This window comes from Nicotiana tomentosiformis, chromosome 7 (genome assembly GCF_000390325.3).
Source record: "Nicotiana tomentosiformis chromosome 7, ASM39032v3, whole genome shotgun sequence".
Taxonomy (NCBI): Eukaryota; Viridiplantae; Streptophyta; class Magnoliopsida; order Solanales; family Solanaceae; genus Nicotiana; species Nicotiana tomentosiformis.
This window is the reverse complement of record NC_090818.1, coordinates 9805727-9876391: the sequence shown is the minus strand read 5'-3', so window position 1 is coordinate 9876391 and position 70665 is coordinate 9805727. Positions and strand designations below refer to the sequence as shown.

Below are 70665 nucleotides of genomic sequence, written 5' to 3'. Positions count from 1 at the left end.
ATGGAATTTCACTCGCATGTTATGACTCGACCACAACGTATAGATGCTCGTCACCTCAACTATACATCGTATTCAACAACAAAACACGTAGCAAATACTCACACAATACCTATTCCCTCAAGCCAAAGTTAGACACAACATTTACCTCACTCTGAAGGCCACTTAATTCTGAATCATAGCTTTCCCTTTGGAATTCACCTCCAAACCACTCTTATCTATTCAAAAATGACTCAATAATATCAAATATTGCTTAAGAAATCAATTATATTGCATAAATTAAATTCCCCAAATTTTCCTCCAAAAGTTAAAAAAAGGACCCCGGGCCCGCTTGGTCAAAACCCGAGGTTCGGACCAAAATCCTTTTACTCATTCACCTCCGAGTCCGAATATGTAATTAGTTTTGGAATCCGACTTCAAATTGAGGTCTAAATCCTCAAATTTTGAAATTCCTAAGTTCTACCCAAAAATCCTAATTTCACCACAAATAAATTCTAGATTCTAGGTTGAAATCTTGTTATAAGATGTAAAAGATTGAAAGAAAAGAGTTAGGAATCACTTACCTATGATTTGGGGAAGATTTTATCTTTGGCAAATCGCCTCTTAAGGTTTAGGGTTTTGAAAATATGAAGAATGAATGAAAAATTCCGTCTAAGTCTAAAGTTATCAGATGCGGATGTTGCATTTGCGACCCGAGCTTCGCAATTGCGAAGCTCGCAAATGCGAGGGAGTCATCGCAAATGCGAGAACCTTCACATTTTCGCTGCCTTTGCAAATGTGAAGAGTATGTCGCATTTGCGACAATTTGCCCATCGCAATTGCGGGTAGAAGTTCACATTTGCGAACATGCCCTTCCCCAGACCCCCTTCGCAATTGCGAGAACTGCTAGCCTAGGCTTTCTTCGCAATTGCGATAAAAACCTCGCAATTGCCATACCTGCTTGGTTCGCATTTGTGAAGCTTGATCTCGCAATTGCGAGATCAGAGGCCTGCTACAGACACCAGTTACACTAGCAAATTTCTAAGTTCCAAAATCACTCTGTAGCCTACCCGAAACTCACCCGAGCCCTCGGGGCTCCAAACCAAACATGCACACAAGTCTAAAAATATCATATGAACTTGCTCGCGTGATCAAATTGTCAAAATAACACCTAAAACTACGAATTTAGCACCAAATCAAATGAAATTCTCAAAAACACTTTAAAATTCATATCTTCTCAACTAGACGTCCGAATCACGTCAAATCAACTCCGTTTCTCATCAAATTTCACTGACAAATCTTAAATATCATAATGAAACTGTACCGAGCTCCGGAACCAAAATACGAACATGATACCAATAATGCCAAGCATCAATCAATTCTTAAAAATAATTAATTTTCAGACTTTTAATTTTTATCAAAAATTCATAACTTGAGCTAGGGACCTCCGAATTCGATTTCGGACATACGCCCAGGTCCTATAATTCGATACGGACTTACCGGACCATCAAAATACAGATTCGGGCCTGATTACCAAAAATATTGACCGAAGTCAAAAATCAATTTTTAAGGTAAAACTTCTTATTTTCATTAGTTTTCAACATAAAAGCTTTCCGAAAAACTGTCCGGACTGTGCACGTAAATCGAGAAGGGTAAAAATGAGATTTTTAAGGCTTAAGAGCGCATATTCGAGTTCTAAAATATAAGATGATCTTTTGGGTCATCACATATATATGCATTTGAGAAGCAATCTGATCAAGTTAAGCATGATTACTTGATTCGCTTAATTGCTTCGGTTAATGTCGTAAGACTTCTTTTGAAGCAAGGATTTGCATTTCGGGGTCATGATGAATCTAAAACATCATTTAACAGGGGTAATTTTTTTGAAATTCTCTCATGGTATGCAAAAGAATGTAATAAAATTCATGATTATGTATTGGAATATGCTCCTCAAAATGATCAGATGACTTCTCCAATGATTCAAAGAAGGCAATTGTTGATTTACTTGATAAACATTCCTTAAGTCTATCATATGTTCATGGGCAATGTTACGATGGAGCAAGTAATATGCAAGGTAAGCTCAATGGCCTTAAAATGTTGATTAGGCAAGAAAGTAGATCGGCTCACTCTATTCATTGTTTTGCTCACCAACTTCAATTAACTCTTGTTGCGGTTTCAAAAAAATATATTCAAGTAGGAGAACTTGTAGTTTTGGTCTCAAATATTTTGAATGTGTTGGGATCTTCTTTTAAGCGTATGGATGAATTTCGAGAATCTCAAAAGGAAAGAATTGAAGAGGCATTAGATATGGGTGAGCTTAAAACTGGTAGAGGCTTGAATCAAGAACTTGGTCTTTCAAGAGCTTGTGATACTCGTTGGGGATCTCATTACAAATCTTTTAAAAATTTTATTCTTATGTTTGGCTCTATTTTTGATGTTCTTGAAGTACTTGTTGTTGATGCACGTTTGATGGATGACATAGCCAAGGCAATAGGATATCTCAAAACTTGTCAAACATTTGAGGTTTCATTCATGTTGCATTTGATGATAGATGTTTTAGCAATCACAAATGAGCTAAATAAATGCTTACAAAAAAAGGAGCAAGATATCGCAAATACCATGCTACTTGTAGAAGTAGCAAAGAGAAGGTTGCAAAGTTTAAGAGAAGATGAATGGGATTCACTTATTGAAAAAGTATCTACATTCAGTATCAAGTATGGCATTTTGATACCTAATTTTGATGAGCCATACGTTAACTCTTTAAGATCACGACGTAAATCTATCGATCATACTATTTCATTATCATGTTGATGTGTTTTGTAAGATTATTGATTGGCAAATTCAAGAACTCAATGGTCGTTTTGACGAATTGACTACTAATTTGCTTCATGGAGTTGCTTGTTTGAATCCAATTGACTCATTTTCTAGTTTTGACATCAAGAAGATCATGAAAATGGCAAAATTATATCCTGATGTCTTTGATGAAGTTAGTATGGGTGATCTTGAGAATCAACTTGTGACATACATTATTGATGTATGTGATATTGATGAAAGGTTCTCCAATTTGAATGGACTTTGTGATCTTTTAAGAAAATTGGTTCAGACAAAGAAGAATTTAAACTTCCCTCTTGTATTCTGCTTGGTGAAATTTACTTTGCTTTTGCCAGTTGCCACTGCATCGGTTGAAAGAGCTTTTTCGGCAATGATGTTTATCAAGAATGACATGCGGAATCGAATGAATGATGAACTTTTGAGTGGTTGTTTGGTGCCTTATGTAGAAAAAGATGTATTTAATACTATATCTAATGATGATATTATAAAAACATTTCGAGAAATGAAACCTCGTCGAGTACCATTGTAATAATATAATATTATTTTGCTTTAGGCTGTGGTAACTTTGGTTTTGCTTCTAAGGTAGAGTTACATGCTTTTCGTCACAGCTTTTGCTTGTAATAGTTTGTTGGGTGTGTATTATCTGATGTGCTGAATCTTCTTGATTTGTTCCTCTTTTCCCCTATACTGCTTCTTATAGCTATATGTAGCTCAGATGAATAAAAAATGGTGTCTTCCTTTGAACCTACCCTTGTCTGCTTTCTCAAGCTCGTTAGTATGTGTTTATTCCCAATGTTTTGGGCAGTTCACAAATTATCAGCTTGTTTGTTTAGTGTCTATCTAGCTTTCTGCTTGATTCACCATATGAGAAAATTTTGGTCTGAAAAGAAAAAAAAATATTGTTGTTCTTGTTGTTTCACTAGTAGAATCATTTTTTTTAATTTCTTCTTTAGATCTTGACACCTCTTTGTGTAAATTCTGGCTCCGCCACTGCGTACCACATGTTCCCTTAATATTGTAGAATATAATTGGTACTTCTAACCTTTTTTCTTAGTAGTCGCATTAATGAAATAAGACACTATAGTGTAAGAAAATAAGATATGTATTTACAGGCAAGCCTTTTTAAAAATCTTAAAAATAAGACATATAATTTGCTAATAACTTACGTAAAGATTTCTTATACTAACGTGTGTTAAAACCTTTTTACGTTCCTTCCCGTCCGTCCCTTTGTTGATTTTTATTTTTATATGTGAAAACAGTGAGAGTATGAGTTGTAAGGAGAATAAAATGAACGCGTCAGAGCAATAGAGACCAGTAACAGTAAACCAAAAGAAATAAGAGGAAATTAGGTGGACAACGCAATTACAATAAGTCCCACCAATGAAAATGGTGGTGCCTATTCATTTCAATATATCTCATTTTCTGTTCTTTGTCTGTTAGTTAGTTTCTTCACTCAAATTGGTAGAAAAAAACCTCAAGAAAGAAGAAAAATGTAAACTTTATGATATAAATTGAAAAGAAACAAAAATATCAAAAAGGAGGTGCCAAGAGTGCACGTTAAGTGTTTGCTCTTTTTTCAGCTTTCTTTTGAGCATTAGAAGAGCAAACAGACCAAAACAAGTGACCCAAAAAACTGGCAGTAGAAACTGAAACCAAACTCAGTTCTTTTAAAAGGGTCCACAAGAATTCTAATAAAAGATTGATTGATAATATAAAAAGGCTTCTGATTCTTGTTCTTCTTCTTCAGTTCATTGTAAGTGCTTCTACCCTCTTAGTATTTTAAATTCTAATGTATATTTGATAAGTGGGGTGGGGAAAGTTTGACTTTTTTGACAATTGCTATAATGGGATTTGTATGAGAAACTTTAAGAGTGTGAGCCTAAGATTGAATTTTTTCCTGCTTTTGTTGCTAATGGAATCTATTATTCTCTTTTTTCTTAGATAATATGTTTATTGATTTCATTGATTCTCAATTATTAATGAATACGTTCATATAGTCAGGTTATTGTCTGCTTGTTTTTTATTACATACAACTGACCAAACTGTTGTTAGGATACCTCTGAGATTGACGGATCGAATCTACTTGCCTTAAAAGACTAAGTATATGGTCCTGCATAGAGCGGAATGGATGCACGCGATTCATAAATTAACGCTAAAGCTGTCTCCATGTTACTTATAGGCCACGTGTTCGAGCCGTAGAAGTAGGCACTAATGGGAAACAATTATTATTATTATTTCGAAGGAGGCTAGTGATTGGGTAAAGAATTTGATGTTGGTTATAGATGACCAAATTTATCAGTGATATAGTTGGGCAATACTATATTTTTCATTCAAATTGCTCGTAGTCGTAGATGTTAAATGTTTTATGAGCTACCACGTAGTTGATTTGTTCATTGCTGGCTCTAATCAACTTTTTGGATCTCTTAATTGGCTCATGTTCAGGTTTCATATCATAAATGGCGGCAATGTTGGCTTCTCAAAGCTGTTATTGCCGCAGAGGAGAACTGATAAATCATGGAAGTAATGTAAACAATCTCAGTTTTTCAGGCTCAATCTCTATACTATTTTTGTCGAAATATGATAAACAATCTGGTAAACCACCTAGAAAGATTCACCGGCTTAAAGTGCAAATGCAACAGACGGAGTCCCCTGAAAAAGTTGGTATAAATGGTCGTCCAGTTAAGATGGTACCTACAAGTGAAGTTACAAAGAGAAAAGTGTCATCTGTAAATGGTGCTGAGATAGTCAATGGATCCACACAAAGAATTAATGGCGCAAGTATAGTTAAGCGAGCTGCTGCTCCTGCCCCTATGAAGAAACAAAAATCTAAAGAACTTCCGCCCGTCGAAGATCTAAAGGTTTTACCTTCAGATGAAGGTTTCAGCTGGGCTAATGAGAACTACAACTCAGTCCAAAGAAGTGTAGATGTGTGGTCCTTTGTCCTTTCATTACGGGTTCGCGTATTCTTGGACAATGCAAAATGGACATATGTGGGAGGCTTCACTGAAGATAAACAGGTTAGTTTTTCTCTTCTCTCTTTATTCAATTTGAATTGATATTTGAGGGTAACACGGTACCAAGTCCGGAGCAAAAATCATGCAATGATTCTCTCTTGTTGCTTCCTCGTCTCCTCGGATTATGTTATTTTACGAGCATTATGAGTAACAAGCTTTATACCTGCAGAAAATCAGAAGACGTGGAACTGCGTCATGGTTAAGAGAATGTGTGCTTCAGCTTGGTCCTACTTTTATCAAACTTGGGCAGTTATCCTCTACTAGATCTGATCTATTTCCTAGAGAATTTGTCGATGAGCTTGCTAAATTGCAGGTATAACTTGGCTTCTCTCTGAGAAAGTGAACCTGCTCTCCTCAATTACTTGCAAAATTGTGTATTAGTTCACACTTGAAAATGAATTATCCGAGCATGACTTTGATTTTATATTGCATTGTAATCATTCAGGACAGAGTACCTGCCTTCTCCCCCAAGAAATCAAAAGAGTTTATTAAAAAGGAGCTGGGAGTTCCAGTTGATCTTTTGTATAAAGAGTTTGAAGATCAACCCATTGCAGCAGCTAGTCTTGGTCAGGTGTTTGGTTTATTTATATTTTTCTTTTGTATCTTAGAAGTGAAATGTCCTCTTTAATCTCTGAATTGAGATTATACATTCCGTCAAATTTGATGACACTAAACGACTTTGTGCAACTGGTCTTCAATGCGCTGCAAGTAATTCTTCCTGATTTTTTTGTTCATATAATGCTCTTAGGTGCATCGGGCTATCTTACATAATGGAGAGAAAGTTGTTGTAAAAGTTCAGAGACCCGGTCTAAAGAAACTATTTGACATTGATCTGAGTAAGTATTATGCACTAAAGTTAGTCAATCTTGCTTAGTGTTTACTGGAAAGTCCAACATTCTTCTTTTGATGCAGAAAATTTAAAGTTGATTGCGGAGTACTTTCAGAAAAGTGAAACTCTTGGCGGTCCAACTCGGGACTGGATAGGAATATATGAAGAATGTGCTAAGTAAGCCACAATATTCTAGTCCATCCTCTCAAGAAGCTAAGACTATGTGGCAATAGCTAGAACAAGCAATTTTCACCCCTTAATGCTACTTTATTACTCAAACGCACTTCCTTATCTCCTGCTGCATAAGTTAAACAATTCAACCTTTCTTTTCATTCTAGCCAATGAAGTCATCTAATTGGTGCTGAAGGAAGTACTATTTTATAGTTCTCGAACCCCTTGCGTTGATATTGGTCTTCACATTATGTAAAACAAGAGGAAGTTTTAGAAAAGAAGTTTGAGGGTAAAAATTGCGCAAGACCATGTGACCTCAGGGCCGATAAAGGTTCAGAAGTCAACTTAAAGAATGCATATCTGCTATCCTGCAAGAACCACAGACCTTGATTCTCAGTTAGAGTTGCTTTACTCAGTATTTTATATCCTCTACTTATTTTTTGGATAATTCAGTGCCCAACAAGTCACCATTTGATTGAGATTCAATAAGAATCCCCAAATGTTATGTTAAAAAAGAAAGGATGGGATTATCTTAATATCTTCTAAACTTTGTCTTCATGAAAATTTTCAGGATATTGTATGAGGAAATCGATTATATAAATGAAGGGAAGAATGCTGATAGATTTCGCCGAGACTTTCGCAATATAAAGTGGGTCCGAGTTCCTGTATGTTTCCTTCCAAGTTCCAAGACAATAATATATTCTTTTCTTCCTTCTATTGCTGATTGTTACTATAAGTCACTTTCTTATACCTTGTTTCTTAACGCTACCTTTCTCTGTTCCAAAATAGTTGGTATATTGGGACTATACAGCAACGAAGGTTTTGACTCTTGAATATGTCCCAGGTTCCTCTCTGTCCTTTCTCCTTTTTATTCAATAAACACTTTCATTCGATTTATCTGCTTAAGATTTCATTACCTTAATGAGCAGGGATAAAGATCAACCAGTTGGATCTAATAGATGCACGGGGTTATAGCAGATCCCGAATTGCGTCACGTGCCATTGAAGCCTACTTAATTCAGGTGAGTTACTTAATTTTGTGATCATTCTAAAACCAGCGGTATAGATGCGAATCAGCTAGGTAGTTGCTATTTTCCTTTGTGTTTGGTACTATTTTTCCTGGCATTACCTAATTGCAGATACTGAGGACTGGTTTTTTCCACGCTGATCCACATCCGGGAAATCTTGCAATTGACACTGACGAAGCTTTAATCTATTATGACTTTGGTATGATGGGAGACATCAAGAGTTTCACAAGAGAGAGATTATTGGGTGTTTTTTATGCTGTTTATGAAAAGGACGCGAAAAAGGTCAGTCTAGTTGTTTCTTTTGTTGGATTATACTAAAAAAATAATTAGGAACCCAAATGCTGAGCTAAGCTTATACTCTTCAGTAGTCTTACTCTAAGCTGATGCAAAACCACCTGCTATTGTTATGGTCCCAACCAGCTCTATGATTAACACATTTCTTTATTAAAAATTCTTTTTTTCTTTTTGTGTGTGGTTTTCCTCCATTCTGTTTCTTGAGCCGAGGGTCTACCGGAAACAACCTCTATACCTTCATAAGATAGGGGTAAGGTCTGCGTACACACTACCCTCCCCACACCCCACTTGTGGGACTTTACTGGGTTTGTTGTTGTTGTTGTTTTTTCTCCTTTCTGTCGAAGGACATTTACTTATTTTTCTTGCTTTTGGAGATTGCTTTCAAATACTATGGAGTAAATAGAGCCAATTCTTTGTACACATTAATAAGACAGATATTATGTCTACACAGGTTATGCAAGGGCTAATTGATCTGGGAGCGCTTCAGCCTACAGGAGACATGTCAGCTGTAAGCACATATCCTAACCCCCAATCCCTGCAAATAAAAAGGAAGAAAAAAGCGAATGAATTTAAGGGATTGTCTAATACTGGCTATCTATTGACACTACCTAAAACTTTTTGTTTCTTCTTAGGTGAGGAGATCTGTTCAGTTTTTCTTAGATAACTTGTTGAATCAAAGACCAGATCAACAGCAGACTTTGTCTGCAATCGGTGAGGTACGCAGAATTTGCAATTTTTTCTTAAAAATAACAAAGTTTCTTAGTACTTCTGGCACATTAGGATATCGACTAGAATAATATATGGTTGATTATGTTTGCTTCAAATATTTGTATGATTCACTCGTTCAAAAGTGCTTACGTCGATTAGCCCAAGTTTCTCATGGCATCCCTTTTTGCTTGAAACTCACTTTGTCAAGATCCTAGATTGTTTTTTGGAAAGTCCACATCAGAATTTGGAAAATGGTTTAGGAAATTAGACAGATGTGTTGCATTGTTTTTGTTCCATGTCTAGGCACTTGCTTTTTGACATTTTTTTACGCACTGCTATCAAATAAGAAGTTATCTTCATAGCTGAAGCAATTCTTATTCTCACGCGCCATAGATGCTTGCATTTTTTCTTCGTCCGCTATTAATAGTTAGTATACCAGTATTCTATATTACATATTAAAGGACTTAAGAGGTTGTTAATAACTGTCAAGGATTAGAACTTAAGATGTGGCTAGTAAAATATAATTTAGTTGGCCAACAAGCATCAAGCAAACAAAACAAAGCAATGATTAAGCAAAAAGAATTAGCTGGTGTGGGTATTAGTTCTAATGGTTTTCTGAATCATTAGCAGTTCTGTGAAGCCGGTTGGATCACGCTCACTAGGCTTTTCAACTAACTTGCAAAATCTTGAATTCAAAGAATTAATCTCAGTAGCTCTGGAATTTGAAGAAATAGAGGTTACTTTCATTTCCAACTACCTTTGCATGTTTCTCAATGTAACAAGAGGATGATATTGCAGGATTTGTTTGCTATAGCAACTGATCAACCATTCCGTTTTCCTTCGACTTTTACATTTGTGCTCAGGGCATTTTCGACGCTTGAAGGTGCTCTCTCTCTCTCTCTCTCTCTCTCTCTCTCTCTCTCTCTCTCTCTCTCTCTTGAAAAACCATCTGTTGTTGTATTATTGCAGGAATCGGCTATATATTGGATCCTGATTTCTCCTTCCCTAAGATTGCAGCACCATATGCACAGGTTGATGATCAAACATCTACACCTTCAGACAATAAAATGTAGCCCCTTTTATCATCTAATATTATTCGATTTATCCTGCAGGAGCTCTTGGACTTGAGACAGAAACAGAGAAGTGGTCCTCAGCTTGTTCAGGAAATAAGGAAGCAAGCCGATGATGTACCTTATCAAACCTTAATTTGCTTCTTGCTAACAATGTCTTGCTTTAAGATCCTCTCAAATAAGTATCACTGATGTATATACCACCTTATGTGAAATACTTTCAGGCACGAACATACACTATTTCCATGCCTTACAGAGTTCAGCGGATAGAAGAGATCGTTAAACAGCTTGAATCCGGAGATTTGAAACTCAGAGTTAGGGTCCTTGAGGTAATTAGTCCAATAGAAATTAGTGTGACTTGCATCAATTATTCGATTTGGTTAACGAGCTTATAGTCTTAGGGACACAGGCTATGATCTCCATTGAGTGAACATCTTTAACAAATAGTCTAATGCAAATCATTTCATTTTCTAATACTTCTTGAAATTGTGATCTTTTTAAGTCCGAGAGAGCAGCTCGAAAAGCTACAATTCTTCAAATGGCGACCATGTACACAGTTATAGGGGGTACCCTCCTAAATCTTGGTGTCACATTTAGCAATCAAGGAAGTCAAATATTTGCAAATGGATCTTTTATTGGTGCAGGTGACTTTTTACCTCAGGTTTAGTTAATATGAATTATACTTGTTTTTGCTGCCAAAGATTAACTTTATCTTTTGTATGCAGGTGTTTTCCTTGCTCTCTTTATTAGGTCCATGCAAAGAGTGAACAAACTTGATAAATTTGAGAAAATGATTTAAAGTCATTATACATTTCCTCCTTTTCCCCCTTTTGGCTTTTGTCTATTTTTTCTTTTTAAATTATTATTTTTGTGGGGGAGAGGGGGAGGGGGGAGCTGAAATGTTCCTTATATTTGTAACCATGTCCAGATTTATGTATAGCAATAAATTTATATTTTATACTTCAAATTAAGGAATGCAACTTTATCTCCAGACTGGAATTACTCTCTCTCAATCTCAATAGTTCAAAAGCTCATATTTTAAAAACATCAGAATATAATTGCATTCTAAAGTGATGTTGTTGAGAGGAATGATAGGTCATATCCTCTTCAAAATTCCAAAGTATGTGCAACAACATATCAAGAATTCTCATTTCATTTGGCTTTATTCAACACTTACTCTTTGTTCCAACAAAAGTTAATGAGAACAATTTACAGTTACGTCCATACTATGTAGACATTTGTAAATAAGGTGAAAATATGAGAAAATACTACTCTAATACAAATAATAAAAAGAGGAAAACACTAAGTAGGCAAATGTGATCAAAGAGCTATGAGCCCCTTTAGCTTTAAGAATGCCTTGTCACTATGGAGAACCAACAAGCTGCACCACTTAGCACTAACTCACGTTAAAACCTGGGCGTGTTGGGCGGGTCAAATGGGTTTGGGCTACTTTTGCGACCCCTACACATATACAGTGCAACAAGATCTTGCTATGGTTAAGTAGCCTTCTTCCTCTTTTTTGTAAACTTCAAAAAGAGTAAGAAAATGTAACAGTAAGTTAAATCTATTCTTTACTTTTCTTGTTTGTTATGAAACTACTCCTGAAGGTTTTAGGAAACTCTCTCCTTAACTCGAGTGGAACAAAATATTCTTCCTCTTATCTGAGCTAACAGGTTCAGTTGTAAACGGAAACCTGAAAAATGGTAAAGTTAAATGGGGGATGAGCTCAAGGTAAGCTAACAATACAGTAATGGTTAAACAGCTCTTACTCTAAAAAAATCAGAATATGAACAAGACTAGTTCAATTACCTCATGAAGTGATCAACATGTTATGTACTAGAAGCTGCCATCCATTTTAGCCTAGAAGCCTCCAAATTGAAATGGTTCTAGTGTAGCTACGCCCGTGGTGAAATCTCTTGCTGTCTTCCACTTCCAGAGAAGTAGCTGTTCTCATCGCCTTATGAACACACAGCATTCAACCAACTTGCTTCAAAACATTCTTTGCATCCTATGAAGAAGCAGTACTTTGGTTTCTCACAGCATGCTCCTCGAACGAATCATTTTCATCATCATCAGTCACTAAAGAACCTACTTTACTATCCTTAAGTAAATCAGAGAAAGTAGTGGAGTCTGAAATCCAACCAAATCTTGCCATAGCCGTGATTACCTGGCATACTTCGTCTGTATCAGTATCACCTTTCAGTGAAAAACTACGAGCTATAGCACTACAGGTCGTATGGCTGAGCACAAACCCTTTCTCCCCCATCTCAAGAAGAAATTCCAATGCTTTATCATACTTCTCATCCAAGCATAATGCTTCAATCAGTGACTCACAGGCACTTACGCTTAGAGGCATGCTCTTCTTCAACATTTCTATAAATAACTCGAATGCATCAAGTAAGTTCCCTTCCTTAGAGAAAGCATCCAGAACAACAGAATGAGTGCCATTCTCGGGATGGACACCCTTTTTCACCATTTCTCGGAACAAGGCACAAAGTCTTGATCTCCCACCTATCACATGATAGCCATGAAAAATTCTACTGTAAGTTGCAGTGGTAGGCAAGAGATGCCTTTGTTGCATTTCTGATATCACCAATTCTGCTTCCTTCATCAGTCCATCCTTGCATAGCTGCTCAACGAGTGTCGCGTATGTGTCGTGATCAAGTTCAATGCATCCCTCTATCATCTTTTCCAGCAACTGCATAGTTTCCAGCACATTTCCATTCTTCAAGAATCTATCAATCAATGTGTTAAAAGCTTTAGTAGAAGCTATTCCCATTTGCAACATTTCCTGAAGCAAGTCCTGAGCTTTCTGCAAGTTCCCAGTCTTACAGCATCCATCAAAAAGAGCATTATAAACGATCCTACGTGGAGACATCCCCCTAAGTATCATAGAGTCAAACAAGCCAAATGCCTCGGACAACTGTCCTCCTTTAGCTAAACCACATATCACGGCAGTGTATGTCGCTCTATTTGGTCTTGAACCTTCTTTTAAGATGACATCTAATGTCATTTTAGCTCTCTCCGTTTGACCTGCTCTAAAGAGCCCAACAATTAAGTGATTGCGAGTACGTAAGCTGGGACGGATACCTCTGTTTTGTGTTTCCTCATAAAGAGTAAAGGCCTTTTCAATCTCACAGTGTTTAACGAAATAACAGATGAGAGCTTCATACGAGGAAACGTCAGCAACTAGATTCTTGCTGTGAAGTTCTGAAATGACTTCAGCTGCTTCTAGCATTTTTCCATTCACCAACAGACTACGAAGGAGGACAAGGTAGACCTCACGCGCTTCCAGAACCCCCAGAGCAAGCATACTTCTAAATACCCCAAAAGTTTCGCTTACCTTACCTCTTTTGCAGTTCGCACTGATCAAAGCACTATAAATAGCTTTGTTGGGCTTAAACCCATGATGTAGCATCTGAGATAAGTAGCTATCTGCATTTTGCAAGTCCCCCGTTCCACAATATCCAATAATGAAGGCTTCATAAGTATACTGGTCGGGTTTCAGGCCTCTATCCAGCATTTCAACCAAACAAGCGTGAGCAGTTTTCATCTTCCGCGCTCTACAGAGGCCCTTAATAACAATATTGTAATGGGGAGTAGCTGGCTCAATCCCCTGCTCGTGCATTGCCTCCAAAGTCATCTTCAACCGTTGTGAGTGGCCTTTACGAGCATTAGTCATCAACAAAGTTCTCCAGGTATGAACATTTCGCTTCCAATTCTCCTGTATCAAGTCTTGAAGAAAAGACCTAGCCGTGTTCAGATATTTATTGCGGCAGAGACAATCAATTATCAAACAATAGGTTGACTCAACAGGGGCCAGATTTTTCTTCTTCATTTCTTCAAGAAGCTCCAAAACAGTAGTGACATTACAACCTTGACGACAATGTCCCTCAATCAACAAGGTATAAGTGGTCAAATCAGGCTCGATACCTTCTCTAGTCATCTCATCCACAAGTTCTTGTGCCTTCTCCATCTTACCACACTTGCAGAGGCCACGAAGAAGTGTATTACACACGGCTAAATCAACGCCTTTAGCGTCCTTTATATCCTTCAATTTGAAAGCCTTGCCCACATCATCATGTTTCAAGTAATAGTTAAGTAAAGCTTCATAAACAACTGTATCAGGCTTCACTCCCCTCTCAGTCATCTCAGCTAATACCATTATCGCCTCTCTAAATCTATTCGCAGCACAAAGCCCATCAATAATCGTGGTATAAATATAAATATTAGGGACTAACGACTTGGCTAACATGCAATTTTTAAGCTCAATTGCCTCATCTACATGTCCACCTCTAAACAACCCCTTCATCAAAAAATTGTACGTAAACATATTCGGACAAAGCTCCTTCTCTTCCATCTCAGCAAAAACTTTCTTGGCCTCACTAACATTCCCCTCTCTACAATGAGCATCCACCATATTCGTATACGCAAAGGCATCGAATGTAACATTCGCTTCACGCATCGCATTACAGACTTGCCAAAACAATCTAAAGTTGCTAGATTTCAACAGATCAGTCAACAAGCGATTACAATAAAACAAACTAGGCACATAATCAAGATCTTTATGAGCAAAAACAACACCAGAAGCTTCAAACAAGAACCCCTTTTCTCTATACTTATCCATCAACAACCCAAATATCCCAAGATCAAATTTTTTTCTAGACCCATCAAATTCTTTTTTACAATTATGAATAGAACTCAAAACATCTAAAGGGGGCAAACCAAAACTGATCAAAAGTTCAAGAACAGTATTAGTAGGACCATACAAGCTACTACTAAATAAAAGAGCAACTAAATATGAGTGAATATTCAAATCTGAGTCAATACCAACTTTGTGTTTTGACCATTGAAAGAAGCTGAGGAGACGTTCAAGATGGTCAGTCAATTGTTGTTGGCCAAGAACAGAGCGAATTATATGTGGGTTTAGATTTTTGCGTAGGTTTGAGTATGAGGAGGATTCAATGAGGCTTTTCCATTTCTTGTGTTTGAGAATTTGGGTGAGTTCTTGGACCAAGATTTGGTTATTCTGGGGAAGTTGAGGAGAGTTGCAATAATAATTTGTGTTATGAAATGTAGCTTTTTGTTCAATACATCTTGTGATTTTTCTATGCAAATTCCTCCACATTGTTTTTGGAATTTTTCAGTTCCTACTGGAGAATTTGGAAGATGGGCTTTTATATTTTCCTTTTTCGTTAGTAATAGAATGCAGCAGAACTAACAGTGAGATAGTGTAGTGAGAAATGGAGCAGCTCGGCATCAACTGTTATTGAACCCTAGAAGTGTAATTCGAAGTTTCCTAGGGTGTTCATCAACGCAGTTTTAAAAGGTTTGATTTGGTATTTTTGGCTTTAAAAAATCTGTCAATATTATTTCATACTAAGCTAGCGTTTGACATAAATCTTTTTGAAATTTTAAAAAAAAATTAAGTTATGTTACAAAATAAATTTTGTAATTTAAAGTTGTGTTTAGACATTCATTTTATTTGAGAAAAAAAATTGAAATTTTATGAGTGAGAAGAAAATTTTAGAAGTTGAACTTGAAATTTTTTTTAATTTTTTTTTTATAAAAAATTATCATATTCCATGCAAAAATTTTAATTTTTTTCGAAAAAAAAGTAGCCAAAATTTATGGTTAAATGGGAAATTCGGTCTTTTTATGTGGTTCAATAAATTCGATACACACTTAAAATTATAGTTTGCCAATCAAATTTAGAATATACAAACAAATTGTGAAATTGGCCGAGGATCTATCACAAACAAGTGCACAGATAGTCACTCTCAGGTATGTTATTTAGATATTAGCATGTACTTGTTTGTCCTGAAATTTTAAACTAAAAATATTAACTTCAGGATATTTTTGTCCCGAAAAATTGAACTGAAAAAGTGAAATTCAGGACGCACTACCTAGTGTCATTTCTACTCCTCTTTATCCCATAAGGTAGGGGTATACATTACCTTTTCTAAATAACATATTGTGAAAATATATTTGGTAGGGGTATACATGGGTCGGGTTGATACGGATTTTCTAATTACCAAACCAAACCAATTATATCGGGTTATTAAATCTAAATACCAAACCAAACCAATAAAAGTCAGGTTTTTTAATCTCGATTTTTTACGGATTTTTCGGATTTTTCGGGTTTTTCTTCATAAAGTCTTCATAGCACAAAACGTAAAATTTGTGCTCAAAATATTTCTTTAATCGTAGTAAGACAGAACTATATGAGTTGTTTTTCAATAAAATAACATAAATATGAGATGAGTCATGGCATTGTATTAAAATATTCAACAATAAAGATAATAATAAATATTATTAATAAGACATAATGAAAAAAATATAATTTAAAATTATGACTAATAAGTACTATTATTTACATGACTAACTACTAAAAGAAAAATAAGTTATACATTTTATCTAAACCGTGGAAAAACTAAAAAATAGATATCCAACACTATTTTCATGCCTAATACAATTGAATTGATTGTCTTTTATTAGCATTAGTATTGATTTGATTTTAGTTTAGGATTTATTTGAGTTACTAATATTTATGGACTATAAAACTTATTGGAGCATCCAAAAATTATAAGCCCAAACTTGAAATAATATGTTAAAAGATAAAACTATGAAAAAGTTTAAGAAATATTTATAAACTACACTACCATAAATATTTTTATGTATTAAATATATTTAAAACTTCTATGCATATAATGTCGGGTTTGTTTGATTTCGGTTTAACTTTTTTTAGTTAAAACCAAACCAAACCAAATATGGTCGGATTTTTTTTTCCAACACTAAACCAAATCAAACCAAACCATAGTCGAATTTTTTTTTCTCGATTTGACTCGGATTATCGGGATAGTGCGATTTGTCGGTTTTTATTTGTACACCCCTAATACTGAGTATGTTGTTGCAATCAAATTGTGAAACTGGTTCTTCACACTTGACGATTAAATCAAGCAAAAAAGAAAATAAAGCTAAAATAGATAAAATTAAACCGCAACTTTCTTCCTTTGAAAATAAAAACAAAGAAAAAACATGAGACACAATATTATTAGAAGCCAAATCATGAACTATCAAATTTAAAGTGAATAAAATTTGTCGATATTCAACAAATTAAAGATCTAAAGAAATGCATTTCTGTAACTGAAACATTTCGGAACAAAAATTAATACTCCACTAACTGAAACATTTCGGAACAAAAAAAGTAATAAATGACGACTAATATTCGAAATAGAAGTAGTAAATATCTACTTCCTTTATCTCAAATTATCTATCGTGATTTCTAAAAATAATTATCTTAAATTATTTGTCATTTTAAAAATTCAAGATAAAATTAATTATTTTATTTCTATTTTACCCGAAATAGTAATTGTTCTTGAAGATGAAGATATTACATAAATGGAGTAAATATTCAATGAAAAGAGATCATATCTCAAGACATAAATAAGGGCAAAATAGTCTAAAACCCTTCTAAGTAATATTTTCTCAAGAGACGTGTACACACGACAGATAATTTGAGACAGGGGCAAGGGCAGCCCGGTGCACTATGCTTCCGCTATGCGCGAGGTCCGAGAAAGACCCGAACCACAAGAGTCTATTGTGCGCGGCCTTACCCTTCATTTCTGCAAGATACTGTTTCCACGATTTGCACCCGTGACCTCCTGATCACGTGACACCAACTTTAAAATACCCGAAAACACAGACTGCCACTTAAGGAACTGCTTTCTTCAACCAAGCTACTAAACTTTACTGTCTGGTAAACTTAAAGAGGGCCCTTGAATACCCATACCATGGTTATGGATACAGTATAAGCAGAATCAATTCCAACATGAAATCAAATCTTTAAGAAGGAAATATTATTCTTTGGCAGGGAGAAAGTTAGAAGAAATAAGAAATAGGAAAGACATTTCAAAGTCTCACAACAGAATGGACAGCATGTTTATGATCTAGTACATATCTAATATTCTTGTCAACATACATCAAACAAGAAAGATAGATAGCTTTGCCCCTATTTGAAAATCCATCTATCTGAATTAGAACTCTAATGTCATGTAGTTGATCTAATGCTGAGAAAATGCTCCAACAAGCTAAATGTGAGTAGCTGTGGTCACTGCTTCTTCTCTTCGGCCTTCTTTGGCTGAAAAATTGAAATTAAAATAAAGTTAGAACCATAACCATATAGTATATCATTACGAATAACAAATTTTCAGATAGACAAACTCGTTGTTGGTACAATTAGCTAGCGAAAAGAGATTGTATATGGTCGAAATAGATTTCGGCCTTCGTACAATTGATAGAGGTCGAAACATAATAGATCGAAAAAAGACTTCGTAATATCGAGTCCGAAGAAGGTATGAACGAGCTTCAGATTTCAGGTATAGGTCAAATACCGAGTTCGAAGTCATTATCGAGCTCGGGTCCAAATCGAACTATGATGAGATGATTTCGAGCTTAAGGGGTAGAGACCAACCGATACCGAGCCCGGATCCTGAGTCCACATCGAGCTCTAGAAGCAATACCGACCAGCACCGAGGCCGATCGAGCTCGAGCTCACAGACAAGAGCCGTTGCAAACACACTGAGGGAGAAAATCTCGGCGAAATTAGGGAAAAGTTGATTTATCATGGGTTCTCCACTATGTATTTTTAATTATATATAAAGTAGGATCCTCCACTATAAAGAGGATGGTTACATTTCTGTAGAGGGCAGTTCTTTGGCTTACATTGTAAATTCAAGCACCATACACTTCTATATTGAAGAGTTATTCTTTTAAGATTCAAAAATTGATTCATCTTGCTTAGTCCTAAAAATCATCTTCTTTCCAACCTTGTTTATTTTGCATTCTTTGCAATCCGCATTTGATATTTCTATTTATCCTTACAATTTGTATTAAGCTATACCACATATCCTTAGAACTATATACAAATTAGACTCTATCCGTTTTTCGGGTAAACAGAGACAAAACTTTTCTCTTTATTTTCAGAACCGGTCTCTCTCTATCTCTCTCGAATAGGCAAGAGTCCAATACGGAACAAGGTCTTTACAACTACGAATAATTTCAAATTTGGGGAGCAGGATATTGTATGTGCTAGACATAATTTTCTTAGAAAGCTTAATCATTTTCTAAAAAAGAAAAAGGATGAAAGAGATTTATAATTAATAATATCTCTGGAAAAGGACATATATGTAGTTTTAAATGTCCAAATCTCTTTCATATTCAGAACGAAGCACAGTTTTGGGACAAGCAGAACACAGCAAAAAAATAAAGGAAGTAAAGAGCAGGGAACGATAGGGAAAAGATGAAGCAAAGCAACCCATAGAAATAGACAGACTCGGTGTACAAATGGTCCAAACAGAGGACAACACGACTCAAAATACAGAAATTCAGGAAAATAGACACACATTAGATAGGTGTTTAAGGTACGTTCGAGACCTAAAAGTATTGATCGACTGCATGAGTTTAAATCTGGCGTCCATGGTTCATAAGTTTCAACATCTAAAAGCACATATCTCCTTGTAACAAACACTTCCCATTGCCTTTTCCTTTCAGGAGTCTTGTCTTTTCCTTGTCTTACTTAGCCTTTTCTTGTTCTTTTCTGAAAAAGAGCTCGGGTAACTAAGACTAATCAACCACTTCATGGACAGAATAGAGAGTTTCATTCTATTATGAATAAGAAAGTGTTCCCAGACTGCACGACCAACTTAATGAATGTGCTGTCTTTCAGTAAGCAATATCTTGCAAAGTTTCTAACAAATGATTCAAAAGCTGGGCCCCAAGTTTTCACAAAATAAAAATTGATTTTCTTCCACAAGTTCCGGTCTTTCATACAGCTAAGCGCAAAGCTCCTCAAACATTGCTGAGTTTGAATCAGCATGTGATCTTACATAGTTCTAAAACTTCATGATAAGAGTATTTCGACTCATTCAAGCTCTTTAAAAACTTCTAAAGTACAGGTGCCATGTAACTCATAAAGCTTGGAACCCTGTCCTCACCTCACCGTTCATTGTAACATCCCAGACTTTAGTCAGATTCCCACATTGGCAAAACACAAGAGGGATGTTGGGTATATAACTTAACAAGCTTTAGACCCTAGTGACGCGTTTTAAACCCGTGAGGGCCTTGGCCCAGAGCAGACAATATCAGTAGCGGGCTGGGCTGTTAAAATGGTATCAGAGTCACTCTTGTGTCAGCCTTGCCGATGGTGGGTCAGAGTTCAACTGAGTTTAGGCAAATCCCGGTTAGCCGGGGCAAATCTCAATGCTGAGTCTAGGCGAATCCCATGTGGTGGGGCAAACCTCAGCGAAGACGCTGAGTCCATAAGAGGGGGTGCATGTAACACCCCAGACTTTAGTCAGAGTCCCACATCGGCAAAACACAAGAGGGATGCTGGGTATATAAGTTACAAGCCTTAGACCCTAGTGACGCATTTTAAACCCGTGAGGGCCTAGGCCCAGAGCGAACAATATCACTAGCGGGCTGGGTTGTTACATTCATATCCTGTCGAGATGTCACAGCACATAATTCACCCCTGTGGGCATGTCTTGCTCATTATTTGACACTCTGCATCTAGCATTTAGCTGTTCCGACAGGAGCTTCTAGGGTACTCGCCTTCCTAGACTAGTAACTAGCAATTGATCTTGAAGCATCACAACAAGAGTAACTCTTTTGATGGCAACAAAATCAGTACAACCACCAGGAAATAAATTCGTGCTCTTATCAAATGATCAGCTTAAAAACAGAAAGCTCCTCAAAGTCTCTTATACATTTATTTTAACATAATTTTTCCAAGGGTCTGGTTTTAATCCACAAAGCCCCTCAAAACCATTACATCACTTATATAAAGTAATAAGGGAGATATAAAACCCCTTTATTGGGCAGGAACAAATACAGAATATATGAAAGGGCAATTACAGGAACTCAATAGGAAAATTCCACTAATCTAGAAAACAAAAAATGCTCTCTATTGGGAAATATGCCAAATCTTCTCCTCTCTCCTCTCCGATCTCCCAGGCCACCAACTTTCCCGATGAAGCTCTCTTCTCAGCTTAGTGATGGATTGGAGAATATTTTTTATCTCGGGGGACAAGTCCTTCGAGTTAAGAGATATTAGCGAGGATTATGATAGATGGTTTATTTTCTATGAACGCAGCAGAAGATTTACAAGCAGCATCAAAATCGATGAAAGTAACTTGCGATGAGTTTGCGAAGCTTTGAAAGAAGCAACGCTTAGCACTGGGAATAGATGCAGAAGATGGTGCAGAAGGATACAAGTCTATACATTCAGAGTAATTCAAAATTTCAATATCTACGGGAGGTTCTTGCGAATCGAAACCATTCTAGGGGGAAGGAAATCTGCAATAATAATCCCTGAAAATGACTACAACAGGGGATGGGGGGACATTGCAGATAAAATTTTAAGATCTCTAGGATCTTGCTGGACTAACCGATTAATGTGATTTTAGATCCATCTAAGGTAATGTCTTAGGAAAACAAATGCCCTATTTATGGCCCACGACTATTAGGGGGAAATACATAAGCATATGCCTGGCCTCCGCTGCCTAACAAAATGAGTATCTTGGTTGCATCTCCTTAGGTCCACCTTATTAATGCTAGTTGATTACTTCCCACATGATAAACATACTTTCAGCTCTCTAAGAAGTGCTGTCTCACACATCATTAAAAATTAAAAAAGAAAAGAATACACACATTCACAAACACAGACACAAAGTCACACACATTGGCATAAATTAGAGCTGGGAAACAAACTGTTTCGTCAAAGCAAGGATTTTTTTTTGGATAAGTAGGTCAAAGCAAGCTTTTAATATCAAAGAGAACTGGAAGTGTTATAAATATATCAAAAGTTTTTCTTGCTCTACTATTTATTATGCCACTGATAGTAAGGTTGTGTTCTATACAAATAATCAATTAGGTACACAAATTTCGACTAACTAGTGCAAGAGGATATCTTCATTCTGCTCAAGTTTGTACAAATTGGAAGCACTTCATATTTAGTTTTATGGAGTGGTTGATTCTGATGGGTATTGACAAATGCTAACAAACTAAGAATGGTTCTATTAAACAGCAGAAAACAGCAGTTCCAAAACATGAAATATACCCCAGCAGGTAAGAACAAATAAGTGGATTCAAAAAGAACTAATCAGGGTACAATTATAGAAAATTGGAAATTCCATAGAGTTGTCCGAATTAAGTACATTTTTTGCCACTACATCAGTACACAGTAACAGAATCCTGAATGCAACACCTCTAATACTACAAAAAGTTTCACTTTTTCATCCAATTTTGACAAGCCACTAGAGGATCTCACATATAAACTCTCACATCCCCTTCAAAAATCATATATAAAACAAAACAATAAATTCTCTAAAAATAAGAAAGAGATCAGATTTTTCTACGCATAAAATAAACATAAGCAGGTGAAAAAGAAATGCACACAATATGTTCAACGATTTGCCGCGAGCCGTCGACCACATCAAAATGAAAATCACATAGCAATAATGGAAAAAGGGAAAGCTAGCACCTTTATACCAAGAAATGGTTGTTGGAGCTCTTCATCAGGAATAATAACGGGCCACTTCTCACCAGCTTCACGAAACATCTGTTCAGTCTCAAGATACTGACCCTTCTCAAGAATCATAGTACGGATGTTCTGTGCGGGTGTAGAAGTGGCGTCATAGGTTTGCTCGACTCCGTTGACGAACGTGACAGTGATTTCAGGTGGTTGGTCATCTGTACGGCGCTTGACCTGTACTTGACAGCTTGGATTAGATTCTTTGGCTTTAGGAGCATTACACTGAGCCAAAAACTCCATACATGAAGCTGTGCGTGGGTCTAGGGCATTGAACTGGATCTTCACCTTCGACAAGAACTTCAACATCTTCTCTTTTGCTTCCTAAAAAAGTAAGATGAAAACCTCAATAAGCAAACCTGTCCAAGATTAATTAAATCTTTCAACGTGGACAACAAAATAACCAAAAATGCAACCTTTATTGCTACAACCAAACTAAAATAAAGCATACATCAAGAATACTGAATGTAGATATACACTTTTCTTTAACTTCAAATAATTATATATGTTTCAAGAAGAATGAAAAATACCAGTTAAAGCTGGACATAATACGGTGAACAATAAAGAGAACGCGATACTAAAATATGTTACTAGAAGAAGTCGAGAATAATCAAATCTATCAACGTGAGCGACAAAATAACAAAGATGCAACCTTTATTGCTATAACCAACCTAAAATCAAACATAAACCAAGAATATTGAACGCAGCAGGTATACACTTTTTAACTTCAGACAATTATATATGTTTCGAGAATAATGAACAATACCAGCTAAAGTTGGACTCAATACAGTAGCAGCAAAGAGAATGCCGAGATTAATTAAATGTTTCACGTGGGCAGCAAAATAACCAAAAGATGCAACCTTTATTGCTACAACCAACCTAAATTCAAGCATAAATCAAGAGTACTCCAAAAGATGCAACTTTTATTGCTACAACCAAACTAAAATGAAGCATAAATCAAGAATACTTAATGCAGGTATACTCTTTTTAACTTCAAATAATAGTATAAGTATATGTTTCAAAAAGCATGAACAATACCAATTAAAGTTGGACACACAATATAGTGAGCAACAAAGAGAATGTGATATTAAAAATCTAGGTTTGGGGTTTAAGGAACAAATATAAAGCAATTAAAATAAAGATAAACTAAAAGCACAAATCACAAGCAATAAATGTGAAATTGATGAGATCAGAACACCTGATAATAAGAGGTAATTCTAATAAAAAAATGTGCATCTAAAACTGCAAAATCCTAGTAATGCTTATTCATACCGGCGTTGGGCTCCGGAGCTATCTCATCAACGATTAACTACTTCTCCTCGACGGCTTCTTCTCTGTATTGGAATTGAAAATGCCAAGGTTGCGGGAGTTTTGCAGAAAAAAATATTGGCAAATCTTTCCTTATTCAGTAGCATAAAAAATAGCGGATGGAAGGGTATCCTTTGGTCTATATTTGCAAAATATCTAAAAACTGTGTTAGAATTTAAATACCAACTCGCAACACCCCGTGAAATTTTGAGGAATTTAAGCTGTAAATAGCACGGGCTAGTCAGTTTTCAGACAAATAATTAAAAAATAATCATTATTTGTAAAGTCATTAAAAAAATAATCATTATTTTGCTGCGACATGAAAAATTCCAGCATAATATATTGGAAATTAGTACACCTGTGTATGAACTTCCACACTCCAGCACACGGAAAGTTCCAACATAATATACTGGAGATTGTAGCACCTGACTATGAACTTCCAGCATATTATGTTATACCAGTATATTATGCTGGAACTCCAATATGATGGAAGTTCACATGTAAAAAATTCGAACTCCGGTATATTATGCTGGAATATTTTCCGGATCTTGAACATTGTTTTCGTTCAGATTTATCTTTACATGAAAAGTGGCTAAATTTTGATTACTTTTGAAACTGTGGCTATTTTTCAATTAGTACTTGTAAATCTGACTATTTTTTAATTTCACTCGAATTTAAGGGGACTACCTATTAAACTTAAACTAATTATCCGACTGTACCCACTTGGATAATAATTACTATACATATATATTCCGTATAAAATTATTACTCGTCCACCAATTAAGAAAGTCTTTAAAGGGTTCAGGGGCAATGAACATATACCTAACCCACATGTGATCTTCCTTCCTTCAATCCAAGGTAAGAAACGTTTTATTTCTCTGTTATTGCTTTTATTTTCATAAGTAAAATTGTTTATCTGATAGGCAATATTTTTATGATATTCAAAAAGTAAAATATTGATAAATTAATGGGTGCAGGGAGTAGCAATTTTTATTTAGTTATATGATGATTTTGTGTATACAACAAAAGAGGTTTGCTCAGTATCTACAAATTATGATTCAATTAACTCACTACAAGCATGTAGTTTAATTTTCTCTTGTTGAATGAAATCGTCACCTATTGAATACCTTTCATCGCCACAAAACGCTCTCTCACTCCCTACAAATTTTATATTTTCTCGTCGCTATTTGTTCTAGTCCTAGTCATTTTTCAGAATTTAATTGTGATTTTGGTGTTATTAAATATTGCTTATAGTACCTTCTGGAAGTTCATACTAAAATTTAACTGCACTTGGAGTTAATTTGAGATGATTGAGATCAAAATTTTCAGCTGAAAATCGGAAAAAAAATACAGTTACCCAACAATATACCGCTATATAATACAATATGTTGTAGGAGTATATAGCTATACTGCAACAATAACTTATTATAGTATACAATATACTACAACTGTATATTGTAATAATCGAAGAAGAACGCGGTTATCTAACAGTATACCGCTATGATATACAATATATTGTAGGGGTATATAGCTATATTGCAACAATATTATAGTATACAATATACTATAACGGTATACTGTAATAATATGCAATATACTACAACAGTATGCTGTAATCATATATAATATCCCGTAATAGTATACTTCAACTGCTAGGCGATGCAACAGAAATTGTTTCTGAATCCATATAATTAAACTACAACTCTCTTTTTTGAATTATTTTCAGATCTGATTTTTTGGAATTGTGTGTGTTCTTCAGAATCTACAATTGCTAGTCTATGAGTGTGTGTATCATGTGAGTCCTACAGGAGTGTGAATTGAGGAATCTCAGACTCATTGACACCAATACTAGGGCTGCAAATGTTATAAACACTATCAATCAGCAACTCAAAATCATCATTGTTAGTTGAACTTTAAGTGGTCTCCAGTAGCAGTTCAGGAGCAGGACATTTTTTCTCCTTCAATGGCTTGACGCCTATCAATTTCTCTCTTTCTAGTGAAACCTTAGTATCATCCCGAAATTCTACCATGTTAACATTTATTGCTTCATATTTCTGTCGATCCTTAGAGAGATAGGTTAAATTGTCAAGAGGCTCCACTAACTCCTACATTGGCATTTCATAAAACATCTTTTGCACATGGTCACAATGCACATCTCTCTCATTGTCGAGCCCTTGACTCACCGTTGGCTCCGACAGTAGCTGATTAACAAGATGCCTTTCCCCTTTCAACAGCTCAGCTTTCTCTAACCTATTCCTCTTGGACGAAGCTTCTGGAATCTCAAGTGATGACTCAACAATAATCAAATTATGTTCAGCCTTTGTTAATCTCATCTCTTCGGCAAGAGTTCTGCATTTGCAACATCAATAAAATTAATGGAAACCTAAGTAATAAATTCTGAATCAGTGGATTACTCCATCAATTGTACACTATTCTCCTTGTTATTGCTACTGTTGATACCATCCTCCTCGTCAGTTGGCATTTCATCGAACAATGTGTACGTATATTTTTGAAGACTAGTTTTTCCATACACAACTAATGATGAGGCTTCTATGTCTCGTTCTAATATAGTAGAATCTAGTGTCGTGCCTCCCATAAGAGTAAGACTTTCTCCCAATTGGGCCTCCACGAGGGATGAAAAATTCGATTCACCCGATAGGATATCTTCCCTCTGCTTCCAATTTCCTTCAAATGAATATGAATAGAATTGATATGGATCAACAACGAGTCTTTTGCCTACGACATAACTATTTTTCCACTTATTACAATATCGTTGATACTGTGAATCGATAGAGGCGATGGTGGAGCTTTTAGCAACAATAGGATATGGATTATAATATGTATATAGATGCGAAATGCAGTCACCATATTTCCTCAAACTAGTGTAGTTGTTGTAGATAACACATGCGTAACCTCTAGATGGCTAAAAATTAGAGAAACTAATGGAGAATTTCGATGGTTGGTATGCATACTGAGGACTAATCGAACTAAATTGCTGCTGATACCCACTATAATAAGCCTCATATCTTATATTGCTATAATCATAAGCATATCCTCCATAACCTGGTAAAGTGTTAGGACTTGGAGGGCCACCATATGGGTTGGGAGTGAAATTAGAGACATACCGAGGATTTTGGAACGCCATTAATGGATATCCACAAAGCGAGGATAGTCGCTCTGATACCACTGATGCAACTTTCAATCAGAACAGAAACTGAAAATGGAAATTGAGCTACGGAAGAAGAAAAACTAAGAAAAGCTAAACATATCTTCATTCATGCCATGCCAAATAACTCATACAACGCTAATATATCCTAAAACTAGATATGAACTAGAAGGTAAATAAAGAAAGTAATAAAAGAAAGATAAATGACTAAACTGTAATCATCACTAAAAATTATTATGACCGACTCAACAATCATAGTACTACTCCAAAATCATAAACTACTACTCCTCACAACTGCTTTATTTTTAGATCGTATCACGGAATCTACCGAAATTAACATCAATTGATGGATCTTAACAAAATCTATCGAATGATGTCGATTCCAGCAGGTTACGATCAAGGTTCGAATGAGAAATCCAAAGGTGACAGTGGCGGTTAGGGTTTAGATTTTAATGGTAATGAGACGAGAATGAAGGTTCGATCTTAGTGGGACAGGACATAGGAGGAAAAATGGAGTTGATTGGTGGTGGTTTGAGGTTATTTGGATAACTTTGGCCGGCGGCGAGGATTTCCGGCCAGTGGTTTACGGTGGAGATAGGCGGGGGATGAGAGAGAGAGAGGGCGAGAGATGGTTTGAGAGGTCGTTTTGGGGGTGGGGGTGGTCTCGGACAGTTTCAAGAGAATGGGGAGTGAGTTCCCATCCATTGGATTGGCCAAGATGAAGGGCCAGGATTGACAGAACTTGAAATGGGGTCGCTTGGGGGTTAATGGGTCTGGACCGGGTAACAGCTGAGACCTGGGCTTGGGTTTGTACGTATTTTGTGTTGGGCCGCATGAAAAAGGTCCGATTTAACATTTGAAGGCCGACCAAACCCAATTTTCTTTCCTTTTAGCTTTTGCACAATTATACACTTCAAAAATATCTCAAGCAAATTCTAATTCACAAAATTAGTCTATACACTTGTTCTAGTCTAAAATTATAAAATTTGAATTAACAAATTGATTAACTAAATGAACCTACAAGAATAAAAATGGCTAAATATATTTTTTTGATTTTTATTTTTATGAATACAACTAACATGCAACTAAATGCTAATGATGCAATTAAAATCTAAAAATATAAAGGGTGAAGGATAATATATTTTTTGACTCTCTTATGATTTAAAATGCTTCTAATTATGCTAAAAATGCAGGCAAACACCATAAAAATGCAAACAGCAAAAATAGAGAAAAATCTCTAATAATTCTAAGAAAATCAAAGCTAATTAGAAAATTATTTTTAGGAGTTTATGAGCAATTTTACGCAGGAGAAAAATTACGTGCTCACGGTCGCAGAACTCATACAAGTTCAGAAATTCTGTAAAAGATGACCTGATTCATAGAAAGAACGTGGCTCATAAATTCACAGCAAAATGGGTTGGTGATAAACACCAAACAATCAATCACAAATAATTGTTACCCCTTGTTTGGATGATTGTTACCCGTTGTATCGTATCGTATCGTTATTATAATTACAATGTTTGTTTTGATTGTTATTTAAAATTTATTGTATTGTATTATTAAATCCATTGTTACGTAACAACGAAAAGAGCCATTTTGCGTAACGACCGATTTTGTGTGGTCGAATCGTTACGTATTTTTCTTTTCAATTATACCCCTATTTATTACTTATTAATCTTATTTTACCCTTTCCTTTATTTTATTATTTTAACTCCAAATCTAACCGAGACCTACTGTCTAATCTTCGTTCATATCTCGTAAACGTTTGGTTAGTTCTGCCGCTTCTCTTTTTGTTTCTTCCATCGTTCTACTTTTTTTATTGCTAATAATTTTTAACTTTGTTCTTTAATTAGGTTTATGATATTGTTTCCATGGATTGAATAACTTTATATATATACAAAATAGAACGGGTGATAACTTAGTCGAAAACAGTTGTCTTAAACCACTTATATGAGTCATTATTGATTAAATCTAAATTTTACTGTAATTAAAGATATTTTAATAAATTTATCAGTTACATTACAATACCATACAGTCAAATCAAATAATAAAATATTATTAAATAATATCAAACGATACAATCTATCCAAATATTGCATCCATAAAACTATACAATACAATACAATACGATACATTATGAAACGATGAGTAACAACCATCCAAACAAGCTTTTTGGGAACTCACCATTCTAATTATGGCCCTTTCACTATACTTTTATGGTATACCTTAATGGAAATTTAACCAATGTACTAAACTTTTTATTGTCTTGACTCTTGAGTCTTGACTCATAACCTTAAGATTAAGTCAAGAATGTTTGGCCACTTGTCATAACCCAGAGAAAAAAAAAACACAAGAAACAATTCCGGCTAGCAGAAAACGTAAATAAGTGCTAATTTTTTAGAATTTAAAAGAATAATATAATTGGTAAAAAATAATAACTCCATCCGAACACTTAAAAGCAAAACAAGATCAACGCAATATGACGAGATCGAGCCAAGATTTGAAACTTATAAATTCGGAATCGTAATTCTATTAAATTACTGAATTTTAAATTAATTTATACATATTCAATAAATCTTTTAAAATAAATATAGGTTTGGACCAGAATTATTTTATCCAACCGAATCTATAGCTGACACCTAACTCTGTCCCCGAAAACAATGGGAAAAAATAAAAAATAATCAGATTTACAACTGATCATTAAAAAATGGTCACAATTTCAAAAGTAATCGAAATTTAGCGACTTTTTCATGTAAAAATATAATCTGAACAAAAACATCATTAAAAATTCGAAAAAGTTCCAACATAATATGATGGAGTTCGAAATTTTTGCATATGAGATTCCAATATAATATACTGAAATTTTATAATGTGTTGGAGTTCCAACATAATATGCGGGAAGTTTAAATGGAGGAACTCCATAATCCAACATATTTTGTTGGAATTTTCCGTGCTGGAGTTCCAACATAATATGCTAGAAATTTATACGCAGGAGCTCCATAATCCAGCATATTATTCTAGAATTTTTCATGTTTCAGCAAAAGTTTCAGCAAAATAGTGGCTATTTTTCATTGATTTTATAAACACTAGTTATTTTTTTATTACTAGTCCGAAAACTGAAAGGGCCGCGCTAAGAAAACAACATCATTGTTTAGTTCAAATGCCATTGTTATAGCAGCCCATTTGGACTGCTTGAAGTCAAGAACGGCTACTCTAACTGACCTTTCACTTGATTCTCTTTTGGCATGTCAATATTTAACAAGTGAAGGAAGAAGATAAACATTTTATATAGTTTTCAAATTCCAACACCTTTATATAATACTTTATTAAATAAAGGAGTAGTATAGTACTTTTAAAAATAAGAAGACATATTTCAGTATCCAGAGATCAGAGTGGTTGGTAGATCACTTCCCAGTTCGATGTTTTCTACGTAAGTTGTAGACACCAATTTTGATTTTAAAAGCCGCCCGTGACTTCAGCCTTTTTTTTTTCTTCTTAAATAGTATATATATATATATATATAAATATAAACAACAAACAACAACAACCCAGTATAATCCCACTAGTGGGGTCTGGGGAGGATCGGTATACGATTTTCGATAGACCCTCGGCTCCCTCCTTCCAAGAACTCCCCACCTTCCCCACCTTGCTCCTGGGATGACTCGAACTCACAATCTCTTGGTTGGAAGTGGAGGGTGCTTACCACTACAACAATATATATATATATATATATATATATATATATATATATCAGTTTGCACGCACTTTAATTATTTTATCTAATATTCATTATATTTTTTCAATACGATAAACTCAACAACAATAATAACAACTCCAGTGTAATTTTACAAGTGTGGTTTGGAGAGGGTGATATGTATGCAGACCTTACCCCTGCCTTAAGAAGGTAGAGAGACTGTTTCCGATAGACTCTTGGCTCAAGAAAAGATGAAAAAAGAAAACAGTAGCAACAAGCAGTAACAATCGGAGCGAAAGAAATAACTTGCAGATGCACATAAATTTTAGTGGATCATTTCTATTATTTGTTACAATTTTAGTGGATTTTTACACATAAATTTATGTTACGCGTTAAAAGTTATGGGTTCAGTTGACCCGATATCACAAAGCTAGATACGCTTCTGACAACAGGTAATAATAAAAATCTACGAATAAAAAAATACAAGACAACACTAATACTATTGGTATTAAAAAGAAGAGCGCTCGACTATATATTAACTCTCTACCCTAATTTTCGACCTCACACCTTCTTATTAAAGGTCATGTCCTTGATAAACTGAAACATCAATACGATAAACTTAGCTCATCAAAATTTAAACACATAAAAAGAAATTACCTAAACTTTTGTGTATATATTGAAATGACTCTACTTTTTTTCCTATTCTCGTTTGAACAGATGGCATTGGCGGATATATCTATGATGAAGATACCATATTTTGTACCTTTATGAAAACTAAAAAGGGGTTAAATCGCAATAAATATGATTTCTATGAAAGAGAAAGACATAAATACTACTAAAAAATTACATATGTGGGACTGATGAGTTAATTTTTCACTCTTATGTCACTATTTATCTTGAGCCGACTATCTAAAATATTCTTTCCAAAAATATATACATACTATTTTTGCAGAATCCAATACACATTCGACTATATTTTTGAAAAGTCTGAGCAACATAGATTACTATTGATATGAAATTTATTCAAAAGAATTTCATTTAAACTAAACCAAGGCATTCAATTTGAAATAGAGAAAATAACATTTCAAATATTTTTCTCCCACGTTCAATCTGATGATTGTTCTTTAAAGTCTTTTGGGACTATAACTGTTCTGGGCCTCTCACTGATCAGAAGGAACTTTTCGAACACATTTTCTTTTTCAAAATATTGTGGTGTTCGGATTGGTCTATCATAATTATTTATCATTTTATTTTTTTTGTTAAATGGTTAGAGATCTATTTTTCCATAGAAAAGGTAAGGGGAGACGACAAATTCTGTTACTACATTATTATTATTATTGCAGGAAATTTATTACCGGAAATCGTTAATTTATTAATGTACTAGTAGCAACGAGTATTTTAAAAGGTGTTTTCGGGGCGATGCGCACCAAAAACGTCCCGAGGCGATGGTGTGGGGCGAAAGTCTCAAGAGGCGTACGTGAGACGCGTTTTTTTAGTGAGGCGTAAGCCTCAGAAACTTTTTTAAATTAAAATAAAATTTGTTGAATAAATCATTCATATAATATCCAAATTCTCAAAATTCAGTTTGGTAATTACTCAAAAGTTTTAAAAAAGCAACTGAAATGTATTAAATTTAAAAGTCAAGACCTTTTTTATTGATTGAAACCCTAATTATGGTCTTTCTCAATTCTTTATCTTGTCCGCTAGTCTGCCAATATCTCCAAAAAATAACGAATATTCAATTTTATTTTTTACAAATACAAAGAGAACTTCATTCTCCTTCATAGCAGCAAATTCGAAGTTCAAATTACAGGTTAGCCATCCTTTTTGTTCCTCCATATATAAAATTTTATTATTTTCGACTCAAATTACTTGTGTTTCTAAGTAACGTATAATAAATTATTTTGATTAGTTTTTTGTGGGAATGAAGCACATTTAATCTATAATGTCATTTATTTCAAAACCAAAAAAAAAATGAGGGGCCAGTCAATTAAGCCGGTCCAGGATTTTTTATTTTTTATTTTTATGCTCGTGCAGCCCCTCCGTTGTCCCAAACACTACACTGCTTCTGCTACTAATAACTAACAACCCTGCTCCCTGTCCACCCCCACCCCCCCGCTCAAATACCCCTACTCCTACTCGCCATCTATATATATCCGCAGTTTCTGTTGGACCTTCGTATTTGTAGTTTTTTCTTGCTCTCTGTCTTTGTGCTTTCCTCCATTGACGCTCAGAGGTAATTTCACTTTGCTAATCATCCCCTACAAACAACATTTCTCAATTTGCATCTCTATTTTTTCCCTGTTTATTTCTGTGTTTCGAATTTAATGTTCAAATTCATACGTATTCCATGCAAATTCATGCTTTCATGTTTTAGTTTTTGATTGAATTTTGAGTTTTTATTTGTTTTCTAGTTTAGATCTGCGATCGAATCAGTTGAAGCAACTATAGATTTACAGTTTTCAGTGGATCATTTGAGCATTTTCTAGATCTAATTACGTCACAATTGCTGTTTATTTTTTAGTGTCATTTAATATGCTGCTCATATAAAGGAAATAGAAAAAAGAAAAAAAAAATGCTTTAAGACATATTTCATAATCCTTTTCTTTCTCTCCGTTCCCTAGCTACCTGAGCTCCCGCCAAACAGTATCAGCTATTTTTCCTTTCTCGTTGGAATGACTTGACTGTCCTCATTAATCGACGAAGTTTTAGGTGCCAAAGATAGTAGCTCATGCTTATGCTATGATTTGATATAATAATCTGAAATTTCTGCAATTTTTGGGTCAAATGATTCATGCTTTTGCTACGATTCGTGCATGCTTATGCTATGATTTGATACAATAATTTTTGATTGTTTTTTATTGAAACAGACATCCATCTTTATACATATTCACAATGGCTCCAGCTGCAGCAGACTCCATCAAGCCTAGAGGTAACACATTTGTTATCTTAGCACCTCACGTAGAATATGTGTAGACTGTTCTGATGTAAAAAATAGCAAATCGATTTAGCGATGATGTGATTGCAGTATGAGATCTCTGTAAAAATGATTTTCATGGTGTACTCGTGTTATTAGGAGCAGGGCTGTTCTTTGGTCCTAAAGCAATTCGCATGCAAAGATCAACTCTTTTATGCTTAAGCAAGAACTTAGCACTTTCTTCACTTGTGTTTTTTTTTTTTTTTTTTTTGCGTAAAATTTAAAATTAGAAAAACTGACTTACTGTAGACAGTGTTTAGGAAACAATCATTTGATTTCTATTTGGAGGATATTGTCTTCTGTAGATAAACAGGAAAAAGAAATATTTTATCTATCTCATTGTTTTCAACGTTCCTAATAAACTGAAACTGTGATCATTGCTATAAGTCTGTCTTACCATGAGAAATAGGTGTGTCTGACTTTAGTTTTTGCTCCTATATGTGGATTTCATTCAGCAAGTCTTTATTTTGCATTGTAAGTTGTATATACACGAAACGCGGAAGCTTCAAATGCACGTTTCAAGGTTCACTTGTATTCAGTTACTTAAAACAGACTTTAAATAGATAGGACGGTGCGGAAAAAAGTCACTTAAAACGGGAAAAAACTAAAATTGCTAGTTAAAACCTTTACAACGGAATGTTCTTACTACTTTTATTTTATGTAGTATGTGCCGTGGAGTCCAATACTGATAGCACATCTTAATCTCCTTTCCAAAACCATAACTTCTCTACTGGAGTTCCCAGTACAGAGGACTCAAACAGTTGATTCCAACTTATTTGGTATAGAGGCCTAGATGATCGATTGATAAAAGTCTCCATTGTCAAAAACAGTAATTTCATTATGTTTGATGTCTCTCATCCTTTTATCTGATGAATTGGTGCAGAAGATAGCTGGATCTATGCTTATTTAGATTTGGTTTGCTATGTCATGAAAAAAAAATTCCAAACTGTTCGCTCTGATAATTGCTCATTCTTTGTGCTTTAATGTGAACAGATGTTTGCATTGTTGGTGTTGCCCGTACTCCAATGGGAGGCTTCCTTGGTTCTCTTTCTTCGCTGTCAGCGACCAAACTTGGATCAATAGCCATTGAGGGTAGGACTCTAGCTATTTTACACTGTTATTTCATTTGTGAAAACCCCCGATCACTGGCAATTGCAATTTCGTTGAGTTTCAATTAATCTCTCTATTCTTTGAACTTTAGGTGCTCTTAAGAAAGCTAATGTTGATCCATCACTAGTAGAAGAAGTATTCTTTGGGAATGTCCTCAGTGCAAACCTGGGACAGGCTCCTGCTAGGCAAGCAGCATTAGGTGCAGGAATACCCAATACAGTAGTTTGTACAGCTGTGAACAAAGTCTGTGCATCTGGATTGAAAGGTGTGCACCTTCCTGTTATATTGATTTCCTAGAGACCTCTTCCCCCTTTTACAACTGTTATGTGAGTGAAAGAGGTGGTATTCATTTCTGACAAGATATAATTCTTATGGCTTTGCAGCAACTATGCTTGCAGCTCAAAGTATCCAGTTGGGCATCAATGATGTTGTGGTGGCTGGTGGAATGGAAAGCATGTCCAATGTTCCGAAATACATTGCAGAAGCAAGGTTTGCGTTCTTCAAGAGTCGAATCATTGTGCTACTACATTTTGTTTGAGCTGTGAAGCCCCTAGTCTCCCCTAAGCAAAGAAGGATATTGATACAGTTGAAACTTTTTTTCGAATGACGGACTTTACAAAGAATGATGCCCTTTCCCAATTTTTTCCCACATTCCTTAGGCACATCTTATAGTAATGTCTACAACTTCATACCTACCCGTGTTGTGATTCAACAATGTACACATGTCCCCAATTCTTAATAAGCCTAACAATTGCAAAGCCAGCTCGTATTGCTCTTGACCAGCTTTCCTCACTTCTTATTTTTCATGCTTCCACCTAAACCAGTTTATGATCTGTTCTTTGTCAGCCAAATTTTTTTTAACCTCTCCCCACCGAGTTTTATATGGTTATTTATTGTTTGAAACATGGTAGACTGTTGCGCTGGTCACTTGTATTTTTGCCTTTGAAGAAGTTCTGATTAGTTATGGTACTTCAATTCTGTGTTATCAATACCCTTCATTGCCATGATTGCAGGAAGGGATCTCGTCTTGGACATGATAGTCTTGTTGACGGAATGCTTAAAGATGGTTTGACTGACGTATATAAGGATTGTGGTATGGGAGTTTGTGCAGAAATATGTGCCGAAAATCATAAAATCACAAGAGAGGAGCAGGTTTGTCTTTTTCACACGTCTTTGCTTTTACTTGATGTGCTGCAAGGTCGGCTTTGATTTTAACTCTGACGTATAGCTTTGTCTGCTCTTGGTTTATCTAATTTTTGCTTATATGCCAATTCCTTGCTATCTTTCCTTTTGCTTTGTTTTGATGTTTAAAAATAGATTCCACCATTTGAAGAAGGTTCCGCTTTTGTGAGAATCAATTAAAGGTTCCGATACATGCTGTCCCCCACTTTTCTAATTTCTCTTTTTATTTTTTAATATGAAGTTGAACCCTTTAGATTATCTATCTTACCACACTCCTCATATTTGAAACCAAAGTAAAGTAGCATTCTGTTTTTTCTTTGATATCAGCCATCTGCTTTGTAAATTTGCTGAAAATCTTTTTATTTTCTGAAGGAGTCCAGTACTTATGTCTCACTCATATATGCAGGATGACTATGCAGTTCAAAGTTTTGAACGTGGCATCGCTGCTCAGGAAGCTGGTGCTTTTGCATGGGAGATTGTGCCGGTAATATGACTTGCTCTTGGTCTCTAAATATTGCTCCATACTCAAAAAATGCATGTTACAGTTTGTTTGTCGCTGTTCTGACGAATCCTGACAATTTGCAGGTTGAGGTGCCTGGGGGAAGAGGAAAACCATCCATTATTGTTGATAAGGATGACGGTCTAGGAAAGGTGAGTACATTGAGTTGGCTTTTTGTCACTCAAAGCAAAACAAAATGACATACATGCTTTGTTCTTCACATCTTCTCTTCAAGTATCAAGTCCTCTTTGATACTTAATTTACTGAACCTCAGACCTACTTGGATGAGGAGAAGTAGAATAGCTAGAAGTGAATATTAAATGCAGCATAGAAATCACTTTAATTTCTTTTTTAGCGGGATTAAAGAATATTAGGAATAATTACATAGTACCCCATCTTTATGCCTTCGGGGCACCAAAAGGATCAGATATGTGAATTTACTTTTTTGGCACTTAAGATGTTCATGATATAGTCACGTGCATTTATAGTGCTTGTCGTCTCCTGCCTTTGTCACACATATAATTTTGTTTCCGTCTTGCAGTTTGATGGTGCAAAATTGAGAAAACTCCGACCAAGTTTTAAGGAAAAGGATGGTACTGTGACTGCTGGTAACGCTTCTAGCATAAGGTTTGTGGACTTAATTTTGTTCTGCTAGTTCTCACATGTTTAACAAAAACTGTTTGTTAACCTAACAAACAAATGCATCTCCTACTCCAATACATTTTAACTACTCTAAATATTACTTGCACTATCGATCTCTCTGAAAGTACTGCATCGCAAAATATAGCTGATAAAGATCACCTAATTACAGTAACAGTATTTTTACATTTCTGGTTCCTTTTGAAAAGTGAATATATTACACTTTGCATCCATAGAGGGAGTGAAGTTATTCTAGTCATCTACTACGCTGCCTTAAAAACATTTTTTAAGAACTAGCTACAGAACTTCAAAAGATTCTTGGTCTTCCTTTCTTTAAAATTAATGGCAAGTGAAATCTTTCGTTTTCAGTGATGGAGCTGCTGCATTGGTCTTAGTAAGTGGAGAGAAGGCGATAAAACTTGGACTAAATGTGATTGCAAAGATCAGTGGCTATGCTGACGCTGCTCAGGTACTTTATCTTTGAGTAAAGATTTAAGGCTACCCTCCAAATAAAATACTAGTATTAATGGATAATATATCTTTTTGTCTCCTGTTCTGGTGGATAGACTTGCACTCTTGATGTTCAAATTTGAATTAAATCTTGCAGGCACCTGAATTATTCACAACTGCACCTGCTCTAGCAATTCCAAAAGCTATCAAAAGTGCTAGCTTAGAGGCTTCTCAAATTGACTACTATGAAATTAATGAAGCTTTTGCTGTATGCACTCTTACCTAGTTCTTTTAAACTAGCATGCTTTATTTGTGTGAGCACCTTCCTTAACAGATCTGCTTGCAGGTGGTATCTCTTGCAAATCAAAAGCTGCTTGGTCTTAATCCAGTAAGTTCACTATCTCTCCAATAGGCTGTATTATTGAGATTCAAAATTTGTTACTCTCTTCAACCTCGGGTTTTTTTCAGATGGGATCTATTTATTTTTAGAAAACTAATTTGCAGTATATGCTTTTATGTAAAAATGGAACAAGGATAAGATACATAAAGGCATAAATTATTTGGTTTGCAGTACTTTATTTAGTATGGCAACAAGCATGGAATGATCCGTACAATGAAGTAACGTTTTGGTTTGTTCACTCAGGAAAAAGTTAATGTACATGGTGGAGCTGTATCTTTGGGGCACCCTCTTGGATGCAGTGGAGCTCGTATATTGGTTACACTTCTTGGGGTATGTGTTATTACTGCAATACATAACTATTATTGGAATAAGATTATAAATGTTAAGAACATAGCCATTCCCCTGCTCTCTTAAATTTTTCGTCCTTTATTCTGCTAACCATGAAATCTATGAACTGGAATCCCCCAACTTTTACTTTTGGTTCTTGTCATAAATTTTTGGGTTTTTAGTTAAATGGTTGCTTCTTGTAGTTCTTAATATGATCTTGTCTCCTATTCATGGTTGTTGAAAATTTATCATCCTTTTGATGTTTGTTTCACATCCATTTTCCCAATGTGATGTTTCAGGTATTGAGACAGAAAAACGGCAAATATGGCGCTGCTGGTGTTTGCAATGGCGGAGGAGGTGCCTCAGCCCTTGTCCTAGAGCTTGTGTAATCCTTGTTGGCTTTTGGTAAGTCTGAAGATTGGGAACTCATTTGAGAATTAAGTTTACCAATGTGATATTGGATATATACTATCCTTGCATTTGCTGCTATGGATTTCAGAGGTGCTCTGATCGATTTTCAACCGGTTAGCGAATGGTAATTAGAATCGGAATAGTATGTAAGGGATGTTTATTAAGATAACCACAATTCCAGAGCTACTTGCTTTAATAAGGGTTCTCCAAAATTTCACCAGTCAATTAACAACTGAATTCATGATCATCTTTTTTGTTCTTCAAATAAAATTAGAGCAGCTGTACAATGTAGTTACTGGTGCTGTTAAACATTGAAAAACAATATCTCCTTGACTCACAACATAAGCTAAGAAATGGTTAAATCGCTAGGGGATTGCTCATTGAATTGCCATCTCTTGTCCTTGTCCCTCCGCCACACCCCTTCCCACCTACAACCAGAGAGGGCAGTCTGGTGCACTAAGCTCCCGCTATGCGCGGGTCCGGGAAGTGCCTTCCCACCTCCAAGGCTCCAACCAAAAAAAAAAAAAAAAAAGAAACATCCCTTTGCGGAGAAATAGAGCAATAAAAAGTTCTAAGTACAAGCCTTATCACTTGCATTGGAGTCATTTTTTAGTTGCCTTAGCAATTGCTTCCATTTGCAGGTTACATGGTGCTTGCGGTGGATTAGAAGTGGCGGTGCGCCTTCAGCCAGAGATGATTGTGCAACCTCTGTTTTTTTTTTCTTTTTCCTTGTTAGTGTTCTTTCAATTTGTATTCTTCCTAAATAAATGAAAGTTGCTTCTTCAGAGTTAAAGACAGATATCCCCTCTCCCCTCTCCCGATTTCAGCAATCCAATTGCATTCCTCATAGCACTTAATCCTCACAATATTTGCAATATTTTCATGTGTAGGCAATATAGTGTCCACATTTGTTACATGAAAAAAAAGGAGTTCATTAGTGACTTTACATTCACTAGATAGAAGTTCTATCGCCATAACCTTATCAGACCACGACAAAAGACTGAGGATTCCATAGAGTTGCATTTCATTTTTCCAGTTGTAAGTAACAACTGTCACGTCCTTAGTCTTGAACTAAGCGTACATTCGGCATTTGACAACTTATTTACGATCTTACACAATTCGGTCATGATCTTGCTATGCCAAGTCAGCCTAAAATACACACTCAAGATCGCTAAGGGAATGTTAGATAAGAAAGACAAAGAGAAATTTGCCAAATGAAACTTTTTATTGTATAGAACTTGATTATTTTGCTTGATGAATTATAAATGAATGACCCCCTTTATATACTAGTCTCCTAGGGGCTAATATATAAATATTAATTGTTACACAAGTTCTTAATATTTACAAGATAAGGCTTTCTCTAGAACTCTCTACAAATCTAGAAGATTCCAAGGATTTTTCTAGCAAATCCATAGGTATCTAAGGTTTTCCTACGGAAATGTCCATACTTCTCTATAATCTTCTCACAAATGCTAGCATTCCCTCATATGTAAGCTTTCAAGCATTAATATATGCCAAATGGCACATACGTGGCATGGTGATGTGGTGAATCATGACACAACTATGTATATCCAGTAACCGGTATAAGAAGATGTTCATAGTTAGCTAATGCATCATAAAAAAAGAATTGAATTTCAATAGCTTGCAAACTACTGTATATATAAAAAATCACCTGCTTTTTGCAAGGCCTCCGCTCATGTCATACAACTCCAACTAGCTCTTAAAAGAAGATTTACAATATCCTAAGGCTCTTGTACACAAATTTATTTTTATTTTTCCTAAGGGTCTTTTGGAAATAATATTTTTGTCTTCTTGAAAGTAGGGGTAAGATTTGCGTACATATTAACCTCCCCATACTCCACTTGTGCAATTATACTGGGTCTGTTGTTGTTGTTGTTGCCGTCTTGTATATTAATTTGGAATTATTAATGAAAATAGCAGCTAAAATCATAGGAAAACCATTAATTTTAGCCAGCTAAGTATGAGATGTCCATTGGTGTCGTCCTCACCCCCGTTTAGAAAAACAAAAAGAAGCATCAATAAATTACACGGAATTGCAGACATTATATCCTTAAATTACAAATTCCTATGTCATTGAAGTAAACAAATCAAAGTGTTACTCCAAGAAAGTGGTAACCAAACAAGAGGATCCAGTTGTAAAGAGAAAAATACCATAAACTATTTATGGCCTATATATCAACTTGTAGTATAGAGGCTCACAATCTTAGCCTCGACCCTTGTGTTCCAGCTATGTAATCTTTATGGGGTTTCCATCACAATATGCACCACGCTTCCGCCCTTGTGTTCTGGCATGCGTATTGAATTCCTGACTATTTATGATAATATAATATCGTTTTCTAAGATATATTTATTTTTACTCCGTTCATTTTTAGTTATCAAATATTTTAAAAATAATATTTTATTTTTATTTGTCACTTTTTCATATATAAAGAGAAAAATATTTTATTTTTCTTATTTTGTCATTAACATTAATTACTCATTCCAAATTATTTTCCAAATCTATTAAGACTATACACCAATTAATATGAGTATGAGTATCATGATAAATTATGCATTTTATTTATTATTTCTTAAGAAGTGTGCAAAACCAAAGTCAATAGTGGACAAGTAAAAAAGAATAAAGAAAATACTTTTTAATTAGGTTGTTTAAAAATTGGTTTTTTCTTCGATAAGATTTTCTTCAATATTCAGTACATTTTTCCTATCCGATCACTCTAAAAGGTGGACACTTTTCATTAAAATAAAAGAGTTCATATTCTTTTTATCGATTAACTTTCGGCTCCTTATTGAACCAGAAAAGAAAAGTATTTGATTCTTATTTTAACATATTCCTATTTAGTCGAATTAAAACATTTAAATTAGAAAGAAATGAATAATTAGCTTTCGCATTTATGTCAAATTAAGACAAGTGAGACTTGCTTTAATGTTCGAGCACCTCCATCACTAATCCATGGATTAAAGGTTTGGGTCATGTGAAGATAAATAGACAATAAAAACTTACATAAAATCAATGTTAATACTAAATTAGTGTATGAATTAATGAATAATGACAAGTGTTACTCAACTATTAAGATGGATGACACCAATTAATAAATACCTAATATGCATTAATCAATGAATTTAAGTTATATTCATTGTCAGTATAAAAAGTATTTACACAAGTAACTATATTTAATAGGATTGCTTGAGATTTTTTAATAAATTATATGTAATTAGTCTTTGCAGTTTAAATAGTGATGATATAAAAAATATATAATATTATTTTTTAATCAATTTATTTGAAGTAAACTTATATACGAATAAATCTTTTCAATAAAAACACCATTCATCTTCCCAAAATGAGGTGGGGTTACAAATTCTTAATTTACATTTAAATCATGATGAAATTCATCAAAAAGAAAAAGAAAATAGAGAATTAAACCTGAAAGTGGGCCCACAATCGAAGGATGGCCCACTTTGAAGCCAGCTGTACGTCTATCTATCTACCTTCCATTTGAGAGTCTCTTTGCTTTCTCATATTCTCCTCTTTGTAACCTTTCCGTTTCCATTTGCAGAGACAGAAAGGAGAGAATTTCTCTTTCCTTTTTTATTTATAGCACAAAAAAAACTTTACAAATATAAATAAATCAAATAGTATTCCCAAAAGAGACATAACCGTTTTGTTTTCCGAAAGAGTTTTCTCTCTGTTTCTGTGTAAAGAAGTCATGGCGGTATGATTCTCAATCTCCTTTACATTTCTTTTATTATTTTTTTGTTTTAAATAAAAAATACCCTTTTTAAGATTTTGATTATGGGCTAGTTCTTTGTTCTTCTCTGAGTTCCTTTTGGTAAAAAGGGGGGAAAAGAAGAAAAAAGGAGAAGAGTAGGCTTATGAATTATCCAGTTTGTGTTAAAATTATTGTTTATAATTCTAAGATGTTTTATTTTGGGTGATTTATGATATTTTAGGTCTTAGTATAATTTCTTTTTGAGATCTTACTATGTATTTTGTGTCTTGTTTTAATGTTGAGGAAAGAAACTATCTATTTTCATGGTGAATTTGTTTGTTTTTTTGGTTTTTGCTCTTGCCCTTGTTTGAAACCCTTTTTCTTTTATATTTGAAAGATTGAATTTTTGGTTTCTTAGAAGTTAAGTGGTTGAAACTAATAATAGAATAGAAGCTCATAAGGTTAATGTTAATATCTTGGGATTTTTTTTTTTAACGGTAGTGATCGGTCTATTTCACCGAGTTCCTGCTATTTCACACCAGCACAGATACCGAGTAACTCTGTCCGTCAAGGAACCGATGAAAAAAAATAACTGGTTTAGAGGTAGCAGGTACAATAGTATGTTCGCCCAAGCTCGCCCGAACACCACCGTCATTAAAAAAAATAATACTCAGACATTTCCCTTTTATTTTAATGCTTTGTTTCTGTTTCAGTCATTCTAATTCTCTCTGTGCTAAGAAACAGATTGATTGTGTGAGTTTCTAGTTTTTTTTGGATAAAACAGTGTGCTACACAACCTTTTGCTTAATATTTTGAAACAAATTCACCAGTAAATGATAATATTTGCTTCTACAATTTACTTATATGGTTTTGATGTAATCCTATTCTTCTGAAATATTTACTTTAACAGGCGAGCTGCTATCTGCTGGCATATTTGATTTTATTCATTCGTAGTAGTCAGCACCTGAATACTTTTCTTTATTTTGGATAACAACAAAAACCATGACAAAAATAATGCAATGTACCCGAAATTGTAATGCTACACCAAGTTGTGATTCAAAATCATGTTCTGGTCATATGCTTTTGTGTGTGTTGTGGGGGGGGGGGGGGGTGTTTGGGGGGAGGGTGAGTGATCCATGGGATAAACGGAGCTCCCTATGTCCTTTGCCCCATCCCCTTCCCAGTAGGTTTTTGCATACACTTGAGAATCTTATGTGTTTGCTCTCTTTTGCTGCTTGACTTACTTTGCAATACTGAAGCATTTGCTTAGTGCAAGCCATAGCTTGGTTATTTTAATTGGAAATACCATTTCGTTAGGCTAATTAATATATTTATCTATTTGACGATGTTTAATCTGCCATTAGTAGCTTTTTTGTACCTGTGTGATGATTTGCAGCTTCTAATATTACCTCTTGTGACATTTCAATATCGTCAGCAATCATAATCTAGCCCTCTGTCTGATCATAGCTATTTGTGAAATGTGAGGGGAGGTTTTATGGATGGGGTGGGTTGATGATATGATGCTTCTTGTTTCTGTCTGATCATAGCTATTTGTGAAATGTGATGCTTTGACTTGTTGATCATAAGTAGGCATTTATCATGTCAATTCAATGTGTTGTTGATGTTATTATTATTGTTATTGTTATCTTTATAACATAGAACTATAGAACTGCAATAATCTGATAGTTATATTTCTCTACAGGAAAAAGGGCGTCCGCTTCCTAAGTTTGGAGAGTGGGATGTAAATGACCCAGCTTCAGCTGAGGGATTCACAGTGATCTTTAATAAAGCTCGAAATGAGAAGAAAGCTGGCAAGATAGACTCACCACCGAAAGGTGACTCTGCACACAAGAATAAAGCAATGCTTGGAAAACCTCAGTCAGTAAGTTGTTAACCACATAATGGCTATTAGTTCTACTTATAAAAAAAGGCTATTAGTTCTGGTACTTTGTGTTATATTATAGTATTAGTACGTGTTACCATTCCTCCCTCAACTTTGATTGTTTGAGGAAAAAGGTTCTCGAAACCTTGTTAACACACTAAGTTGCGTTTATAGAGAATGTTGTTCGAACTGGTGTTCTAATAGTATGTCCCATACTAACAGCTGAACTAAAGGGCGATTGTGGTACAACATCAATTATCATTTTTCAAAACAATAAAGATTAACATTTGTAACGATATGTTCTGTATTATTTACAAAGGATCCATTATATAGTTGAACAATTTGCTTTTGTAGATTAATCCATATATCAGAGCATTTCTGTTTATGATTTGTATTTTTGCTTTCTGCCTGTGTTTTCAAGAGTGAAAACACCCGAAGGCTAAGAGTTAGTCTTGAGGGAAAATCTGAGAGCAGTCTTTCTTTCAGTACAGGTGCAACTTAGGAAGGGGTTCCTAAGTGTGTTTTCAAGAGTGAAAACACTTAAGGCTAGGGGTAGCCTTCTTTTTGTACGAGGTAGTACTTAGAGAACGAGCTTCTTTGTATGCTCGAGTTAAATACAAAGTTACTACTAAAACTGTAGACTATCTTCAAACTGTATTATTCTCATCCTACAAGATCCTTAGAAGTTACTACTAAAACTGTAGACTATCTTCCGTTTCTTTTATAGAACCTGAATCCAAATGCCATGCATATATCATCAAAAAACAAGATAATAACAAATAACTCGAGGAATTCCTCCTTAGTGAGTAAGCAGTATACTATGTTATTATGCAAATTCTCCAAGAATTGATTGCTTTCATCAATTATTTTTGGAGCTTCACTATTTGGAAAAGGTGAATATGATTACTGATTAGTTGTGCATTAGTATTTTAGTTTTTTCTTAAGTAGCATGTCTGCATTTTATACGTAAATTTCAGATTATGACTTTATGGGTGCACTTTCTTTCAGAAAAAATGGTTCTGCTGTATGCAATCTACTGCGGCAGAATCATGAACTGTCTTAGCTCTTACATGCTGCACTGGAAAGTGATGTTGGTTGGAACCAGACGATACGAGTGCGCCGTATAACACTGGAGCTGTAGTCAAGATCTGATGAGGAATACTGGGATTTTTGCTGTTGTATTTTGGAATATTTTCTCAAATTGCAGGCTTTTGCTGCCAAAATATGAATGATATATATTTGTTTATTTTTTTAATCTTAAGTTCTTAACTACATTATTGCTCCTATTATTTTTATTTTCTTGCCAAGGCTAAGGACAGATTGGTTGTGTTAATTGATTTATTGGCGTTCTTGATTGGCTTTCCTTGCAACGAAAACATACATATCGGGAGCTATACAAAGACACACACGCACACATTTATCTAATTATCATTGTTGTAAGGTGTTTGTTTAAATTAGCTTCATTAATCACACATAGTTTGTAGTTATTGAATTGTTTTCTCCTATTATCTATTTACACCATTACCCTTGGTATAACTGGTAAAGTTGCTGCCATCAGGAGATCACGAGTTCAAGTCGTGAAAATAACCTCTTGCAGAAATGCAGGGTTAGGCTGCGTACAATAGACCCTCCGACCCTTCCCGGGCCCTGCGCATAGCGGGAGCTTCATACACCGGCCCTTTCTTTATCTATTTACAACATTATAAATGACGTGAAATTTTTGACACGCCAATCTAAACATGCTCATATCAAAAACAATTTAGACAATCCAAATCAAAGAGAGACTAGTTTAAAGTGGTAAGTTGCCAAGATATCTTAATAAGTATTCCTAGCATTTACTGGAGATAAATAACTACTGAATTCACAAAATCCAAATCTCCTACATATTGTAAAGCAGTAAAATGGAGAGTACTACTCCTATAACCTATCAAAAGTCAGAGGCAAGACACCTCAAGAATATAATCCAATTCAGTAAAGAACATGACACTTAGTTATAATCATTCAACTATCATCATTTGTGTATCGAACTAAGGAATCACTATACATTATAGACATCAAAATTTTCTTGATTTGCAAGACTAGCACAAGTTGCCTAATTTGATGAGTGCCTTAGGTTGCAGGTTGGAATATCATGTGCAGCATTCTTGCATTTTTCGAATTACCTTATTAGAATTTCTGACTCTGCCATTGCTTTAGACTCTAGATGAACTAAGCTTCTTCTCAAAAAGGCGTCGCAGGAGGAAACTCTGAAGCTCACTAACCAAAAATAGAGCTATTGATTCAACAATGGCCTTGGCCATCGCTCTTCGCCCCATACCTTCATTCACTGTATTTCAAGTAGGAAAATATTAGCCCACACATCAATATGCATTTTCTCAAATAAAAAGCAAGTTCTTTTCTTTCTTTAGGCGTGTTTGGTATTTTTGAAAAATATTTCCAATTTTTCCATGGTTGATTGACTTAAATACAACCACAACAAGAACTCAGTATAATCTCACTAGTGGGGTCTGGAGAGGGTGGTGTGTACGCAGACCTTACCCCTACCTTGGGGTAGAGAGGCTGTTTCCGATAGACTCGGCTCCCTCCCTTCAAGAACTCCCCACCTTGCTCTTGGGGTGACTCGAACTCACAACCTCTTGGTTGGAAGTGGAGGGTGCTCACCACTAAAGCAACCCACTCTTGTCGTTGATTGGCTTAAATATGAAAAATATTTTCCTTGTGAACAAAATGACTTCCCTACCAAGAGTAGGAAAAATATTTTCCAAAACTCTCCTTCAACCCCCCCAATCCACACCCTCGCCACCCCGGCCCCCTACCCCTCACCTCACCCTAACCCCACCACCATCAAGAAGACATGTCCGGGGTCCAAGTTCGGAGTCAGGGTTCAGGGGTTGGAGTTCGAGGTCGGGATCGGGGTCGGCTCGGGATTGGGCTCGGGGTCGGGTGGTGAAGAATGTAACGCAAAGATTCATAAGATGATACCTGATGCCTGGCGCTCAGTCTGTGCTTCAAGCCAATGCTGTTCAACCTGTATCTTCTGAAGAGCTGCTTCTAACTTTGATATCTGTTCCAGCAATGGATCAAAGTGTTCTGGAGGCATTTAGCATGAAAACGTTACACTTGTAAGTGCAATGGCGAAGTCAGAAATTTTTCCTGGGGTGTTCAAACTTGAAAGAAGTAAAAAACAATTCCGACAAAGGGTGTTCTATATATGTTATATACTTGTAAAATATAATATTTTACATATATACAGTGTAATTTTCCGACGAAGTGTAGCTTAGTCCCAGTGTAAGTGTAACCATAGAGAGTTGCAAGAAAAAAATAAGAAAAACTGACCGAAGAAGAAAGAAGAAAGTATGGTTATGAACCAAGATAATTATTACCATCTTTTGCAGGCTGATTGCAGTGTGTAAAATGGCTAACATGTAAATCGAAGTCCATGTATTCATGGTAAGGCGACTTGTTTGTAAAGCAAAACTGATAAATGCCTTTTCTCTGAGCCATAAACTCATACATTTCACTAGTTTTGTCGCGAAACTCATGAACCGGCTCACCAGAAGGCCCCTTTATCTGATAATTGAACAGAACTGAACGTTAACAGCGTTGCGATGAAGAAAATGGAAGAAACAGTTTAACACTAGACATAAGAAACGTAATTTGTTATGCTTTCTAGATCCTATGCTCAGTTTATTTTGACAGGACTAGCCACATATTAAGAGTAATTCAATGAAATCGTCATGATCTTTTTGTTCCTCTTTTTCCTTAGAATCCTCGCTCTGTTCCATCTGCTGCTGCTTTTGACTCTTTCTAATGGTAAAAGTTGAAAACATAATTACGTAAATAAAAGTGTGCTTTCACACAACTTAAGGTTTTAGATGAGATGGTCACAATTCAACATGGTATTAGTCAGAGCAAGCTGAAAGTTCGAGTCTCGCTGCCACTCGTTATCGACTCTCACTGCACCTATTATCAGGAAAAATTTCCACGTGTTTAATTTGGCTCATAAAAAAGAATCAGGGTAGCATGTGAGATGGCGTGTTGAAAACAGAAATAGGCTGTTAGAGAGATGGTCATGCATTTTAAACTCTCAGCAATCTACACCTAAACCTGTTCATCTCAATTAGTTAGTATTTCCTTCACTAATTCTATGTCATCATTCCACAAATCACAAAACACGACGACAACAATAACAATAACAAACCCAGTGAAATCTCACAAACCCAGGAATTTCTTGGTTAGGAAATCCTTCTTTCTTTGCAAATACCTATTTGCACCCAATTGTTTTCTTTCCCTTCGGGAGATTGAAAAATTATCAATCGTGTTGCTTGCGGTACCATTCGATCCTACCTTGCTAGAGAGCAGAAATATCCATACACAAAGAAAACTTCTGCAAGTAAATTATGGAAAGCACTGGAGGATAAATTTTTGAAGAAAAACAGTCAAAATAAATTGTACATGAAGAAGAGACTGTTTCGCTTCACCTATATTCCTGGTACCACAATGAATGAACATATCACCAGTTTCAATAAATTGGTCACAGATTTGCAAAATATGGATGCAACTTTTGATGATGGTGACTTGACCTTGATGTTGTTGGGGTCACTTCCTAATGAGTACGAGCACCTTGAAACTACTCTACTCCATGGAAATGACGAAATTTCTCTCAGAGAAGTTTGTTCGGCTTTGTACAGCTATGAACAAAGAAAGGCAGAAAAACATAAGGGCGGAGAAGGAAAAGCACTAATTGTGAGGGGTCGTCCTCAAAATCAAACGAGGACTAAGAAGTGAAGATCCAAGTCGAGATCTAGACCCAGCAAAGATGAATGTGCCTTTTGTCGAGAAAAGGGGCACTGGAAGAAAGACTGTCCGAAGTTGAAGAATAAGGCCAGACATAACAATGGAAAGGCCATTATGGATTCAAATGTAGCTGATTATGATGATTCAGACTTCTCATTAGTTACAACAGAGTTATCAACATCATCAGACATATGGTTGATGGACTCGGCTTGTAGCTATCATATGTGTCCCAATAAGGATTGGTTCGTGAATTTTCAAGAAGGAGAATATGGAGTCATCCACACAGCGGATAACAGCCCTCTTACCTCATATGGCATTGGTTCAATAAGATTAAGAAGCCATGATGGAATGATCAGAACATTAACAGATGTTCGATATGTACCGGGTTTGAAAAAGAATCTCATCTCTGTGGGAGCCCTAGAATCAAAAGGGTTCAAAATCATTGCAGAAAATGGAGTGATGAGAATATGCTCTGGTGCACTAGTGGTAATGAAGGCCAATCGGAAGAACAATAACATGTACCGCTATTGTGGTAGTACAGTTATTGGGACAGCGACAATGACATCCAGTGATGACAAAGAGGCAGAAGCAACCAGGCTATGGCACATGCGCTTGGGACATGCTGGAGGGAAATCCTTGAAAGCTCTATCTGATCAAGGATTGTTAAAAGGCGTAAAGACTTGCAACTTGGAGTTTTGCGAGCATTGTGTCAAAGGAAAACAGACAAGGGTTAAATTTGGTACAGCGATCCATAATACTAAAGGCATTTTGGATTATGTACACTCTGATGTTTGGGGTCCTTCCAAAACACCTTCATTGGGTGGTTTGTAACCTTTGTTGATGATTTTTCCCGAAGAGTGTGGGTGTATACAATGAAGAGAAAATATGAAGTGTTGGAAATTTTTCTCAAATGGAAGACGATGGTGGAGAATCAAACGGGCAGGAGGATCAAGTGTATTCGCACAGACAATGGAGGTGAATACAAAAATGATCATTTCAATAAGGTCTGTGAAAATGATGGCATCGTCCGACACTTCACTCTCAGACATACACCACAACAGAATGGAGTGGCAGAACGTATGAACCGGACTTTACTGGAGAAGGTACGGTGTATGTTGTCCAATGCTGGCTTGGGCAAAGAATTTTAGGTTGAGGCAATTACATATGCATGCCACCTCATTAATCGTCTACCATCTGCTGCTATTGATGGCAAGACACCATTTGAAAAATGGTATGAAAAACCTGCTGTAGATTATGACTCTTTGCACGTGTTTGGCTCAATTGCATACTATCACGTGAAAGAGTCAAAATTGGATCCGAGAGCAAAGAAGGCTATATTTATGGGGATTACTTCTAGAGTTAAAGGATACCGCTTATGGTGTCCAGATACAAGGAATATTATATTCAGCAGAGATGTTACCTTTGATGAATCTGCCATAACAGATAAGGTGACAGTTGAAGATGTCAAACAAACTGGTGGTGCATCAAAGCAGGTGGAGTTTGAGGGAAGATATATTTTCCCTACACAAGAAGCAGAGGAGGAAACTCATGAAGATTACCCTCTGGAAGAAGAGCCAATAGAGAGGGAGATTCCAACTCAGGAATCTTGATAACAACTTGAATCAATAGCAACCAGCAGGCCAAAAAGGACAATAACGAAACCTGTTCGTCTCATAGAGACGGTTGCTTGTGCAACCTCAATTGTAGCTGATGGTGTTCCTACCACTTATAAAGACGCAATCCAAAGTTCAGAAGAAGATAAGTGGAGGATTGCCATGAATGAAGAAATGCAGTCCCTTCATCAGAATCATACATGGAAATTGGCCAATCTCCCGAAGGGAAAGAAAGCAATTGGGTGCAAATGGGTATTTGCAAAGAAAGAAGGATTTCCTAACCAAGAAGATGTTCGCTACAAAGCAAAATTGGTGGCCAAAGGATATGATCAGAAGGAGGGAATTGATTATAATGAAGTATTTTCTCCAGTTGTAAAACATTCCTCCATTAGAATTATGTTGGCTTTGATAGCACAGTTGGATTTGGAACTAGTTCAGATGGATGTAAAAACTGCGTTTTTACATGGAAACTTGGAGGAGGAAATCTACATGACTCAGCCAGAAGGATTCAAAGTTGCTGGAAAAGAAAATATGGTATGCAAACTTGAAAAATCGTTGTACGGATTGAAACAATCTTCTAGACAATGGTATAAGCGATTTGACAAGTTTATGTTGTGGCAAGGGTACAAGAGAAGCAAATACGATCATTGTGTGTATTTGCGCAAACTTAATGATGGTTCCTTTGTATATCTTCTCCTATATGTTGATGATATGTTGATAACTTCCAAGAATTCGGAAGAAATTGATAAGTTGAAGATTCAACTGAAGGAGGAGTTCGAGATGAAGGATCTGGGTGAGGCAAAGAAAATTCTTGGCATGGAGATAATAAGAGATAGACGTTCAAAGAAACTCTGTTTATCTCAGAAAGAATATTTGAAGAGAGTACTACAACGTTTTGGCATAGATAAGAAGACTAAGCCAATTAGTACGCCACTTGCTCCCTATTTTAAGCTAAGTACTACTATGTCGCCAAAGGATGAAGCTGAACAGGAGTATATGTCAAGGGTACCATACACAAATGCTGTTGGTAGCTTGATGTATGCAATGGTTTGTACGAGACCTGACATTTCACAAGCCGTTGGAGTTATTAGCAGATATATGCATAATCCAGGAAAGGAGCATTGGCAAGCTGTGAAATGGATTCTACGGTATATTCATAGTACTGTAGATGTTGGGTTAGTTTTTGAGCAGGAAGGCAATCGGTCTGTAGTTGGATATTGTGACTCAGATTTTGCGGGTGATCTGGACAAACGAAGGTCAACTACTGGTTATGTGTTTACTTTTGCAAAGGCACCAGTTAGTTGGAAGTCTACTTTGCAGTCAACAGTTGCTTTGTCTACAACAGAGGCAGAGTACATGGCTATTACAGAGGCTGTGAAGAAGGCAATTTAGCTTCAGGAGTTGCTAAAGGAGCTTGGTATTGAACAAAAAAATATTACAATTTTTTGTGATAGTCAAAGTGCTATTCAATTAGCAAAGAACCAAGTTTATCATGCAAGGACGAAGCACATTGATGTTCGGTATCATTTCGTACGAGAAATCATAGAAGAAGGTGGAGTCACGGTGAAGAAAATTCATACTACGGAGAACCCTGCTGATATGCTGACAAAAGTGGTGACTGCGGTCAAGTTTCAACATTGTTTGGATTTGATCAACATTGTTGAACACTAAAGATTGAAGATGAAGACACAACCAAAATTTGTTATTGAGAGAAAATTGAAGATGTGGAATTTTGCCAAGGTGGAGATTTGTTGAAATTGTCAAAAGTCCCACATCGGTGGATGACAATTTTGAATGAGAATTTCACCCTATAAAAGGAGGTCTAATGTTTAGGATTTAAGTACACTTCTCATTTGCCTTTTATCTTCTTAAGGCATTTGTATCTTCTCTCTTTAGTATTATTTCACTTGTAATTTTGGAGTGGAATAAAATATTGATTGTGTCCGAGGAAGTAGGCAAAATTGGCCGAACCTCGTAAATTCTGGTGTTCTTTTATTGTTGTCTTATTGTCTTGTTTATTATTTAGTGGTTGTCATAATTTTTGGTATAGTAGTTGTGACTCATTCACACTATATACATTTGGCTTCCGCAACAATTGGTATCAGAGCCAAGGTACTGTCTAAGTATGCTCTGTGGTTGCAGCATAGTCTGATCTTCCACATCAGAAAAGATCTATCTTGGTAACTGAGTCAAGGTTCTGTCTGAGTATGCTCTGTGGTTGCAGCTTAGTCTGATCTTCCACACCAGAAAGGAAATCGATTTTTCTCAATATATTTTTATAAGTTATGAAGGGGAGCATTGGCGTAACTGGTAAAGTTGCTGCCATGTGACCAGGAGGTCAGGGCTCGAGCCGTGGAAACAACCTCCTGCAGAAATACAGGGTAAGTTTACGTACAATAGACCCTAATGGTCCGGCCCCGCGCAGAGTGCGAGCTTAGTGCACCGGACTGCCCTTTTTATTAACAGAAAAGATATGGATTCCATGGAAAAACAGACAACAAATAGAAGTTATAAACACATCTCAACTAATTCAGAATTTCAAGAAGGGAAGAGATTACCACAAGATCCACCAAAGTGTCAGTAGCATAATGCCAGGGAGTGTTAGCTTTGATAACAACGAAGGAGAGTTGAACAGTGTCTCCTTCGTATTCTACATTCTGAGACAAACATCCTTCTCTGTCTATTACAAATCTAATTGCATGAATTCCCTTCTCCCAACACAGCCCCAACAACAGTACTAGAGCCACTGTTACTGCCATTCTTGACAATGACCCAATTCCCATCTCTCAATTTCATCAATTAGAGCCAAAAACAGTATGTATTGGATATATGGTTGCTTTTTTATTTACCTTCAAAATCGAAGGAAGAAGTGAATGGATTGAACAAAACAGGTTTAAGAGAGAATATTTGATGATTGACCAATGAGAGAACATTAATTGGACAATATATATACTAGTAGTACTAGGAAAGAAGTAACGAACTCTTTCAGTTTTAGTTGTACTAGAATTCTTCCTACTTTATTGGTGAATAAATTTAGTTCCCTAATGGATTCTGTCCATGCTACGCGTAACGTTTGACACGTTTTTCTTTAATTGCATAATTGCAGGTTAAAGTCACTCACTATTATTATTTATCTCCTTTAAAACTTAATCCATGAGATCTCATAGTTATTCTCCCGCATTATACTGATTAAACCTTACCACCCTACTAGCATAATTTTGAGTCTTGACAACAACAACAATATATCCAGTATAATCTTGAGCATTTCATAAACTTAGTTTTCACTTTGCAAAACGCTTCCAGTTCTAGTGTTGGCTAGTTTGACGTTTAATCCTCTTTTGGCGCGCATTGGAAGTATGAACTAATTGCAATGTGCAATACATGGTATACTACTTTCTTCACAGAGCATAACTTGATTTATAACTAAAATTGCGTACTTTAATTTTCCAAAAGGAAAAAAAAAAAAGGGGGGGGGGGGGGGGGGGGTGAGGAACAGTTTGGGTTGTCAACTTGAATTCTGGAAGATATCAAATAGATGTAAACCAGAGGGCTTTGATCATGCAAAAATTTCTACTATATCAACGATACAACATTACAAAGAATAGTGGTAATTCCTTGTGGCCTAAAAGTAAAAATTGCCTCTTCACTGAGGAAAATGTTTTAATCAATTGGGTGCTTATTATCGGCCTTTCGAGCTGTATAGTGTGCAGATAGCAAAAGCAGAGATAAGAAAGCACTTGCAACAAATATTGCATCAAACCACCTGTGATAGAAATCAAACTGTATGTCTCCACCTAATACATCCGTTATGATTATCCTGCCAACATAAATTAGGTTAGGGCATAGTGTAAACATCAAGTGCAGATAAAATTTTTCAATGTCAGATCATGTATCAAAATCGACTAAGGTACTAGCTTAATATCATTTTCCCATGTCCGCAAAATGGTCAGTTCCAACGTTATAGCCATAGTTACCCACACCAACCATTTTTCAAGTTTCTTTCTTGCAAACCACTCAGCAAGTCGCATTGAGAAGAAAACAATTCATGTTAGGAAACCGGGTTTGATTAGTTTAAAGCATTGATCATTATAAAACAAGATCTTCAGTAACAGATATTCAAAATAAAAAGCTTATTAGTAACCATACCGATATTCAGTTGCCAGGCTCTTTCTAATCAAAAGAATGGACGACAGGAAATACATTCCCATGATTTCAGAGAGAAAAAGCACCACATTACTTGATGATCCACTTCCAACTCTGGAAACGGCAAAGAAGAACTGGGCACATACCAAAATGCTTCAAGTTAGCTGAAGGATACTCGAGTCAATAAAAAGCTGAGTTTTCATTTCCAAACAGTTAAAGGATGTCAAGTAGTTTCCTTGATTCTATCTGTGCAGGTACATGTGCAACCAAATTGGAGGATTTACTCATGAAGAAATGTTTAAGATTAAACCTTAAAAAAATTGAAATTATATTGTTATCTGAAAGCAACCGATATACTAAAACAACGTAAACAAGATGGACAGATTTCTAGATTCATAAACCATAAATGATGACATCCAGCAAACTTTGAAAAAAGACTATCAAGCATAAATTTACCTTCATCAAGTTAGTCAGGAAGCCCCTCACAGATACCACAATCAACACCCCAATGAACAGGAGAGAGATGTACTGCACAAGGGAGCAATGGTCAGATAACTCCTGTCCAGAAAATAAAAGACGAAATACTAGCAGAAACAATAAACTACTAAGAAAGAGCCTCAGAATGAGCACCTAAAGCTTACAATGTCACTCATACAACCAGTGATGAGTGACCCCTTCACCTATCCAACATAACACTGTTCCCTATTAAATGATATACAATTAATTTCACTCTTAAAAAAAAAATTGATTTCACTCGGGTAGTAAAGATAACCTCGACTTTATATTAAAATACAATAGTATACTGTTAAAGATTGCGTTATTATCGATGAGGTTATTTTAGATGCCACATCTTATTTAATTCTTAGAAATTTTTAATGTGCTTACTCATCCGTTATGTGTTGAATTAGCTTCTCAACTTTCACTTTTTCAAACTCAAGAATCTTGATCTTGTTTCCCTTCAGTGGTTTTGCTATAGGTAACATAAAAAAAAAGCCACCTTCTTCAAGCACTTTCATCTTCTACCCAATTACTCTCAATTTCATGCAAGTATTTAGAAGCTAGCTTCCAAACCTCGTCTCTGAAGGTTCATCTCCTAAATGTATTAACGAAATAATAGCTCCACTCAGATGATAGGCTAATCATCCAAGTAGCACCATAACCATGAATACCATGAGTAAATGAAATAATGCAGAAGTAGACGAACCTGTGATAATAAGTTGACATTTATTCCTATGTCAAAGAACTGTAAAAATATGCTGATTGTCCTTGTCACAGGATCGACAGAACCGGCCTGTCAAATAATGATATGCTTGTCAAATGCAAGGATTCAGCTATTAGTTATATAAAGAGAAGTAATCATTAAGAAGATTAAATTCTAGTTTAGAAGCATACCTCTTTGAAAACAACACTTTGAAGAGACTGCAAAAGTTAAATTGGTCAATTAGCAATCTGGCTCAAACAATAACAAGCAGAACTTGGAAGGGGTGAAAGCAACATGAAAGATCATAGAAAGACCTATGTGCAGTGCAGCAAATCCACAATATGAACAAACTTTGTAGCGTCCATGTGAAAGTATTAATATGATATAGAAAATGAAGAAGACCATAAAAGTTTGTGCAGTAGTGTCAATCAACAATAAGTACATCAATCAAGTTTCCTGCTAACATTAATATAGGCCTGTCATATGAACAGGAAAAGAGTAGACATCATGTGAGAGGTACTTAAATTTACCAAATTTAACGTTATTCTCATACCTTTATCATTTTATACACACAATACACAGAACACACATAGCCCAAAAGATTCTGCAAGTGACCCTTCCATGTTCGAGAATAAGCAGCAGCTTCCTGACGTGATGGACTAATTTAATCAGCTGAATACAAAGTAAGTAGTTCCAAACCAATTGATTTAAATAATAAATGAAAGTAATTTGATAATACGAGCTGTAGAAGAAGAGGGACCATAAAATTATGAGCTTGCAGACAAACAAAGGAATATTTTGATGTTCTCATACGGTAAAAACAACAAAAATAGCAACATGAAAACTTGAATTCTAAGAAGTCAAATGGAAAACGAATTTCATAAGCTGACAATAAAGGTCACAAGCCCTAATAGCAAAGCTTGGGGGGGGGGGGGGGGGTTGAGTAAAGGTGTTTCTTGGTTGCATAATTTGCTCAAACCATCTGGGCAGAAAATATTTTAACCAGAGAAGAGGTGTGCCATTCTTCCAGAGTGGTACTCTGTTTGATATCAATAAAAGTCTCAACTGTTAGTAAGAAAGTGAGCCGGCTGCGATTTTCTGAGAAAGAGAAGCCAAGGAGTGATACTAGTGGAAGCACAAGTTTCCAACCTCAAGAACACTGAGTTCAGCATCAGAAAACTTATATTGCACAGGAGTGTCTGATACGTAAAATTTCAGAGGGAATGAAGTAGCAATTTTGCACTCCCTCTATTTCAACGATAGGAAAATGGTGGTGTCTGGGCTAGCTTGCATGCACCTCGACTATTCCGTCAGTTACCTGTTACCTCAGACAAGTATAAGCACCAGGTAACTCTGCCCACCAAGGCTTAGGCAGATGAAAAAAAATCATCTGGTGTTCTTGCATCTCTATTGGTATTTGAACCTTAGTTTTATCCGCTTTACTGACCATTAGGTCACACCATCAAGAGCGGTAATGACTTACTTTCTTCATTCGATGTTCCCCAAAAACACTTAATATTTCTTTATGTTTTTCCACCCTTTCCAACAATTCAAATTAAGATACTCCCTCCCGCACATTTCTATATTTGGAAATAATTTAGCTTTAAATGTCTCATTTTATCCTTAATAGCATGCTTTTATAGCCACAAAAATCTCATGGCATGTTCAACACCACAAGTTCCAAAAGTCTTTCTTTCTTCTTAAATTCTCACTCTAGTCAAATTACGCCACAAATTGAAACGGAGGGAGTAACTATTTTTTAGTGAATTCAAATTAATATAGCTCGATACTACTTTTTTTGAGAAGGTAACTCGAAACTACTTCTCATTATTTCAAACATTGATGTTATATCTACAGAACAACTACTCCAACTTTTCACACTTCAAACTATAGTTTTAACCTTCTTCTACCAAATCAATATGATAATTTATTCATACATTACACTCTTAACAATCACATTGGTCATACTAGATCATTTTTTAACGAGGCGGAGGAGTAAAAAGAAGTACAGCATAAGACAGTTCAATATGAACCTTAGCTTGGCGAAGCTCATAAATTTCCAAGAAAAGCTGCTTTGATAGCTCCTCTAAGGCCTGAACCTCGTTTTCCATGTTTCTGATATCTTCGTGCGTGAAGTGCATACAACACCAAAGAGAAGTGCGTCAGAGGATTGTTAGAAAGTAACACAAGTATCATGTACGCTGCCGAGCGCATTTGATGTTTTAAAAAAAGGAGGAAAAACCAAACTTAAATAGATGAAAGCTGAACCAATAGGCAAGTAATGGCAATGTTCATAGATCCTAGTAATTAGAGACAAAAAGGAAGCCACCTAGCTGTTGTCCTATTTGCAGGGATGGAATATCAGTACATCTATCTCAAGTATAATTTCTCCCTCCATTCAAATGCGATATTACTAGAAGATGCCCACCAAAAAGAGTCATTTCTTCAAAATGCAATTTACACCACTCAATTCGTCATTATCAAGTGTTGTTTAAACAATTACAGTTAATCCACAATATTGTTTTTAAGTTCAAATAGAAAAAGATGAGTTTTCATCCTACTTGGCCACTTCTGCTCCTGCTAATCAGAATCGTAATAATCAACTTTCTTCTTGAATATTTTAATTACAATCAGTATATGCAGGAGAAGTGGGGAAAAAAAAAGAATCTTGTACCATTTTTGCACTTAAATCAATAAATTTTCGGAGAGAAATGTTCTACCATACACTAACCTTGTTCCTTTTGGTCATCCTGAACGGATCTTACAACTGTTCCCACAATGCGCTTAAAGAAGGAACTAGATTTTGTTTTCTGCAGCAGAAACATATCAGGGAACACATTTCAAAACTAAATATAAAGAGACAGCAAATGTTCAGAACCACGAAACGACACCTTCCCTTTTCTTTCTTTTATTATCTCTTGGCAATAGCAGATGTGAAAATTCAGTTATTGACTCAAATAGCAAACATCAGCTAACCTTTCTTTTAAATACACGCAATTGCAGTATAATTCCAGAGAACTTATGTTTTGGTTTCTAAAGCAAGTTATAGATTTTTTTTAAAAGCATCAGTATCGTCACAAATTGCTACTCAATCTATAAAAAGTACGAGAGAGATACTCGAGAAAGTGCTTCATGCAAGATATACTTACAAACGCTACAGCAACCACAGTTGTAGTTAATTGCCACCCTTTCAAAGTGTGATTTCTATGTTATGAATGGCCGTGCCTCAGGTCATTTCAGTTGAATCACTTGAATGAAATTGCAGTAGTACTTTATATACTCAACTCTAGATATTTTCAAGGATCGGAGTACCTATAACTTCCAATACAGGTAGGATAGGGGTATACAAAGGCATAATAAAGTGTCTCATAAAATATCCTAATAGCCCATATAGAAACTCAGCTATCATCAATGACTTTGCACTAGGATGACAAAGAGGAAAAAACACAGGTCACCTCCAGACAGTAAGCTGTTTGTTTTTCCGTGCTTTTTTTGGGCGCGCATGTGTATACGTAATACAATCATACAAAAGTAAAAAACTTAAGTTAATCAGTACCTCTTCCGAATCTTGGATCCGCTCCATTTCCCTTTGACAAAGAATAATTCTCTTTTTCTTTGCAATACAAGTTTCAATTGACTGCATCAGCTGCCTTTCCAGTCCTTTGATCTCTGATTCCTCTATTTCTCTTCGATACAGAAAGAGTCAGGATACCAAAAACCAAATATGATTACTATAAACAACACAAGGAAACATAACATCACTACTTTTGCTATAAACTTCAGTTCAACATATATTTGACTAAATGTTAGGAGTATCAAATTAAATTTGGTAAAAAACCAGTCTAAGTAAGGCTGTGTAGTAGGTTGTAAATGAAAAGGGTTATTAACCAATAACAGTTACTCCATTGAACTAAGGAGGTTTCAGAAATGAATATACTGTACAGTTCACAATTGATCTAGTTCAGTGCCCTCTCTTAGAAGATAAACTATAAACTAACTGAGTATGCACTCAATTGCACCAACTTAAGCTACATCTTATGTTCACATCTTACCTGATAAATAGAGAGAGATAACTGTATGGCAAATTTACTGCTCCAAAACCTGAAAGGATAGCCATGACAGTCACACCAATCACTCCAATCCTGCTAACCAGCTGAGGTATGGTGAAAAATCCTGAAAAAAAATGTAGAAACATAATGATATTGCAGGGGATACAAAGATGACAAGAGTCTCTGAGGACAAATTATAGAAATACTCATGCTAAATTATTTATTCATCCACTTCAAATATATTAAGTGGACCACGCTTGTAGTCTAATGTGTAATTATAGACACCAACCTTACCATTAAACTCTGTGACTAGGACTGTGGATGATGTCAATAGAGTATGGCTATGAATTTCAAAGAGACCTGTCAAGAAAATGCATTTTGGGTCTAACTCAAGCCCAAAAGTTAGTATACGGGGTAAGAATTTTTCCAAGCCCATATAAGGAGACTACAACCCATACCCTCAACCAATGTGGACTCTGACAACCCCTCGCACACCCAGGCTAGACATCCTCAGTGTGAACAACATACATTGAGGCGCGAATTGGGTGAACCAAGAATATGGTTAGCTGACTCTGATACCATGTTAAGAAAATGGACACTGAGCCTAACTCAATCCAACACTAACTAAGGAGGTGGGGATTGTCCAAAAGCATAAAAGGAGACTACCACTCATACCCTGAATTAATGCAGGACTCTAACAATACATTTAGACAATTTTACATTTTTATCTTCTATCATTTTTAACTATTTCAACTAAGTTTTTACAAATCATTACAGCTTCGCCTCATCAAATGCGGATACTAAGCAAACACTATGACAACTAAGATAAGTAGAAAAAATCCGGAGTCTGTTCCTGTTCGGTACTGAAAACATGCAGAAGAAAAGATTTAAAAGGATGGCCAGAAAGAGTAGCTTTCTTTCTTTATGCAAATACTGTAAATTACAGTAAGAACAGAGGGGAAAACTTCTGGTCCTTTATAGTCATGTCCTTATGATTTATTCATATAAAGATGTGGCCTAGAGAACATTATTGCAATATTCTGAAAATCAACAAGGAGAGTGGAAACAAGATCCATGTGCAACAAGGAAAGATACAAACCTCTGTCGGGTGAAGGCATTGGAAAGTGAATGCCCAAGCGCCAAAAACCATATAGAAAAGCCAACAAGAATAAGATAGCACCCACCGCAGCCCGTTCCTTCCTCACGCCTGAAATAAAAACTCAAGATTCAGAACATTCATTGAAAGAGGCGATTGAGGTGGTACAATCTAATATCTGATTGGAGTGTGAACAAATCTTTGTTATGGTTTAAAGCCAACAATGCATAGCATTGATAGCACTATGCAACTTGTGGCGTGAGAGAGAGAACGTTGGAACAGCAGTGGAGTACATATAATCAATTTGCTCTATGATTATATTGAAGACTTTGACCTACTTATTCCTGGCTATTATGATATTATCTGTTGGCCCTTACAGGAGAATTTGGAGTAGTCAGTTGATTTGCAATGAAGTTGCATAACCGGACAATGATGTGTCATCAAATACACCATTAAAAATAAGGATCTTGGACCTAACTCAACCCAAAAGACTAGCTCTGAGGTAAAAAAAAGTTCCAAGACCACATAAGCAGACAACATGTTCATACAACAAGGTACACTTAAATCCCCCAACCCTCCTGCAAATCAAGGTTGGACAACTAGAATGTGGACAATACAACATGGGGGCTCGACATTGAATAAACCAAGAACTGGGATGAGTTAATATCCTTGGGCCTAACTCAACGACAAAAGTTAGCTCATGAGCTGAGAATTGCACAAGACCATATAATCAATTCTATCAAAGCGTACTAAATGCTTAAAATTCTAAGCTAGCCTGAATAACCCCTAACAAGATCAAGTCTTCGTTCGTTCCAAAATAAATAGCTTTCTAAATTCATGTCTTATCAATTAATCCACAAGGCTTGTCTTCTACCTTAAAGGCATAGTACTTCCAATAAAGTGCATTTAAAGGTGATAGAGCAAGCATGGCATCCAAGATTGTGGCCCAGGCGATCAATGAAGTGGGAGGAGAACCATGAGATCTCGGGTTCAAATCCTAGTGAGAGGCAAAAACACTATTTGATTTTTTCCCTTTTATCTAAGCCTTGATGTGCAGAGTTACCTGATACCAATGTTGGTGGGAGATAGCAGGTACCCAGTGGAATAGTAGGTGCACAACTGATCTAGATACCACCATTATTAAAATATACAAAAAAAAAAAAAAAAGGATTGATGAAGCAAGCATGCAGAAGGACACTGTCTACTCAAACTTTAGAGATTACCACCATGGAACCTCCATGTGCATGAAAAAGAAAAGTTAAGGTTTCTGGCAAGAGTAATACATACACAAGGAAATTGTGCAAATAACGCTGCTGTAAAGATTCTTATAAACACACTCTCAGTATTTCCGCGAAGAACATCTATCTAAACTGAATATCAAATCAGCACAGGAGCAACTAGGTATTATCCTCTTTTCTCTTTTCCTGAATAGCTAAGGAGTTGAGTTGCTGAGGACAGAAAGTATCCGGTACTTGGGATACTTCAAAGATATATCAAATTAGCACAGGAGCAACTAGATATTATCCTCTTCTCGATAACCAAAAAGTCTAATTAAATTAGACTGAAATTAAATGCAGTCTAATTTCAGGTTTATCCTCTTTTCTCTTTTCCTGAATAGCTAAGGAGTTAAGTTGCTGAGGACATAAACTATCCAATACTTGGGATCTTATCACTTTTTCTCCTTAGAAATAACCATAAAACATGAGCAACATCACATGTTATAAATAGTTTAAAAGTACAACAACAACAACAACAACAACATACCCAGTATTATTCCACGTTGTGGGGTTTGGGGAGGGTAGTGTGTACACAGACCTTACCCCTACCTTGTGAGGATAGAGAGGTTGTTTCCAATAGACCATCGACTCAGGAAAGCATAAGCACCACATTAATGAAAATATAGACAAGAAGAGACAGCCCAAAAAAGCTATATAAAAAGCAGAATAAAGACAACAAGATAGTAAGGTGATCACAATGAAAGAAAACAACGGTTAGTCAATAAAAACCTACTACCAACAGAAAGCGAGATTGCGTGCCGATACTACTATTAAGAACACTCTAGACTATCTACTCTACTACCCTAATCCTCGACCTCCATACCTTCCTATCAAGGGTCATGTCCTCGGTCAGCTGAAGCTTCACCATGTCTTGCCTAATCACCTCTCCCCACCTCTTCTTTGGCCTACCTCTACCTCCCCGTAGGCCCTCCAATGTCAACCTCTCACACCTTCTCACCGGGGTGTCTGTGCTCCTCCTCCTCACATGACCAAACCACCTAAGCCGCGCTTCCCGCATCTTGTCCTCAATAGGGGTCACACCCACCTTGTCGCGAATAACCTCATTTCTAATCATATCTAACCTGGTGTGGCCGCACATCCATCTCAACATCTTCATCTCTGCTACCTTCATCTTCTGGACATGAGCGATCTTGACTGGCCAACACTCAGTCCCATACAACATCGTCGGTCTGACCACCACTCTGTAGAACTTACCTTTAAGTTTCGGTGGCACCTTCTTGTCACACAAAATACCGAAAGCGAGTCTCCATTTCATCCATCCCGCCCCAATACGATGTGTGACATCTTCATCAATCTCCCCATCTCCCCCTGAATAATAGACTCAAGGCACTTAAAACTTCCTCTCCTAGGGATGACCTGTGAGTCCAGCCTCACCTCCCCTTCCCCTCCTTGAGTCTCACCACTGAACTTACATTCCAAGTATTCTGTCTTGGTCTTGCTCAACTTGAAACCTTTAGACTCCAGGGTCTGCCTCCATACCTCTAACTGCGTTCACACCGCCTAACGTTTCGTCAATCAATACAATATCATCTGCAAATATCATGCACCACGGCACCTCCCGTTGGATGTGGCGCGTCAGTACGTCCATCGCCAGGGCAAACAAAAAAGGGTCGAGTGCCGACCCCTGATGCAACCCCATCATAACCGGAAAATGGTCCGAGTCCCCACCCACCGTCCTCACTCGGGTCTTTGCTCCATCATACATGTCCTTAATCACCCTAACGTAGGCAACAAGTACATCTCTAGCCTCCAAACATCTCCACAAAACCTCCATCGGAACTTTAAAAGTATTTGAGAAAATACATTATGTAGAGAGATTAATAAATGAAATCATGTTTAGCGGGCCTCAAGATAGTCTTAGCACTTCTTCATGCCAGAGGTAAAGAAAGGATTATAATTTTGTGCCATGAAGGATCTTGGTACTAAAATGACAGCATAGTAAGCAGCTTCGGCCAATTCTCATCAATAGCAGGAACGGAACAGGTAAAATAAATAAAAAAGGAAAAAATGGGATAGACCAGATTCAACTAAGGTATGTAAAAGGTGAAAAGTGAAGTCTCCATTGAGCATGGTCATAGTTAGAGCAACTTACCACTGTTGCAAAGCATCAGGTAGCAATGATAGTAGGGCAACATGAAGACTAGTAACAATATCAAACAAAACAAGTCCACCTTCCAATTCATCCATCTTGCCCTACAATTAACAATGAATGGTTAATTTTAAACAAGATCTAAATACCTAAAAGATAGTGCAAATCTAGTAAAACAAACTGAAGATATTGTTCCCTCTGTCCCAAAAGATTGACCTACTGACAAGTAATTTCTGCTGATTAAAAATAGTTATAACCAACAATTCTAGGAAACTTTTTTTTCTCCAACAATTCAATCTAATATAAGGTAATACTAATTCATATTATATCAAAATGATATGACGTGTTTTAAACTAACCATTCCATTTTATACACTAAAAACTATTATTTCAAACATAGAGGATTCGTATAACCGACACAACTAGAATTGATGCCTAGCTCATTCATTAATCAATCAGGATGTCAATCACGATGTAATTATTCCAGCCCCAGATCATCATTTCTTCTATTCCCATGTCATAGGTCCAATGAAATTGTTTCTCTCCAACTAGAAATAACATAATCCCCAACTAAGCTGAACAGTGGAATATAAACAACATTTCTCATCCCATTAATGCTCTATTACCTTCAATAGAAAATAAAACAAAACAATTCTCCAAACCTAGTTCGCAGCTAAATAAATCAAACAACAATAAGCTCAATACAAAGCAGAAATGAACACTGCAAAAAAAAAAGAAAAAAGAAGAAGCATACTCTTTAGAAAGAAGGGGAATAATCTCGAAAAGGACAAGCTGAAAAAGGTTGCAGGAGAAAGCAAAAACAACACTGAAGATGATCTGAACCAGTACTCTCTTCTCTTCATACTCTTTATACAGTCGCCGATTCAAGAACCATAGTCCCGTCCACCCCAGTAACGTTAACGATCCCACTCCTATTACTCCCTCGTATATTCCTCTTCCCCATCCCATTGAATATTATTGCACTGATTTCCCTTTTCTGAGTTTGGAATTTCTATCCTTCAGTATAACGTTACTAAACCCCACATTTCAGCATCTATTGTATATCAATAATTAAACAATTGATGCAGATTCCCATGTATTTCACCCGTTTTGTTTATTCCTTTTTTTTTTCACAATCATATAGTTTTCTCAAGAGCCTCACAGTTGAACTGGATCACCTAAAAATTTGAGATTTGATTTTGTTTAGTTTTTGTGATTACTGGTTTTGGAAGAAAAAGAGTTTTTCTGAAGAACATTTTTTGTGTTTGGAATTACAATTTGCACTTGTAGTCCCCAAAATATAATAGATTGTATTTCTGATCCTTGTGATATTTTGTCAAGCAAATTTAACTTTCAATTTATTGTAATGTGCACTTTTGATTCCTTTATTTGTGAATCTTCACAAGAATAATGTATACTATTATTATATCATTTGAAAGAGTTGTAAAAGTAGTCCAAATGAAACAAATTCTTACATAAATGGACCGGAAACAAATATTTCACTAAATTGAAGTTTAAACATGCTTAGTCATATAAAAAAAACTAAAATTTGAATTTATGAATAACTGAGGGTCCAAAAATGCTATGCTTCTCTAACTTTCTTTTTTAACATTTGAGTTTCGTTTTTACAAAACCATAATTTAGTTTATATTGTATATTGTAAAAGAAATTTTAATTTGAAATTAATAATACAAACTTACATTTCTTTTAATCCACTCTATCTAGATTTTGGGTTTTTGAGAAGTTTTTCTCACTCAAAAATCATTCGGTTTAAAATATAAATTGGGTTTTTGAAAAAGATCAAAATATTTTTCGAAACAGAAGAAAAAAATCTATATGAAGTTTTCACAAAACTGATACAAATGTTTCTAGAAAACATATTTTGAAATATCAACCCGTATATACCATTTCCCAAACATTAGTTTCCATATATTCGTTTCCCAGAATAATTCGGAAACCAAATTCAAATGCCAAATGTGAATCCTAACTTTTATTTTAGTTATTGAGAGGTGGCTTAGTTTTTGAACAACGAACTTAATAGTGGCTAGAGGTACACTTAACCCCACAGGAACGCAAGATTCTAGATACATCACATCCAGTATCATCGCAAAGATAGGCAAAACTACATATACATGTATTAAAAGGAAATTAATTAAATCACGTTGTCGTGAAATTATATTTTGCAAATATGATAAAAACAATTTCGTGGCAAAGGTCAGAACTACATTTTAAAAAATGTTAAATTCTCACATAAGGAAAGCTTCTAGTATAGTGTAATTTCGTGTTCGATTGGTGTAATGAAAATTGAAAAAAATACTGTATATAACAAGCTCGTTTAAAAGGCATTTCTCAGAGGCTCAGTGAACAATGACTTTACCAAATCACCTTTTAAGGAGAGGTGAAAGTGAACTCCAACTTTGACAATATAAAATATATAAAAGCCTAAATCTTCAAATGTTATAGAAACGTACGTGTTGCACTGGCCAAGATATACACGAGCAATATACCACTACATACTAGTGCTCACACCTAGCTCTGTGAATAAAAGACTGGTTGAACTGTTGCTGTGTATGAAAAATCATCATCTCTTCCACAGAGAACTTCTTATAGAGTTGCTTTAGATGAGTTGTGAACTCTAGAAACAAATCTTTTAACTGCTTTGCTCTTTTGTATGCTTCTATTCCTGAATGGACCACCATCAGATCTTTGTCCAAACTTGTTCCTAGACGCATATCCTACATAAAGATAGGGAGTTCAGGTGAGGTTGGGGAAATTGTATACGGTCGAAATAGATTTTGGCCTTCGCACGTCCGATCGAGTTCGAACGATGATCGATCAAACTGAGACTCTGAAGATGGTACAAACAAGTCTCGAACCCGAGGGGCCGATCCATGTCGAGTTAGACATCGTTTCCGAACTCGAATCCAAATCGAACTATGACACAGAGTAAAGCTATCATGTTTATGATCCAGAGACCAACCAACATTTGACCCCAAATCAATTCGAGAGTTCGAGCCAGAATCGAGCTCGAGCTAAGATCGAGAGTTCGAGTCAGAATCGAGAACTCGAGTCAGGATCGGGGGCTCAAGGCCAGATCGAGCTCACAGACAAAAGCCGTTGCAATCCCACTAGCGAGAATCTTAGCAGAAATTGTGGAAAAACTGATTTATCATGGGTCTCCCACTGAGTATTTTTTTATTATACTTAGAGCAAGGTCCCTCTATTATAAAGGGCATGGTTATCATTTATGAAAGGGCAAGTTTTTTGTCAGGCTTAGATTGTAATAAAAATATTATATTCTCCCATAGTAAAGAATCGTTCCTTCAGGTTTCTTAAAGTGATTCTACTTGTTGAGTCCCTAAGATTCATTTTCTTTACAACCTTATCAATTTCGCATTCTTTACAATCCATATTTATATTTCTATTTATCCTTATAATTTGAATTAAGTTACGCCACATATCCTTGGAACTACGTATAAATTCAACTCTATTCATTTTTCGGGTAAACAGTTTGGCGCCCACCGTGGGGCCAAGGATAACAGTGGTTATTTGATACGAATCTGAAAAAATACGCCATTGTGTTTTGCGCTTATTTCCGAAAACATCTTGAATTTCGGATCAACTACGAATAACCATCAATCAAATGGCTTCACCGATCGATAACGGGGCCGATCTTCAAGACGAAATTAATAACTTGACACCCAATACTGAAAGACCACTTGTCAACACCGTTGGAGCTCGAATCGGAGCGCCAATTGATATCAATTCGCATGTAGCCATTGAGGCGAACCTACATGCTGAACCCGAGAATAGCATCCATGGTGGCACTCGGTCTGCGGCTCGAGACACTCATAACGTCGAGGAAAACGGTGTTAGCTTGCGTATGATTTTCGAAATATTGCAAGCCCAACAGACAGCAATAGCTCAGTTACAGAGGCAAACCCAGCTATAAAGTAGGCCGGAGCCCAATCCACCCCGAAAAATCACCCACAGAACGGAACCAGCCATAGTGAAGTCAAATGAGCAAGAATCGGGGACTACTCTCAAAATTACTAAATTACTCGAGGAACTCACAAAGCGAGTCGAAACCAACGATAAAAAAGTAGAAACTTATAACTCTAGGGTCGATCAGATCCCGAGAGCTCCACCAATGATAAAAGAGTTGGATTCGAAAAAATTCATACAAAAACCCTTTTCCTCGAGCGCAGCCCCGAAACCAATCCCCAAAAAATTTTGTATGCCAGAAATTCCCAAATATAACGGAACGACCGATCCCAACAAGCATGTCACTTCTTACATATGTGCCATCAATGGCAATGATTTAGAAGACGATGAAATAGAATCTGTGTTGCTAAAAAAATTCGGAGAGACCCTCTCGAAGGGGGCAATGATTTGGTATCACAACCTACCGCCAAATTCCATCGACTCGTTTGCCACGCTAGTAGATTCTTTTGTGAGAGCACATGCCGGCACCATAAAAATTGCAACAAGGAAATCAGATCTCTTCAAGGTAAGACAAAAGGATAACGAGATGCTGAGGGAGTTCGTATCTCGTTTTCAAATGGAACGAATGGACTTGCCACCGGTCATAGACGATTGGGCTGTTCAGGCTTTCACTCAAGGTTTGAATGAGCAAAGTTTGACGGCTTCACGATGGTTAAAGCATAACCTGATCGAATACCCAGCCATCACGTGGGCCGACGTGCACAATCGGTACCAATCAAAAATTAGGGTCGAAGACGATCAATTGGGGTTTGAACCCGCTGTTCAAAGGGCTACAAATGGAGAACTGGATCCGATTAGGGATCGATACCGATCGTACAACGGAAGACACAGAGTCAGTGAATCGAGACATAACCTCCGGCAAAATAACAAAAAAAGTGATCGAGGTCAAGGGTCCCGAGGAAACAAAAGTAGTTTCGATAGGTCTGCCGGATCTAAGGAAGTACCTCGGTTATCAGAATATAACTTCAGCGTTGATGCATCCGCCATCGTATCGGCTATCGGATGCATCAAAGACACTAAATGGCCTTGACCCATGCAGACCGATCCTGCCCAGAGGAATCCCAATCAAATATGCAAATACCATGGCACCCATGGCCGCAGAACGGAAGATTGCAGGCAACTAAGAGAGGAAGTAGCCCGATTATTCAACAAAGGGCACCTTCAAGAATTTTTAAGCGATAGGGCGAAGAACCATTTTAAAAACAGGGACTTCGGCAAGCAAAACGAACAAGAAGAACCAAAGCACGTCATTCACATGATCATCGGCGACGCCGATACCCCTCAGGGACCAGTGCTTAAACGCACTAAGACATCGATTGTGAGAGAAAAGCGATCTCGAACTCAAGATTACACACCCATAGGAACCTTGTCCTTCAGTGATGAAGATGCAGAAGGAGTCATACAACCTCATAACGACGCACTGGTAATATACGTACTCATGAATAAAACTAAAGTTAAGCGTGTGTTGATTGATCCAGGTAGCTCAGCCAACATCATCAGATTGAAGGTTGTAGAACAGCTCGGCCTGCAGGACCAGATCGTACCCGCAACCCTAGTTCTAAACGGATTCAATATGGCATGTGAAACCACCAAAGGCGAGATAATTCTACCAATAAACGTGGCCGGAACCATCCAGGAAATGAAGTTTCACGTAATCAAAGGCGACATGAGATACAACGCCCTTTTCGGAAGGCCATGGATCCACAATATGGGAGCTGTACCTTCGACCCTACACTAGGTCCTCAAATTTCCAACATCGAGAGGAGTCAAAACAGTGTACGGAAAACAACCAGCCGCAAGAGAAATGTTCGCCATCAAGGAAGCGAAATCAATATCATTGCCTCTGCCAGTAAAGGGATCGGGCTCAGAAAGGGAACGAGATACCAAATAGCAATCACAGACATCGGCTTTGACCCGACTAGATAACCAGAAGTCCGAAGAAGATGATGATCATAGGATCCCTCGATCCTTTGTGGTACCCGATGATTCCGACACTACCAAATCAATGATTGAGGAATTAGAGCAAGTCACACTAATCGAGCACTGGCCCGAATGGAAGGTATACCTGGGAACGGGGTTGATCCCCGAACTC

General features: G+C 36.2%; 8 protein-coding genes across 8 annotated transcripts; 4 read left to right on the top strand and 4 right to left on the bottom strand.

Annotated features, from left to right (window-relative positions):
* The first annotated feature begins 2232 nt into the window (after positions 1-2232).
* Positions 2233-3337, top strand: LOC104088069 (uncharacterized). Its single transcript, XM_009592689.1, has 2 exons — positions 2233-2670; positions 2801-3337. Exons 1-2 carry the CDS (start codon positions 2233-2235, stop codon positions 3335-3337), a joined length of 975 nt encoding a protein of 324 aa, XP_009590984.1.
* Positions 3338-4424: 1087 nt separating this feature from the next.
* LOC104088045 (protein ACTIVITY OF BC1 COMPLEX KINASE 7, chloroplastic) lies at positions 4425-10912 on the top strand. The gene is made up of 18 exons (XM_009592654.4): positions 4425-4561; positions 5251-5825; positions 5992-6135; positions 6268-6393; positions 6571-6658; positions 6735-6828; positions 7394-7487; positions 7612-7666; positions 7752-7843; positions 7961-8131; positions 8595-8651; positions 8776-8859; positions 9650-9734; positions 9821-9882; positions 9964-10038; positions 10146-10250; positions 10424-10565; positions 10647-10912. The coding sequence occupies exons 2-18, from the start codon at positions 5265-5267 to the stop codon at positions 10718-10720; spliced, it is 2109 nt and encodes a 702-aa protein (XP_009590949.1). The 5' UTR covers positions 4425-4561; positions 5251-5264; the 3' UTR covers positions 10721-10912.
* Positions 10913-11058: 146 nt separating this feature from the next.
* Positions 11059-15181, bottom strand: LOC104088039 (pentatricopeptide repeat-containing protein At5g61990, mitochondrial-like). Its single transcript, XM_009592646.3, has 2 exons — positions 11731-15181; positions 11059-11614 (listed from the first exon to the last, which is right to left on the bottom strand). Exon 1 carries the CDS (start codon positions 15047-15049, stop codon positions 11930-11932), a length of 3120 nt encoding a protein of 1039 aa, XP_009590941.1. The 5' UTR covers positions 15050-15181; the 3' UTR covers positions 11059-11614; positions 11731-11929.
* A 2564-nt stretch (positions 15182-17745) lies between these two features.
* Positions 17746-23967, bottom strand: LOC104088031 (uncharacterized). The gene is made up of 3 exons (XM_009592636.4): positions 23783-23967; positions 22463-22834; positions 17746-18061 (listed from the first exon to the last, which is right to left on the bottom strand). The coding sequence occupies exons 2-3, from the start codon at positions 22817-22819 to the stop codon at positions 18032-18034; spliced, it is 387 nt and encodes a 128-aa protein (XP_009590931.1). The 5' UTR covers positions 22820-22834; positions 23783-23967; the 3' UTR covers positions 17746-18031.
* Positions 23968-32703: 8736 nt separating this feature from the next.
* LOC104088023 (acetyl-CoA acetyltransferase 2) lies at positions 32704-39522 on the top strand. The gene is made up of 15 exons (XM_009592631.4): positions 32704-32914; positions 33549-33610; positions 34649-34747; positions 34857-35030; positions 35149-35254; positions 35779-35917; positions 36354-36431; positions 36533-36598; positions 36988-37073; positions 37455-37554; positions 37693-37803; positions 37882-37923; positions 38179-38265; positions 38562-38667; positions 39315-39522. The coding sequence occupies exons 2-14, from the start codon at positions 33574-33576 to the stop codon at positions 38649-38651; spliced, it is 1215 nt and encodes a 404-aa protein (XP_009590926.1). The 5' UTR covers positions 32704-32914; positions 33549-33573; the 3' UTR covers positions 38652-38667; positions 39315-39522.
* A 2679-nt stretch (positions 39523-42201) lies between these two features.
* On the top strand, positions 42202-45538 carry LOC104088016 (protein NOI4). The gene is made up of 3 exons (XM_009592621.4): positions 42202-42404; positions 44104-44283; positions 45292-45538. Exons 1-3 carry the CDS (start codon positions 42399-42401, stop codon positions 45334-45336), a joined length of 231 nt encoding a protein of 76 aa, XP_009590916.1. The 5' UTR covers positions 42202-42398; the 3' UTR covers positions 45337-45538.
* A 533-nt stretch (positions 45539-46071) lies between these two features.
* On the bottom strand, positions 46072-53596 carry LOC104088062 (transmembrane emp24 domain-containing protein p24beta2). The gene is made up of 4 exons (XM_070181297.1): positions 53252-53596; positions 47667-47853; positions 47266-47373; positions 46072-46609 (listed from the first exon to the last, which is right to left on the bottom strand). The coding sequence occupies exons 1-4, from the start codon at positions 53474-53476 to the stop codon at positions 46476-46478; spliced, it is 654 nt and encodes a 217-aa protein (XP_070037398.1). The 5' UTR covers positions 53477-53596; the 3' UTR covers positions 46072-46475.
* A 648-nt stretch (positions 53597-54244) lies between these two features.
* On the bottom strand, positions 54245-65786 carry LOC104098316 (GPCR-type G protein 1). Its single transcript, XM_009605011.4, has 13 exons — positions 65323-65786; positions 64573-64673; positions 61186-61293; positions 60090-60210; positions 59594-59723; positions 58769-58847; positions 58071-58159; positions 56591-56683; positions 56229-56255; positions 56041-56127; positions 55293-55364; positions 54840-54970; positions 54245-54510 (listed from the first exon to the last, which is right to left on the bottom strand). Exons 1-13 carry the CDS (start codon positions 65535-65537, stop codon positions 54354-54356), a joined length of 1410 nt encoding a protein of 469 aa, XP_009603306.1. The 5' UTR covers positions 65538-65786; the 3' UTR covers positions 54245-54353.
* Positions 65787-70665: the final 4879 nt, after the last annotated feature.

Excerpts from the sequence above, each read along its gene's own strand:
- LOC104088016 (XM_009592621.4), top strand. Across the intron at positions 44,284-45,291 it reads TGCTTGGAAAACCTCAGTCA|AAAAAATGGTTCTGCTGTAT; the intron begins GTAAGTTGTTAA and ends ACTTTCTTTCAG.
- LOC104088062 (XM_070181297.1), bottom strand. The coding sequence starts at position 53,476 with ATGGGAATTGGGTCATTGTCAAGAATGGCAGTAACAGTGGCTCTAGTA. Across the intron at positions 47,374-47,666 it reads CAATCAGCCTGCAAAAGATG|AACACTTTGATCCATTGCTG; the intron begins GTAATAATTATC and ends AAATGCCTCCAG. Across the intron at positions 46,610-47,265 it reads GACTGAGCGCCAGGCATCAG|TGAATGAAGGTATGGGGCGA; the intron begins GTATCATCTTAT and ends CTTGAAATACAG.
- LOC104088069 (XM_009592689.1), top strand. The coding sequence starts at position 2,233 with ATGGATGAATTTCGAGAATCTCAAAAGGAAAGAATTGAAGAGGCATTA. Across the intron at positions 2,671-2,800 it reads GGGATTCACTTATTGAAAAA|ATTATTGATTGGCAAATTCA; the intron begins GTATCTACATTC and ends GTGTTTTGTAAG.
- LOC104088039 (XM_009592646.3), bottom strand. The coding sequence starts at position 15,049 with ATGTGGAGGAATTTGCATAGAAAAATCACAAGATGTATTGAACAAAAA.
- LOC104098316 (XM_009605011.4), bottom strand. The coding sequence starts at position 65,537 with ATGGGATGGGGAAGAGGAATATACGAGGGAGTAATAGGAGTGGGATCG. Across the intron at positions 58,160-58,768 it reads GGATGACCAAAAGGAACAAG|ATATCAGAAACATGGAAAAC; the intron begins GTTAGTGTATGG and ends TCACGCACGAAG. Across the intron at positions 56,128-56,228 it reads AAAGTGTTGTTTTCAAAGAG|GCCGGTTCTGTCGATCCTGT; the intron begins GTATGCTTCTAA and ends ATTATTTGACAG.
- LOC104088023 (XM_009592631.4), top strand. The coding sequence starts at position 33,574 with ATGGCTCCAGCTGCAGCAGACTCCATCAAGCCTAGAG. Across the intron at positions 35,255-35,778 it reads AAATACATTGCAGAAGCAAG|GAAGGGATCTCGTCTTGGAC; the intron begins GTTTGCGTTCTT and ends CCATGATTGCAG. Across the intron at positions 36,599-36,987 it reads AGGATGACGGTCTAGGAAAG|TTTGATGGTGCAAAATTGAG; the intron begins GTGAGTACATTG and ends TCCGTCTTGCAG.
- LOC104088045 (XM_009592654.4), top strand. The coding sequence starts at position 5,265 with ATGGCGGCAATGTTGGCTTCTCAAAGCTGTTATTGCCGCAGAGGAGAA. Across the intron at positions 6,659-6,734 it reads ACTATTTGACATTGATCTGA|AAAATTTAAAGTTGATTGCG; the intron begins GTAAGTATTATG and ends CTTTTGATGCAG. Across the intron at positions 10,039-10,145 it reads TAAGGAAGCAAGCCGATGAT|GCACGAACATACACTATTTC; the intron begins GTACCTTATCAA and ends AAATACTTTCAG.
- LOC104088031 (XM_009592636.4), bottom strand. The coding sequence starts at position 22,819 with ATGTTGAAGTTCTTGTCGAAGGTGAAGATCCAGTTCAATGCCCTAGAC. Across the intron at positions 18,062-22,462 it reads AACCATTTCTTGGTATAAAG|CCAAAGAAGGCCGAAGAGAA; the intron begins GTGCTAGCTTTC and ends TCAATTTTTCAG.